The sequence below is a fragment of the Salmo salar genome, chromosome 02, assembly GCF_965601325.2.
Source record: "Salmo salar chromosome 02, fSalSal1, whole genome shotgun sequence".
NCBI lineage: Eukaryota > Metazoa > Chordata > Actinopteri > Salmoniformes > Salmonidae > Salmo > Salmo salar.
The window spans coordinates 90,076,772-90,148,860 of record NC_138292.1 but is presented as its reverse complement, the minus strand read 5'-3'; the positions used below and the strand labels follow the sequence as shown (position 1 = coordinate 90,148,860).

General features: G+C 40.8%; 1 protein-coding gene and 1 long non-coding RNA gene across 2 annotated transcripts; one reads left to right on the top strand and one right to left on the bottom strand.

The window, feature by feature from the left end:
• Nucleotides 1-18,514: 18,514 nt before the first annotated feature.
• On the top strand, nt 18,515-28,637 carry LOC123740635 (uncharacterized). The gene is made up of 2 exons (XR_014382646.1): nt 18,515-19,054; nt 27,960-28,637. It is a non-coding gene; the product is annotated as an uncharacterized LOC123740635 (long non-coding RNA).
• A 14,263-nt stretch (nt 28,638-42,900) lies between these two features.
• Nucleotides 42,901-64,651, bottom strand: LOC106590945 (uncharacterized). The gene is made up of 2 exons (XM_045714143.2): nt 64,058-64,651; nt 42,901-47,066 (listed from the first exon to the last, which is right to left on the bottom strand). Exons 1-2 carry the CDS (start codon nt 64,359-64,361, stop codon nt 45,529-45,531), a joined length of 1,842 nt encoding a protein of 613 aa, XP_045570099.2. The 5' UTR covers nt 64,362-64,651; the 3' UTR covers nt 42,901-45,528.
• Nucleotides 64,652-72,089: the final 7,438 nt, after the last annotated feature.

Genomic DNA, 72,089 nt, shown 5'->3' with positions numbered 1-72,089 from the left:
TAACATAATGTCCTAGGAGTGTCATCTGATGAAGATCATCAAAGGTTAGTGCTGCATTTAGCTGTGGTTTTGGTTTTTGTGACATTATATGCTAGCTTGAAAAATGGGTGTCTGATTATTTCTGGCTGGCTACTCTGCTGACATAATCTAATGTTTTGCTTTCGTTGTAAAGCCTTTTTGAAATCGGACAGTGTGGTTAGATTAACGAGAGTCTTGTCTTTAAAATGGTGTAAAATAGTCATATGTTTGAAAAATTGAAGTTTTCGTATTTTCAAGGAATTTGTATTTTGCGCCACTCCCTATCATTGGATATTGGAGCGGTGTTCCGCTCGCGGAACGTCTAGATGTAAGAGGTTAAGAATAACTCTGACTTGTGTGATAAGTTTGTCTCCTCAATTGATATTAAAGTAATTAACCTCCACATTTGGCGATGGGGATGTGAATCTTCACTTGGTGACCTGGGTAAATGGTGCACGAGGGATTCCTCAAACTTGGGATCTCAGGGAGACCTCACTTCGGGAACGGAGCAGATGGACCCACCTTTGATCTGAGAGGCAGCGAGCCAGCCGAGTGAATACCACATCTCGAACGTAGTTTTTTTTTTTTTAAGAAAGAGGTGAGCGAAACACACAAAGTGGAGTTTTTAGAAAAGCCTCGTAGGCTCTGAGTGTGTATTCCTGTGTGGAGGTGTACACAGGGTCCAGTCAGTAGGCTCTGAGTGTGTATTCCTGTGTGGAGGTGTAAACAGGTTCCAGTCAGGAGGCTCTGAGTGTGTATTCCTGTGTGGAGATGTCAACAGGGCCCAGTCAGGAGGCTCTGAGGCTGAGTCAGCTATCTGTGTGAACTGGATGAAAACTATAATCTGTGTTTACTAGTTAAGACCATTTATGATATAGTATAAGATAGTAAGGTGCACCTGTAATTGTTTTAAACCTGTAATTATTTTAAACCTGGACACCATTTTAGAAGTATTGAAGGTAGAGGTCGACCGATTATGATTTTTCAACGCCGATACCGATACCAATTATTGGAGGACCAAACAAGGCCGATACCGATTAATCGGCCGGTTTTTATTTATTTATTTATTTTATTAATTGGTAATAATGACAATTACAACAATACTGAATGAACACTTATTTTAACTTAATAAAATACATCAATAAAATCAATTTAGCCTCAAATAAATATGAAACATGTTCAATTTGTTTTAAATAATGCAAAAACAAAGTGTTGGAGAAGAAAGTAAAAGTACAATATGTGCCATGTAAAAAAGCTAACGTTTAAGTTCCTTGCTCAGAACATATGAAAGCTGGTGGTTCCTTTTAACATGAGTCTTCAATATTCCCAGGTAAGATGTTTTAGATTGTAGTTATTATAGGACTATTTCTCTCTATACGATTTGTATTTCATATACCTTTGACCATTGGATGTTCTTATAGGCACTTTAGTATTGCCAGTGTAGCAATATAGCTTCCGTCCCTCTCCTCACTCCTACCTGGGCTCGAACCAGGAACACATCGACAACAGCCACCCTCGAAGCAGCGTTACCCATGTAGAGGAAGGGAAAAAACTACTCCAAGTCTCAGAGCGAGTGACGTTTGAAACGCTATTAGCGCGCACCCGGCCAACTAGCTAGCCATTTCATATTGGTTACACCAGCCTAATCTTGGGAGTTGACAGGCTTGAGGTCATAAACAGCGCAATGCATTGCGAAGGGCTGCTGGCAAAACGCACGAAAGTGCTATTTTGAATGAACGCTTACTTGCCTGCTGGTGCCTACCATCGCTCAGTCAGACTGCTCTATCAAATCATAGACTTAATTATAAAATAACACACAGAAACACGAGCCTTAGGTCATTAATATGGTCGAATCCGGAAACTATCATCTCGAAAACAAAACGTTATTCCTGTTACATTGCACAACCTTTAGTGTTGTCATAATTACGTAAAATTCTGGCAAATTAGTTCGCAACGAGCCAGGCGGCCCAAACTGTTGCATATACCCTGACTGCGTGCAATGAACGCAAAATTACACAATTTCACCTGGTTAATATTGCCTGCTAACCTGGATTTCTTTTAGCTAAATATGCAGGTTTAAAAATATATACTTCTGTGTATTGATTTTAAGAAAGGCATTGATGTATATGGTTAGGTACAGTCGTGCAACGATTGTGCTTTTGTCCAAATGCGCTTTTGTTAAATCATCCCCATTTGGCGAAGTCGGCTGTCTTTGTTAGGAAGAAATAGTCTTCACAGTTCACAACGAGCCAGGCGGCCCAAACTGCATATACCCTGACTCTGTTTGCAAGAGAAGTGACACATTTTCCCTAGTTAAAAGAAATTCATGTTAGCAGGCAATATTAACTAAATATGCTGGTTTAAAAATATAAACTTGTGTATTGATTTTAAGAAAGGCATTGATGTTTATGGTTGGAGCAACGTGTACCTAAGCGATTATACGCAACGCAGGACAGGCTAGATAAACTAGTAATATCATCAACCATGTGTAGTTAACTGGTGATTATGATTGATTGATTGTTTTTTCTAAGATAAGTTTAATGCTAGCTAGCAACTTACCTTAGCTTCTTACTGCAATCGCGTAACCTCGTGGAGTGCAATGTAAAGCAGGTGGTTAGAACGTTGGACTAGTTAACTGTAAGGTTGCAAGATTGAATCCCTGAGCTGACAAGGTAAAAATCTGTAGTTCTGCCCCTGAACAAGGCAGTTAACCCACCGTTCCTAGGCCGTCATTGAAAATAAGAACGTGTTCTTAACTGACTTGCCTAGTTAAATAAAGATCTAAAAAAATTAAAAATAAAATACCAAAAAAATACCCCCAAAAAATTGGCCAACTCGGCATACAAAAATACCGATTTCTGATTGTTATGAAAACTTGAAATCGGCCCTAATTAATCGGCCATTCCGATTAATCGGCCGACCTCTAGTTAACCTCTATGGGCTAGGTGGGACGCAAGCGTCCCACCCGTGGTGCACTCCATCAACAGCAGGTGCATTTCAAGAGCGGCAAATTTGAATCCAAATAAATGTCAAAATTCAAATTTTTCAAACATACAACTATTTTACACCCTTTGAAAGATAAACATCTCCTTAATCTAACCACGTTTTACGATTTCAAAAAGGTTTTACGGCGAAAGCATAAATTTAGAGTATGTTAGGACAGTACATTTACAAGAGTTGTGTGTAATGTTTTGTCAATTCAAAGACAGGGTCACCAAAACCATAAAACCAGCTAAAATGATCCACTAACCTTTTACAATCTCCATCAGATGACACTCCTAGGACATTATGTTAGACAATGCATGCATTTTTAGTTCTATCAAGTTCATATTTATATCCAAAAACAGCGTTTTACTATGGCATTGATGTTGAGGAAATCGTTTCCCTCCAATAACCGGCAGTCAAGTCAGCGTCACAAATTAAATAATTAAAATTAGAAAACATTGGTAAAATATTATATTGTCATTTAAAGAATTATAGATTTACATCTCTTGAACGCAATCAACTTGCCAGATTTAAAAATAACCTTACTGGGAAATCACACTTTGCAATAATCTGAGCACTGCGCCCAGAAAAATACGCGTTGCGATACAGACTAGACGTCATGTTGGGGAGATCTAAAATCGAAAATACTATGTAAATAATCCATTACCTTTGATTCTCTTCATCAGATGTCACTTCCAGGTATCACAGGTCCATAACGAATGTAGTTTTGTTCAAAAAAGCTCATCATTTATGTCCAAAAATCTCCGTCTTGTTAGCACATGATCTAAGCCAGCCGGACTTCTCGTCATGAACGAGGGGAAAAAATATATTTACGTTCATTCAAACATGTCAAACGTTGTATAGCATAAATCATTAGGGCCTTTTTTAACCAGAACATGAATAATATTCAAGGTGGACGAATGCATACTCTTTTATAACATATTGGAACGAGGGTACCCAACATGAACTCGCGCGCCAGGTGTCTAATGGGCCATCATCGTTCCATGGCTCTTGTTCGGTCAGATCTCCCTCCAGAAGACTCAAAACACTTTGTAAAGGCTGGTGACATCTAGTGGAAGCAATAGGAAGTGCCAAAATATTCCTCAGCCCCTGTGTTTTTCAATGGGATAGGTTTAAAGGTAATACAACACATCAGGTATCCACTTCCTGTCAGAAAATGTCTCAGGGTTTTGCCTGCCAAATGAGTTCTGTTATACTCACAGACACCATTCAAACAGTTTTAGAAAATGTAGGGTGTTTTCTATCCATATGTAATAAGTATATGCATATTCTAGTTACTGGGTAGGAGTGGTAACCAGATTAAATCGGGTATGTTTTTTTATCCAGCCGTGTCAATACTGCCCCCTAGCCCATGTTTAAATGTTCTACTCACGTTGGCTGCAATGAAGGAGAGTCCGCAGGTTTTGGTAGCGGGCCGTGTCGGTGGCACTGTCTTGTCCTCAAAGCGAGCAAAGAAGTTGTTTAGTTTGTCTGGGAGCAAGACATCGGGGTCCGCGACGGGGATGGTTTTCTTTTTGTAGTCCGTGATTAACTGTAGGCCCTGTCACATACCTCTGGTGTCTAAGCCGTTGAATTGCGTCTCTACTTTGTGTCTATACTAGTCCTTAGCTTGTTTGATTGCCTTGCGGAGGGAATAGCTACACTGTTTGTATTCTGTCATGTTTCCGGTCGCCTTGCCCTGATTAAAAGCAGTGGTTCGTGCTTTTCAGTTTTGCGCGAATGCTGCCATCAATCCACGGTTTCTGGTTGGGGAAGGTTTTAATAGTGGCCGTGGGTACAACATCACCGATGTTGTTCAGGAATTGGGAGCTTTAGCTGATTTAGTTGCTTCACAACGTTTTCAGATTTAAAGAAAATGTTTCACCTTTATTTAACCAGGTAGGCTACTTGAGAACAAGTTCTCATTTGCAACTGCCAAGATAAAGCATAGCAGTTCGACACATACAACAACAGAGTTACACATGGAATAAACAAACATACAGTCAATAATACAGTAGAAAAAGTCTATATACAGTGTGTGCAAATGAGGTAGGATAAGGGAGGTAAGGCAATAAATAGGCTATGGTGGCTAAGTAATTACATTATAGCAATTAAACACTGGAATGGTAGATGTGCAGAAGATGAATGTGCAAGTAGAGATACTGGGGTGCAAAGGAGCAAGATAAATAAATACAGTATGGGGATGAGGTAGTTGGATGGGCTATTTACAGATGGGCTATGTGCAGGTGCAGTGATCTGTGAGCTGCTCTGACAGCTGGTGCTTAACCTGTTATGGTATAGGGGGCAGTATTTTCACGGCCTGATAAAATACGTACCCGATTTAATCTGGTTACTACTCCTGCCCAGAAACTAGAATATGCATATAATTAGTAGATCTGGATAGAAAACACTCTAAAGTTTCTAAAACTGTTTGAATGGTGTCTGTGAGTATAATAGAACTCATATGGCAGGCCAAAATTCTCTCCTGTCGCTGGGCGAAGAACAGCAGGAGATTTTGTGAGTGGTCAGGCTGGGGACAGTGACACTAGAGATGCGCATTCATGAGAATTCTACATTTTTTTCTTTCAGCCTTTGAATGAATACAACGTCGCCCGGTTGGAATATTATCGCTATTTTATGAGAAAAATAGCATAAAAACTGATTTTAAACAGCGTTTGACATGCTTCGAAGTACGGTAATGGAATATTTTGAATTTTTTGTCACGAAATGCGCTCGCGCGTCACCCTTCGGATAGTGACCTGAACGCACTAACAAAACGGAGCTATTACAATATAACTATGGATTATTTGGAACCAAAACAGCATTTGTTGTTGAAGTAGAAGTCCTGGGAGTGCATTCTGACAAAGAACAGCAAAGGTAATCTAATTTTTCTAATAGTAATTCCGAGTTTAGTGAGCACCAAACTTGGTGGGTATCAAATTAGCTAGCCTGTGATGGCCGAGCTATCTACTCAGAATATTACAAAATGTGCTTTCGCCGAAAAGCTATTTTAAAATCTGACATCGCGATTGCATAAAGGAGTTCTGTATCTATAATTCTTAAAATAATTGTTATGTATTGTGTGAACGTTTATCGTGAGTCATTTAGTAAATTCACCGGAAGTTTGCGGTGGGTATGCTAGTTCTGAACATCACATGCTAATGTAACAAGCTGGTTTTTGATATAAATATGAACTTGATTGAACAAAACATGCATGTATTGTATAACATAATGTCCAAGGAGTGTCATCTGTTGAAGATCAAAGGTTAGTGCTGCATTTAGCTGTGGTTTTGGTTTTTGTGACATATATGCTTGCTTTGAAAATGGCTGTGTGATTATTTTTGGCAGGGTACTCTCCTGACATAATCGAATGTTTTGCTTTCACTGTAAAGCCTTTTTGAAATCGGACAATGTGGTTAGATTAATCAGAGTCTTGTCTTTAAAATGGTGTAAAATAGTCATATGTTTGAGAAATTGAAGTTATAGCATTTTTGAGGTATTTGTATTTCGCACCACGCTCTTCCATTGGATATTGGTGAGGCGTTCCGCTTGCGGAACGTCTGTCCTTAAAGCTAGTGAGGGAGATATGAGTCTCCAGCTTCAGTGATTTTTGCAGATCGTTGCAGTCATTGGCAGCAGAGAACTGGAATGAGAATTGGCTTTGGGGGTAACCAGTGAGATATACCTGCTGGAGCGCGTGCTACGGGTGGGTGCTGCAATGGTGACCAGCGAGCTGAGATAAGGTGGGCTTTACCTAGCAGAGACTTGAAGATGACCTGGAGCCAGTCTGGCACACTGCTTAGAGTTTCAACAACATGAATAACTTATTTCTAGCCTACAATCATTGATGTTACTACTAATGTGAAAACAAGACAAAATATGACTATTCTTGTTAATTTTAAGACAATTGTCAAATAATTTTAACATTCATTACAGACGTCAATTGTTGTACAACATCATGGCTACGCTGTTGGCATCACCTTTTACAGTGGATTTCCGCTGTTGTGGGCCTTGAACCATCTGTCTGACTTTGTTGTTGACACAGGAGAGAGACGTGACTATCGTGGATCCTCTGGGGAGCCTCAACAACCTCATGATGCTGAAGAGGCAGAGAAGAGTCTCTCCAAATCAGAACACCTCAAGAAACACCTGCAGAGATCCACAGGGAAGAGAACTCACTGCTGCTTTGACTGTGGGAAGAGATTCACCTCCTCAGCAGGCATTACAATTCATCAAAGAATCCACACAGGAGAGAAACCATTTAGCTGTAGTCAATGTGGGAAGAGATTTACTACATCTGGCTCTCTGACTTTACACCAGAGAACACACACAGGAGAGAAACCTTATAGCTGTGGTCAATGTAGGAAGAGTTTTGGTCAATCTAGCGATCTGACAGTGCACCAGAGAATACATACAGGAGATAAACCCTATAGCTGTGATCAATGTCGGAAGAGTTTTGGTCAATCTGGCCAGCTGACTCAACACCAGGGAACACACACAGGAGAGAAATCTTATAGTTGTGGTCAATGTGGGAAGATTTTTCTGCATCTAGCAGTCTGACTCTACACCAGAGAATACACACAGGAGAGAAACTTCTAGCGACTCTGATAAAAGATCTCTGATTAAACATCAGAAAATACATGAAGGAGTTGTTTCATGATATCAATGAAATAAAGTCACAATGTAGAATGTTTTAACATAGTAGTAGGAGTATTTTAACGAATTTCACAATGTAGACCCCTAAACGTTTACCCCATTCAATTGATTTCAGCGTGATATGGATATTAGCCTCAGGGGAAAAATCCAGGCTCTGAAATGAAAGAGTACTATTTATGTGATTTAACAAAAAGTGACTAACACAAAAAGAGTTGTGTTACACTTACCACTTTGGTGACCCACTTGAATCAAAATGCAACACTTCAAAATGTAGCTAGCTGTTTTCTACAAATTGTCCTCTAACCAGTGATGTACACATTATTCCCAGATTCCGTGTGGTTTTTGAGGTGTTAGTTTTAACAGGACGTGCAACCTCATCTCCCTTCTGTCACACAAATGATTTTAGCATGATATCGATGAGTTATGACAAATAAGTGTTGTGTTCCTTTGTTTAGCGACCCCTACATTTAAATGTATCACTCCAAAATGTGGCTGACTGTCTTCTGCAGGTTGTCCTCTAACCAGTGAGGTAAAATATATCTCCAATTTCTATGTGTTTTTTTGGTTGTGTTAGTTTCAACAGCATGTACAACCTGATTTCCCCCCTAATCGATATCAGTGATTTATTGCTACTTGTCAAAACAACAGCATTTTTGGTGCTTGTGCATTTTAAAAGGTTTTAAAAATTTACAAGTAATCCGATTATTGTGGCAGATGTTTTGCGTTTAGCCAGTGAGTTGCCATGGATCACAATTTATTTTGACTGCACGTTTTTCCGTTTTGGAGATGAGTTTTGTTTGGACTCGTTCCAAGGGGCCGAGAGTTCTAGAAGCTAGTGAGTTTTAGGAAGACGAGTTCTAGAAGCTAGTGGGGGAAAATGTTTTTTTCTTGTTTTTAATTGTTGACAGCCAGTAGACACCATGTTCATATTGGTGAAGGTGAAGCATTGTAGCTGATTATCATGTGAAATGGAAGATGTTTTCTGTTGATGGTGAGCAAACTTTTAAGGTGTTAGTCTTTGGTTTTTCCATTTCATGTTTTGAGTTTGAACTTTAGCACGTCTAGCTCCGTTAGCACGTCTAGCTCCGTTAGCACGTCTAGCTCCGTTAGCACGTCTAGCTCCGTTAGCACGTCTAGCTCCGTTAGCACGTCTAGCTCCGTTAGCACGTCTAGCTCCGTTAGCACGTCTAGCTCCGTTAGCACGTAGGACGCACTGATTGGTGTCACCTCGTTAGTCAGTATGTGTTACACCTGTGCTGGCTTGTCCATCTCGTTAGTGGGAAGGTGTTTCACCTGAGCTGGTCCAGGTTCTATTTAAGAGTGTCTGGCCCAGTGCTCCAGTTGTCTTGATACATGTGGAGAGTCAACACCTTTAGTTGCTCCACCTTTTTGGTTTGCTTCCTGTCTAAGTTTGGTGTGGGTTTTTCTTTTGTTTGTCTCTTCTTGGGCAGATTTAGTGGGTCTCATGGTGGGTGTCTTTTAGGTCCCAGTTGTTGTTACTAGTCAACTTTCAGTGGACACCCCCATAGTGTCTATCAGAACCCCTCCTAAAATCCCACCTGTTTAGTTGTGGTTGTTGTCAGTGACTCTTTGTTAGTTCCTCTTCTGTTTAAGGGACATTTCTGGTTTTCTTGCTGGGGAACGTAACAACAAACAATGTAGTAAAACGAGCTTATATTTTGGGTTGGATGTTGCATCCAATTAATATTTTAATCTATGGCATTTCCTTAGAATGTTTATTAGTCTTTCAGTTAATCTTTTTTATCTAATGTTTGTTGTGGTAAATATTTGTTTATTTTCATTGTTTTTTCTGTGAAGCCATTGTGTTGCATCCATGTCTGAAATTTGCTATATAAATAAAGCTTGATTTGATTTGAACATATTGCAAAACAAATGTACCCAATGATTGACAAATCAACAGACTCTTGGTCCCTCTTGAGTATGAAAATCAGTATCAATCCCATGTCAAAGGATTCAACTACTGAAAACTGAAACAAGCAAATGGATCCCACTTTTCCAGCCTGCTGAAGGAGTGGTAAACACCACCCCCGGCTCTACCAGGGGCTTGAGGTGGTCTCCCACAGCTCTGATTATGTCATGTTCTGTGGCCTTGCCGTTCCATTTCTTGACTGTCCCTGCAACACAGAAAGAAACACATTTAGTCATATTATATAAAACACTCAAAGTAATGGATATGGAGCATCTATGGCCTCAGTTACACCTGGCACCTAAATGTGACTTCGGTCATCCGATCACTCCAAGCTGCATTAGGTTCAGATCTACCAGGATGGACCTTTGACATCGTCTGGATGCAGTCAGGCCACCGAATATAAATAATGAATGTAAAGAAATGGGGTGAATTAGTGGGGAAAAGTACATTCTACACAAATGACCTTCATAATATCAAAGAACAAATGTGTGTGCCTGAGGGGAAATTAACTTTCATACAGCCAAAAGGGGTGAGAAATTACACCAATATCAGTGGATAATTTGCACTATTGTAAATAAACATAGATGATGGAACATATTCCCTTTTGCTTATGTGATCAACCGCTAAGGGGACATAAATATTTACCATCTAAAAAACGTTTGACCTCTCACCTCTCTGGCTGTAGAAGTGTTCTTCCTAACCAGTCAGCACAGGTGTAACACATACTTACTAACGAGGTGACACCAATCAGTGCGTCCTACGTGCTAAAGTCCAACCTCAAAACATAAATGTAAAAACCAAAGCCTGTAAAACCTTCACCTTTAAGACAACAAATATATCCTACATTTTTTATGGACGAGTTTGCTCACCACCAACAGAAAACAACTTCCATTTCACATTATAATCTACTGGCTGTCAACAATTAAAAACAAGAACAAATCAGACCACCCGGGTGAAGCAGTGGTCTATCTGTGTGACCAGAGATTCTGGGTTCGATGTTGTACAACAACTGAAGTCTTTAATGAATGTTAAATTATTTGACAATTGTCTTATAACAGTCAAGTTAGAAACAATAGTCATATGTTGCCCCTTTCTGTGTTTGCTAAAATTGCAGCACGAGGGTGATGCGCACACAATTTGATTGCAATCTCCATGCTAATGAGGAAACTGCTCGTTATGGATGTAGTATATCTGGTAATGAGGAAGCCACTAGTTATGGATGTAGTATATCTGGTAATGAGGAAACCACTAGTTATGGATGTAGTATATCTGGTAATGAGGAAACCACTAGTTATGGATGTAGTATATCTGGTAATGAGGAAACCACTAGTTATGGATGTAGTATATCTGGTAATGAGGAAACCACTAGTTATGGATGTAGTATATCTGGTAATGAGGAAACCACTAGTTATGGATGTAGTATATCTGGTAATGAGGAAACCACTAGTTATGGATGTAGTATATCTGGTAATGAGGAAACCACTAGTTATGGATGTAGTGTATCTGCCTGGAGCAAAAAATGGTGAGCAAAGATTTTAGTTTTTCACAATGTATTCTGAATATTACAGCACAAGATCAGGAGTGCTACTCAAGGAAACTCACATTAAGCTCTGTGTCTATTCACTAATTCAGCACCGTGGGGGAAAACTCAGGGGAGTTCTCATAGGCTGACAGCAAAAATAGCCCCCATTTCCAGGTTGCTTATGAGTGCATTTCACATTACTTTTGGATTATAATTGTAAGGCTTGTTTGAATGTCCTGCTTAATAAAATGTTTGTTTTATTGTTGCAAATCAACTGCTTTATACTTAAAAAATACTTCTACCAGTAAAATGTTATTTGGCTAGCTTTGCAATCAGCCTGAAACTGAGGATTTGTACATTAAGTGTTTAACAAATTGGCCCATAACTTCACCTAACAATAACATAGACCTACTGTAGGACCCATAACTTCACCTAGCAACAACATAGACCTACTGTAGCACCCATAACTTCACCTAACAATAACATAGACCTACTGTAGGACTCATAACTTCACCTAGCAACAACATAGACCTACTGTAGGACTCATAACTGCACCTAGCAACAACATAGACCTACTGTAGGACTCATAACTTCACCTAGCAACAACATAGACCTACTGTAGGACCCATAACTTCACCTAACAACAACATAGACCTACTGTAGGACCCATAACTTCACCTAACAATAACATAGACCTACTGTAGGACCAATAACTTCACCTAGCAACAACATAGACCTACTGTAGGACCCATAACTTCACCTAGCAACAACATAGACCTACTGTAGGGCCCATAACTTCACCTAGCAACAACATAGACCTACTGTAGGACCCATAACTTCACCTAGCAACAACATAGACCTACTGTAGGACCCATAACTTCACCTAGCAACAACATAGACCTACTGTAGGGCCCATAACTTCACCTAGCAACAACATAGACCTACTGTAGGACCCATAACTTCACCTAGCAACAACATAGACCTACTGCAGGACCCATAACTTCCCCTAGCAACAACATAGACCTACTGTAGGACCCATAACTTCACCTAACAATAACATAGACCTAGGACTATAAATCATTTAATATTTCAAGTTAAACATGGAAACTAAAATGTCTTTGTCATGACATTTCATAACCTGATCACCAGATAATTTAGTGAATAATCCCACTAGGCTACTCTGTTGTCATTCTAAATGTCCTGAATAAAGGAAAATATCTCTGTGTGTTGTACAATAGCCTATCCATCAATCAACAGTTCTTTACACATTATGAGGTAAGTGTCTCTGTGTCGAAACAGACTAACGAGACCCTACTGTAAATCAAGCAGACAATAACACATTATAAACATCAATTTGTTAGGGATGTTGGATCCAACGTGGAGCATGGCATAACTGTCTTTACCAGAGTAATGAATGAAGAAGCACTTTGGTTGTTGTTGCATGTCGTGATGTTTGTCATTTTTTACATTTATTTTACCTTTATTTCTGCTCCATTTAAAAATTATTTTATTTTAATTTATTTAACTAGGCAAGTCAGTTAAGACCAAGTTCTTATTTTCAATGACGGCCTAGGAACAGTGGGTTAACTTCCTTGTCAGCTCGGGGAGTCGATCTTGCAACCTTTCGTTTACTAGTCCAACGCTCTAACCACTAGGTTACCTGCCGCCTCTATTTGACTGTCATTCAGAAAATGATTTCCTGTATCAGCTGATGATTATTGAACATGTGACTGTAACTAAACAGCTACAGTATTAAGAATGTGTAATTATTAAAGAACCACGTTAATGACAGTATCCATTTGGGTGTTCAGTTAGAACCATTGGATTTAGCAGCGTAATATTTCATTGGCCTGTTCAGGTGTGATTTTAGATCCTTCAACCGAAGTCGCGACTCCCCACTGTAACGACATACTTAATGAGTATATACTACATACTATTAGTTAATTGTAGTATACTGTAACTACATACTTAATGAGTATATACTACATACTATTAGTTAATTGTAGTATACTGTAACTACATACTTAATGAGTATATACTACATACTATTAGTTAATTGTAGTATACTGTAACTACATACTTAATGAGTATATACTACATACTATTAGTTAATTGTAGTATACTGTAACTACATACTTAATGAGTATATACTACATACTATTAGTTAATTGTAGTATATTGTAACTACATACTTAATGAGTATATACTACATACTATTAGTTAATTGTAGTAAACTGTAACTACATACTTAATGAGTATATACTACATACTATTAGTTAATTGTAGTAAACTGTAACCGAACCGTATCCTTTCAGTTGAGCCCTCTTCTCCTGTCTACCGGAAGTTTATGCTGTTGCTATGCAACCTCTTGCTAGTAGTTAGCATAACACATTACTAGTTAAACATTTTACGACTTCAGGTGTGTTTTTAAATTCAATCTTGAATACCAGAGTGATTCATAAATTCAGACCGTTGTCAGATTGTCCGTTTGTAAATTCAGACCGTTTCGCTCTCGGAGCCACTGGACGCTCCGGCCGAGGAGTTGGGTTGATTTGACCGTTCTGACCTTAGCTTGCTAGCTACTTCCAGACACAAATGAGACTCTGACCATTTTACTCGCCCTAGTAGAGCTGGTTAGGCAGTTTTCATGTTGTCCAGGGTGACTGTAACTGTGCTGCTGGTAAACATTTAAATTACGCTTTTTGTTGCCTACGTTTACTGACACCTGGACATATTCAACGGGTGTTGAGCGCTAGTAAATTCATTATTCGGCTCTCTGGTACTCAGACGAGAGTGCTCTGAAATCAGAGTAGATAGTCAGAGTGAATTTACGAAAGCATCCGAATGTCCATTGACAAAGCACGACTATACCATTTAGCTAAGCTAAGAATGACGGGAATAATCAAGTCAATAAACGTTGGGTAGTTAGTTCGATAGAATATAGTTAATATACTGGCAAGTTTGATTTATAAGTAGCCAACTAACGTTAGGTAGCTAGTTAACATACTAGTACATGCTGCTGTAACAATATGCTAACAAATTGTCAGCCAAAATAACGTGTAAGGTAACTTATTTGAAAAGTCATTACTTTATTACATTGCTCAACATTTTATTAACATTTGTCATGATTAGTTAAAACAATGAATTTGTATAGGCTCTCGTTGGACTTGGGCTGAATATTTTCCGCCATTTTCTTCAAATCTGAAAACCATGTGAAGCCACGCCCATTTCCTGAAGAATTGCATTATGGGCCCTAACGCATTGCGTGTTTACGTCATATTTTGGCGAATTTAGTACGACATCCGGGAACTTTTGCCATACTAACTCTATCATACTTTGACCAATAAGCATACTATATACTCAATTAACATCACAAATAGTACGGTTAGTATGAGTATTCTAACACAGCTAATGACTTATCAACAGCTGTAACAATTTGACCCCCACAGGAAATCTACACTGGCAGTTATAGAAAGACCCATATACTATATAACCATTGATTCTTGAAGAATATAACTTATAAATGCCTCAAAAGTTTCAACTTTATTACCTCACCAGAAACCAAAACATAAGCTCGTATAACGCCACTGTTTGTAAACAAGCACTGTATAGCCTCAACATTGATATATACTAATCTGGTTAAAACTACACAGCTCAAAAAAATAAAGGGAACACTTAAACAACACATCCTAGATCTGAATGAATGAAATAATCTTATTAAATACTTTTTTGTTTACATAGATGAATGTGCTGACAACAAAATCACACAAAAGTAATCAATGGAAATCCAATTTATCAACCCATGGAGGTCTGGATTTGGAGTCACACTCAAAATTAAAGTGGAAAACCACACTACAGGCTGATCCAACTTTGATGTAATGTCCTTAAAACAAGTCAAAATGAGGCTCAGTAGTGTGTGTGGCCTCCACGTGCCTGTATGACCTCCCTACAACGCCTGGGCATGCTCCTGATGAGGTGGTGGATGGTCTCCTGAGGGATCTCCTCCCAGACCTGTACTAAAGCATCCGCCAACTCCTGGACAGTCTGTGGTGCAACGTGGCGTTGGTGGATGGAGCGAGACATGATGTCCCAGATGTGCTCAATTGGATTCAGGTCTGGGGAACGGGTGGGCCAGTCCATAGCATCAATGCCTTCCTCTTGCAGGAACTGCTGACACACTCCAGCCACATGAGGTCTAGCATTGTCTTGCATTAGGAGGAACCCAGGGCCAACCGCACCAGCATATGGTCTCACAAGGGGTCTGAGGATCTCATCTCGGTACCTAAAGGCAGTCAGGCTACCTCTGGCGAGCACATGGAGGGCTGTGCGGCCCCCCAAAGAAATGCCACCCCACACCATGACTGACCCACCGCCAAACCGGTCATGCTGGAGGATGTTGCAGGCAGCAGAACGTTCTCCACGGCGTCTCCAGACTCTGTCACATCTGTCACGTGCTCAGTGTGAACCTGCTTTCATCTGTGAAGAGCACAGGGCGCCAGTGGCGAATTTGCCAATCTTGGTGTTCTCTGGCAAATGCCGAACGTCCTGCATGGTGTTGGGCTGTAAGCACAACCCCCACCTGTGGACGTCGGGCCCTCATACCACCCTCATGGAGTCTGTTTCTGACCATTTGAGCAGACACATGCACATTTGTGGCCTGCTGGAGGTCATTTTGCAGGGCTCTGGCACGGCTCCTCCTGCTCCTCCTTGCACAAAGGCGGAGGTAGCGGTCCTGCTGCTGGGTTGTTGCCCTCCTACGGCCTCCTCCATGTCTCCTGATGTACTGGCCTGTCTCCTGGTAGCGTCTCCATGCTCTGGACACTACGCTGACAGACACACCAAACCTTCTTGCCACAGCTCGCATTGATGTGCCATCCTGGATGAGCTGCACTACCTGAGCCACTTGTGTGGGTTGTAGACTCCGTTTCATGCTACCACTAGAGTGAAAGCACCGCCAGCATTCAAAAGTGACCAAAACATCAGCCAGGAAGCATAGGAACTGAGAAGTGGACTGTGGTCTCCACCTGCAGAACCACTCCTTTATTGGGGGTGTCTTGCTTATTGCCTATAATTTCCACCTGTTTTCTATTCCATTTGCACAACAGCATGTGAAATGTATTGTCAATCAGTGTTGCTTCCTAAGTGGACAGTTTGATTTCACATAAGTGTGATTGACTTGGAGTTACATTGTGTTGTTTAAGTGTTCCCTTTATTTTTTTGAGCAGTATATAATTTTTATAACTATTTCGACAAGATGTCTGAACTTCTTAATGAGGTCACTAGATTTTGGGTTACGGTTGCTACAATAGCTTCCTCTATGAATGTGAGAGTGGTTACATTTCTCCAGCCCCCATCCCTCAGATGTTTACCAAACCAAGTCTCAGGGCAGACATTTTGTTTCTGTTTAAATCCTAGGTTGTCCCTTTAAAAAAGCCACATCAATCAACCAACCAATCTGCAGTTTAAACAATAACAAAGCTGTAATTCCACCACTGTTTTGGTTATAAGATGATGATGGGGCTGGAGAAATGTAACTACTCTCAAATTCATAGACAGACCTACGGATGCAAGGACTGACCATCCATGATATCAACATAGTTTTAACCATGTTTTGAGTGTTTACAGTGTTTGTTTATCATTTACATTGTTTCTAAACATTGGAGTTAAAAAAAGCTTATTTGGGGTTCTGATGGGGTACAACAGTTGAACTAAGCTCATGAGGCATGTGTTATATTCTTTAAGAATCAATGGTTATAAATAAATAATTTAACAAGTCTAAATATGGATGTAGCTATTTCATATTTCCCCTTTAACACCACACATCAGTTCAACAACTGCAGAGTTTGTGCCTCTGTATTTAAGACAGTACTTACTAGTGTTAATCAGGGAACGGTTTCTCAAAACCATCTTATGGCTAAGTTCACCGTTTGAACCATTGGATGCCTTAACATGCCTTTGGGAAACCGAGCCCAGATATCCAGTTTCATTCTCTTCATCCTCGTCTTCTTCCAATGTGACAGTCATCTCCCCCTCCTCCTCTTTCACCCCAAAACTGCATCCTCCTCTTTCTCTTCCTCTTCTTTAACAGTAACATCCTCCTCCTCTTTCACTCTGAACGCGTCTTCCTCATCTTTCACTGAAACGTCTTTCTCTTCTTCTTTCACGGTAACAGCCTCACCCTCTACTTGTTTTTGTAATGTGACATCCTCTTCCTCCTCTTTCACGACAACGTTCAGCCACAGACCCTCTTTCTCCGTCCAGCAGACCTCCTCTTCTTTAACAGGAGGAGAGTAGTTTAGTGAACTCATGGTCGGGGATGTTAGCTAGCTAGGCTAATGCTAACTTAACCAGCCCGCTAGCTGACTAGTAACAACAACAGCGTAAATATGAAATTAAAACGGATAACTAACTAGACGACAGAAGTGGGTTTAAAACACAGTGGCTAATATACACTAAAGCGTCTAAAGAGCTTTATTGGTTCGGCTATTTTGTCTAGCAAGCTACCGAGGTGGCTGAATAACTGTTGCTGCTGTTGAAAGAAGCGTTCCGTCCACTACATTATACGTCGCACTAGCAGCATCGCCTTAATGTATTGTTACACCATGTGGGAGCAGTATAGACCTAGTCTGTTCATTATATACATCTGCATGATGTATTGTTACACCATGTAGGAGCAGTATAGACCTAGTCTGTTCATTGTATACATCTACATGATGTATTGTTACACCATGTAGGAGCAGTGTAGACCTAGTCTGTTCATTATATACATCTACATGATGTATTGTTACACCATGTAGGAGCAGTATAGACCTAGTCTGTTCATTATATACATCTACATGATGTATTGTTACACCATGTAGGAGCAGTATAGACCTAGTCTGTTCATTATATACATCTACATGATGTATTGTTACACCATGTAGGAGCAGTATAGACCTAGTCTGTTCATTGTATACATCTACATGATGTATTGTTACACCATGTAGGAGCAGTGTAGACCTAGTCTGTTCATTATATACATCTACATGATGTATTGTTACACCATGTAGGAGCAGTATAGACCTAATCTGTTCATTATATACATCTACATGATGTATTGTTACACCATGTTGGAGCAGTATAGACCTACAGTAGCTGGCTATTTATATAGATTTAGTTATACTTAAAGAAACTACCTTAAATGAGCCACAGTAAAAAAAAATATATTCGCACTAATCAATCAACACATTACTGTCTTTGTATGTCTCAATATAATAGTATTATTTAATTAAATCCATGTAAAATAATCTTTGTCTGAAAATAAAATGTGATCCTCAACTGCGTTTCCCTCCAGTCAGCAGACGGCGATGTGCGTCTTTCAGGCGATGCTGCCAGCGTGACGTATAATCTAGTGAACGGTTCTTCATAAACAGCTCGTCAACCACCTCGGTAGCTTGCTAGCCAACATAGCCGAAAGATTCAAGCTATTTATACGCTTTCGGTCTATATTACCTACTGTGTTTTAGACACGCTTCTGTTGTATCTACTTGTTAACCTATTGAATTTAATATTACGTTATTTTGTATTAGTCAGCTATGTTAGCTGGCTGGTTATATTAGCATTAGCCTAGTCGCTAATGATAGCTAGCTAGCTAACATCCCCGAACATGCGCTCCCTAAACTACTCCCCTCCTGTTAAAGAAGAGGAGGTCTGCTGGACGGAGAAAGAAGCTCTGGGGCTGAACATTGTCGTGAAAGAGGAGAAGGAAGAGGAGGATGTTACAGTAAAACAAGAAGCAGAGGGTGAGGCTGTTACAGTGAAAGAAGAGGAAGACGTTTCAGTGAAAGAAGAGGAAGACGCGTTCAGAGTGAAAGAGGAGGATGTCGTTTTTGGAGTGAAGAAGGAAGGGGAGATTTCTGTCACATTGGAAGATGAAGAGGAGATAGGAGATCTGATTAACACCAGTAAGTACCGCCTTAAATGTGTTTAACTTTGGATATTCGTTCCGTTTCCAAAAAGTGACTTAAATTATATATTTGAGAAGTGTCTATCTGCTGACCGCAGACTGGGGGGCACGGCATGTAGTGAATTTAATGTAGTGATGTTTTACTACACACCGTTCCCCCCAATAGTGCCATGTGAGAGTTGGGTTGGCTACACCAAAGATTATGGATATACTGACAAGATGTCTCTCCGTCCTAACAAGGGGAGTCGTTGTCCACAAAGCGGCACTGTGGGTTGTCTCGCACCCACCTATCCTGTCTTTGGATTGGTGGATACATTTTATTATTGTAATCTATTGTTTATATTCTATGAGGGTTGTTGACGTCAACCGCCTGTATTCAATGGAGAGAGATGCTAAGCTACTAGCAGGAATATGCATAGCGATCTGGAGACAACTCCTATAGTGTTTTTATCAAAGTTGTCGGTATGTCACGTGTCCACATAACAACTTAATCATTATGAAACTTCTGTTAGATCAAGTAAACCTCACGTAGTAAAGAGAGCTAAAGTTTTAAAATTCCTGGATTTTAAATGAATATTTTCCATAATAATGATAATTTGTATCTTCCTATCCACATGTTGGATCCCTCTCCTTTGTCGTCCACTCTACACCAATAACAGACAACTACTGTGGGACTCCCAATCATACAGCCTGGATTCGAACCAGGGACTGTAGTGACGGCTCTTGTACTGAGATGCAGTGGCTTAGACCGCTGCATCCGTGTGTGTGTTAACTATTTAACTGTACTAGAATGCTTAAAAGGCCGCAATTTTTTTTTGTATCGGTATAGTTTTTTGGGGCTAGGAAAATATTGGATATCGGTATTCGCCAGAAATGTAATATCGGTCTCAGGGACCGATACGAGTCTCAGGATATTGTGGTGAGAAAATCCCTCTAAGCTCACACAGCTCTCCTGCACCTTTATCAGATCAGCAGCGATTCACGTCAGCCTCCAGAGAGCTAGTCAGGTGTAAAGTGCTGCAATCATCGTGGTGTGTAACTATTGTTTTGAGTGAGGCCATAACAGGCACAGTCTTGTTTCACAGATTAGTTCAAACTGCTTTGAAAGTATCAGAAACCTCTTTTATTCAGGTCTGAATCATAGCCACGACCTCAGTTGAAATGAAAACTATCTCCGAGCATAGTAGCTTGATGGCCTCGAATGTTCATTTTAGCCCCCAGACAAAACCACACACCCGGGCAAAGTGCAAGTCTCTGGGCTTTCAGTCTCAGGAGAGGGCAGTGATGAAACTGGGTCTTGTAGGCCGGGTTCATCAAACTAATATTTGAAAATATACGTTTTTACTGCTAAATTCACATACACTTTAACTTGTTACATCTAGGCGTTCCGCTAGCGGGACCCCTAGCCAACAGCCAATGGGATCGCATGGCGCGAAATACAAAAACTACTAAAATACCACCATTCAATTTTCTCAAACAATCAACTATTTTACACATTTTTAAAGATAAGACTCTCGTTAATCTAACCACATTGTCCGATTTCAAAAAGGCTTTACAGCGAAAGCAAAACATTAGATTATGTTAGGAGAGTACATAGACACAAATAATCACACAGCCATTTTCCAAGCAGGGAAATATGTCACAGAAACCGAAAACACAGCTAAATTATGCACTAACCTTTGACGATCTTCATCAGATGACATTCCTAGGACATTATGTTACAGAATTCATGTATGTTTTGTTCAATAAAGTTCATATTTATATCCAAAAACAGCATTTTACATTGGCGCTTGATGTTCAGAAAATGTATTTCCCACCAAAAACTTCCGGTGAATATACAAAACTACTCATCATAAACGTTGACAAAATACATAACAATTATTTTAAGAATTATAGATACACTTCTCCTTAATGCATCCGCTGTGTCAGATTTTGAAATAGCTTTACGGTGAAAGCACATTTTTCAATATTCTGAGTACATAGCTCAGCCATCACGGCTAGCTATTCAGACACCTGCCAATTTCGGGGTCACTTAAACTCAGAATTAGTGTTAGAAATATTGTATTACCTTTGCTGATCTTCGTCAGAATGCACTCCCAGGACTGCTACTTCCACAAGAAATGTTGTTTTTGTTCGAAATAATCCATAGTTATGTCCAAATACCTCAGTTTTGTTCGTGCATTCAGATCACTATCCAAAGGGCGAGCGCATTTCGAGACAAAAAAGTCCAAATGTTCCATTACCGTACTTAGAAGCTTGTCAAACACTGTTTAAAATAATTTTTTATGGTATTTTTGTCGTACAAATGCGATAATTTTCCAACCGGACAATGGTGTATTCATTCAAGGAGGAAAATAAAAAACACCATGCTCACGGGAACGCGCATATCCAATCTCTTTGTCCCCAGGCAGTCCACTCAGAAACTGAGCTACTATCATCTGCCCAGAGACAGAATGCTCAATCCACTTTCTGAAGGCTTTAGACAGCCAATGGAAGCCTTAGGATGTGCAACATGACCCATAAGTATTTGTAGTTTCTCTAAGGATTCAAAATTAGAACTACAGTTCTCAGACCTGACACTTCCTGCTTGAAATTTTCTCAGGGTTTTGCCTGCCATATGAGTTCTGTTATACTCACAGACACCATTCAAACAGTTTTAGAAACTTTAGGGTGTTTTTAATCCATATCTACTAATAATATGCATATTCTAGTTTATGGGCCAGAGTAGTAACCTGTTTAATTTGGGTACATTTTTCATCCGGCCGTGAAAATACGGCCCCCTATACCCCAACAGGTTTAAGAATACTGCTGGAGCAAACAGAAAACACATTGGGTTTTTACAGAAATGTTTGATTGACTAGGAATGCCTTGGTGACCACTGTTTTTCACACTGGCTATTATTTTAATGAACACCCCCAAACAAGACCAAATCTGAACCAATCATAGACTTATATGTTTCACCAGTTTGGCCACACAGTACAGCACAGGAGACAACTAAGTAACTAGATACTCTGTTTGTCTTTGACAGGAGAGAGACCAGACTCTCCCTCTGACAGCGGGAAGAGTCCTTCAGGGGAATCAGACCCAGGGAAGAGTCCTTCAGGGGAATCAGACCCAGGGAAGAGTCCTTCAGGGGAATCAGACCCAGGGAAGAGTCCTTCAGGGGAATCAGACCCAGGGAAGAGTCCTTCAGGGGAATCAGACCCAGGGAAGAGTCCTTCAGGGGAATCAGCAGAATCAGGCCCAGAGATGCCCAAAGCAACAGGAGGACATCATCACTGCTCCCACTGTGGAAAGAGTTTTACCAAGTTAGGGAACCTGAATAGGCATGAGAGGACACACACAGGAGAAAAACCTTTCCAATGCTCCCAGTGTGGAAAGAGTTTTAATGAATTAGGGTACCTATTAATACATAAGAGAATACACTCTGGAGAGAAGCCTTACCACTGCTCCAAATGTGGAATGACTTTTATCTGGTTAGGGAGCCTGAAAACACATGAGAGAATTCACACTGGAGAAAATCCTTTCCAATGTTCACACTGTGGAAAGAATTTTACCCAGTTAGGGAACCTAAATCAGCACAAGAGGACACACACAGGAGAGAAGCCTTATCACTGTTCCCAGTGTGGAAAGAGTTTTACGGGTTTAGTGAGCCTGAGAGGACACACCCACAAGAAAAGCCCTACCGATGCTCCCTGTGTGGAAAGAGTTTTACCAAGTTAGGGGGCCTGACTAGGCATGAGAGGACACACACAGGAGGGGATAAGACCACTGCTCCCTGTGTGGAAAGTGTTTTACCAAGTTAGAGGGCCTGACTAGGCATGAGAGGACACACTCAGGAGGGGATAAGACCACTGCTCCCTGTGTGGAAAGAGATTTAACCGGTTAAGGCATCTGAATAAGCATGAAAGAATACATACACAGGAGGAAAAGACATACCACTGCTCACTTTGTGGAAAGACATTTTCCCAGTCAGAGGACCTGAAAGCACATGAGAGAATAGAGAGGCTGTGTTCTGACTTATGCTTTTGACTAAGAATTTGTGTTTTTGTTTATACCACATGAAATCATATTGTTTATATGAAGTCATCAACAAAATGAGATTAAACAAATTATGTACATTGATGTATTGGATACAAGTGTAAAGCCTTAGATTTTCATTTGATGACTGGGATTTTTGAAAATGTTAATTATTATATAAGTAATGTGGCGGAAATTCTAACCAGAAAGGGAAAGAGAGACTGTAGATTCTTCAAATACCTTATTTTATGATAAGAATTCCAATTGTGGAGCGGTTAACAATCACACAACAGGTGCAACAGCCAAGAGCCCAACGAACAAGAGGTCTCTGCTTTTAGAACCTTTGTCTACGTGGCAGTTTAGCAGGTGTGTGACATCATGATGGGAACATGGCATACAAACAAGTGATGATGCCAGTTTTGTTGCTCCTTTCTGCTGATAGAATTATCACTGCTGCTCAAGCTAGTCTCTGTTCTCTTCATATCTCCACACGGCTTTGACCTTGACAGATACGAAAAGAACTGGATGGACCAAAAACTGGTCTCTCTCTGACGGCCCTTTGTCTTTGGCCACGTGACCAAGTTACTCAGAAACAAGAGAGGAAAAACACTGGATTCTTCTGACATGAGAGAAACAGACAGAGGAAATGTACAGGTTTAAGGCTCATACAGCGCAGGTGCATAACAAAGTTTGTAATTTTCCACGATAGTAAGTAAGTAGCCTTGCAGGAGCCTTGGCTTGTCTGATCCAGAACATCTCATAGTAACAGGAACCTTGGCTTGTCTGATCCAGAACAGCTCATAGTAACAGGAGCCTTGGCTTGTCTGATCCAGAACAGCTCATAGTAACAGGAACCTTGGCTTGTCTGATCCAGAACAGCTCATAGTAACAGGAGCCTTGGCTTGTCTGATCCAGAACAGCTCATAGTAACAGGAACCTACTTCCCCTGGACAGGACTCTAGTCTATAGATCCTCTTAATTTTTCACTGCTGCTCTTTAATTATTTTGTTATCTTTATTTCTCATTTGTATTTTTTGAAGTTATTATTATTTATTTATTTATTTAACTGCATTGTTGGTTAGGGCTTGTAAGTATTTCACTGTAAGGTGACGGTCTACACCTGTTGTATTCAGTGCATGTGACATAAGATTTGATTTGATAGTCTATTAAGTTGTTATATAGATTAATGGAATTTTGCATTTCTTGATTCCAACCTTGAAACCTCTTGAATTGGATTTGATATATGATTTGAATATTGCTAAATGAATTTGATTGGATACATTTGCAGATAAACATATTGGCACCGTTGCACTTTTCTTAAATAATGACCCATTTCTTCTAAAATAAGTTGAAACTGATGGTCTCCATATCTTATAGGATTTTCAACATTGCAGAACCAATACATTTTTTTGTTAACTTAAGTTTACATTCGGCTAATTCAGCCGCACCCGTTGCTGACAGGTGTATAAAATTGAGCACACAGCCATGCAATCTCCACAGACAAACATTGGCAGTAGAATGGCCTTACTGAAGAGCTCAGTGACTTTCAACGTGGCACAGTCATAGGATGCCACCTTTCCAACAAGTCAGTTTGTCTAGTTTCTGCCCTGCTTGAGATGCCCCGGTCATCTGTAAGTGCTGTTATTGTGAAGTGGAAACGTCTAGGCGCAACAATGGCTCAGCCGCGAAGTGGTAGGCCACACAAGCTCACAGAACGGGACTGCTGAGTGCTGAAGCGCGTAGCATGTAAAAATCGTCTGCCCTCAGTTGCAACACTCACTACCGAGTTCCAAACTGCCTCTGGAAGCAACGTCAGTCAAGAAGCTCCCGACGAACAGTTCTTGTGCTATCTTCACATTACGCACACACACACAAAGCAGCCTAGCCTGAAAATATTTTTGATATCTCGGATTGTTCTGACAAATATTTCCAGGCTGCGCTGGCATGGAATCTCCCAGGATAAACATCCATGCTCTCCTCCCGGAGGTTATGACAACACAACATCAAACACCGTAAATACACAACTTGATGCAACCACATGAAAAGGTTGGGAACATGTTTTCATTGGCCAGTGAGTGGTTAAGCCCTCGCCACAGCTACAACTTATTGATCAGAATTCCTGCTGTAAAAATAGCTACATTATTTCTGACACCCACAACTCAACTGCACCATGCGAGTTTGATAAGATTTATGTTTGGTTTGTTAAAATATAATCTTTAGTCTTGGTTCAGTGCATTTTATAACATTTCTTTACTTTTGATATTGAATACTGCATTGTTGTTGAGGAAGAGCTTGCAGGTAACGGGGCATTTATACTATTGGTAAAACGTGGATAACCACGCTAGCTTCGCTCTCGTGTGGTGCTAACAAGCATAATAGGTAGTGCTAGGTATCAACAGCCTCCTGAGTGGTGCTAACAAGCATAATAGGTAGTGCTAGGTATCAACAGCCTCCTGAGTGGTGCTAACAAGTATAATAGGTAGTGCTAGGTACCAACAGCCTCCTGAGTGGTGCTAACAAGTATAATAGGTACTGCTAGGTATCAACAGCCTCCTGAGTGGTGCTAACAAGTATAATAGGTAGTGCTAGGTACCAACAGCCTCCTGAGTGGTGCTAACAAGTATAATAGGTAGTGCTAGGTACCAACAGCCTCCCGAGTGGTGCTAACAAGTATAATAGGTAGTGCTAGGTATCAACAGCCTCCCGAGTGGTGCTAACAAGTATAATAGGTAGTGCTAGCTACCAACAGCCTCCTGAGTGGTGCTAACAAGTATAATAGGTAAGGCTAGGTATCAACAGCCTCCTGAGTGGTGCTAACAAGTATAATAGGTAGTGCTAGCTACCAACAGCCTCCTGAGTGGTGCTAACAAGTATAATAGGTAAGGCTAGGTACCAACAGCCTCCCGAGTGGTGCTAACAAGTATAATAGGTAGTGCTAGGTATCAACAGCCTCCCAAGGGGTGCTAACAAGTATAATAGGTACTGCTAGGTACCAACAGCCTCCCGAGTGGTGCTAACAAGCATAATAGGTAGTGCTAGGTACCAACAGCCTCCTGAGTGGTGCTAACAAGTATAATAGGTAGTGCTAGGTATCAACAGCCTCCCGAGTGGCGCAGCTCTGCATCGCACTACAGATCCGGGTTCAATCCCGGACTATGTCGCAGCCGGCCGCAACCGGGAGACCCATGAGGCGGCACACAATTGGCCCAGCGTCGTCCAGGATAGGGGAGGGTTTGGATGTCCTTGTCCCACCAATCATAAGATCAAAATGATAGTTTTACAGTCTAAGCCCTGTCTGAGGATGTCCCTGTCTGAAGATGTCCTTGTCCCACCGATCATCAGATCTAAATGATCGTTTTACAGTCTAAGCCCTGTCTGAGGATGTCCCTGTCTGAGGATGTCCTTGTCCCACCGATCATCAGATCTAAATGATAGTTTTACAGTCTAAGCCCTGTCTGAGGATGTCCCTGTCTGAAGATTTCCTTGTCCCACCGATCATCAGATCTAAATGATAGTTTTACAGTCTAAGCCCTGTCTGAGGATGTCCCTGTCTGAAGATGTCCTTGTCCCACCGATCATCAGATCTAAATGATAGTTTTACAGTCTAAGCCCTGTCTGAGGATGTCCCTGTCTGAGGATGTCCTTGTCCCACCGATCATCAGATCTAAATGATAGTTTTACAGTCTAAGCCCTGTCTGAGGATGTCCCTGTCTGAGGATGTCCTTGTCCCACCGATCATCAGCTCTAAAGGATAGTTTTACAGTCTAAGCCCTGTCTGAGGATGTCCCTGTCTGAGGATGTCCTTGTCCCACCGATCATCAGATCTAAATGATAGTTTTACAGTCTAAGCCCTGTCTGAGGATGTCCCTGTCTGAGGATGTCCTTGTCCCACCGATCATCAGATCTAAATGATAGTTTTACAGTCTAAGCCCTGTCTGAGGATGTCCCTGTCTGAAGATGTCCTTGTCCCACCGATCATCAGATCTAAATGATAGTTTTACAGTCTAAGCCCTGTCTGAGGGGGGAGGTTCCTCTAAGCTATATGGAACTGTTTTAAGAAGGTTATACCAAGGATAATTCTGCTATTTGATTTTGAACTTTAAGACCCATGGAAGTATCAATAAAGAAATATTCAAAAGTTATTTTATGTAAAACAATATTTGGCCATACTGCTATAACCCATACTAAGGCATAGCATAACATTCACAACATGGAACAACAGTCCCCCAAAACATCTAAAGGAAGTTTGTTCTGAAGTGTCTGTCCTATATCTGAGAGATGCATGTCTTTAACCCCCTTTTTTTTTGCCACTTAAGTCTTTCCACATTATGTTATGTTACAGCCTTATTCTACAATGGATTAAATAAATAAGAATCCTCATCAGTCTACACACAATACCCCATAATGACGTCACTATACCCCATAATGACAAAGAGAAAATAGGTTTGGAGAAAAAATGTCACATTTATTAAAAATAAAAAACATAAATACCTTATTTAAATAAGTATTCAGACCCTTCGTTCCAGGTGAAGCTGGTTGAGAGAATGCCAAGAGTGTGCAAAGCTGTCATCAAGGCAAAGGGTGGCTACTTTGAAAAATCGAATATATATTTTGAACTGTTTACCACTTTTTTGGTTACTACATGATTCCATATGTGTTATTTCATAGTTTGATGTCTTCACTATTATTCTACAATGTAGAAAATGGTAAAACAAATAATTATAACCCTTGAATGAGTAGGTGTGTCCAAACCTTTGAATGGTACTGTATATACACTTACAACTGTATATCTCATGAATGTTTTTACATTCAGTTACATGAAGTTACTTTCTTACCACTTCTTCCATCTCTGTTTAACGGGATACTCTGTTTGTCTTTGGCAGGAGAGAAACCAGACTCTCACTCTGACAGCGGGAAGAGTCCTTCAGGGGAACCAGACCCAGAGACGCCCAAACCAGCAAGACAACACCACTGCTCCCACTGTGAAAATAGTTTTTGCTGGTTAAGGAACCTAAAACTGCATGAGTGGACACACACAGGAAAAAAGCCTTTCCAATGTTCCCAGTGTGGAAAGAGTTTTACCATGTTAGCTAACCTGAAAAGGCATGAGAGAATACACACAGGAGAAAAGCCTTATCACTGTTCCCACTGTGGAATGAGTTTTTTACTCAGACAGGGCACCTAAAATCTCATGAGAGGATACACACAAGAGAAAAGCCTTTCCAGTGTTCCCAGTGTGGAAAAAGTTTTACTAAGAAAGGGCAATTAAAAGAGCATGAGAGAATACACAAAGGAGAAAAGCCATTCCAATGTTCCCAGTGTGGAAAGAGTTTTACTAAGAAAGGGCCGTTAAAAGAGCATGAGAGAATACACACAGGAGAAAAGCCTTTCCAATGCTCCCAGTGTGGAAAGAGTTTTACCTGGTTAAGGAGCCTGAAGGAGCATAAGAAGACACACACCAAAAAAGCCCTACCACTGCTCTCTCTCTGTGTGGAAGGACATTTTCCCAGTCACAGAACCTGAAATCACATGAGAGAATAAAGGCGCTGTGTTCTGACTTATGTTTTGTGTTTTTGTTTATGCCACATGAAATCATATTGTTTATGAATACACCTGTCTATATAAGGTCCCACAGTTAACAATGCACGTCAGAGCAAACACCAAGCAATGAGGTCGAAGAAATTGTCCATAGAGCTCCGAGACAGGATTGTGTCGAGGCACAGATCTGGGGAAGGGTACCAAAACATTTCTTTAGCATTAGAGGTCCCCAAGAACACAGTGGTCACCATCATTCTTTGATGGAAGAAGTTTGGAACAACCAAGACTCTTCCCAGAGCTGGCCACCCGGCCAAACTGAGCAATTGGGGGAGATGGGCATTGGTCAGGGAGGTGACCAAGAACCCGATGGTCACTCTGACAGAGCGACAGAGTTCCTCTGTGGAGATGGGAGAACCTTCCAGAAGGAGAACCATCTCTGTAGTACTCCACCAATCAGGCCTTTATGGTAGAGTGGCCAGACGGAAGCCACTCCTCAGTAAAAGGCACATGGCAGCCCGCTTGGAGTTTTCCAAAAGGCACCAATAGACTCTCAGACCATGAGAAACAAGATTCCCTGGTCTGATGAAACCAAGATTGAACTCTTTGGCCTGAATGCCAAGCGTCACATCTGGCGTAAACCTGGCACAGCATCAGGCTGTGAGGATGTTTTTCAGCAGCAGGAACTGGGATACTATTCAGGATCGAGGGAAAGATGGACGGAGCAAAGTACAGAGAGCTCTTTGATGAAAACCTGCTCCAGAGCACTCAGGACCTCAGACTGGGGCGAAGGTTCACCGTCCAACAGGACAACGACCCTAAGCACACATCCAAGACAGCACAGGAGTGGCTTTGGGACAAGTCTCTGAATAACCTTGAGTGGCCCAGCCAGAGCCCGGACTTGAACCCAATCTAACATCTCTGGTGAGACATGAAAATAGCTGTGTAGCAAAGCTCCCCATCCAATCTGACAGAGTTTGAGAGAAGAATGGTAGAAACTCCTCAAATACAGGTGTCTCAAGTTTGTAGCGTCATACCCATGAAGACTGGAGGTTGTAATCGCTGCCAAAGGTGTTTCAACAAAGTACGTAGTAAAAGGTCTGAATACTTCTGTAGATTTTTCAGTTTATTATTTCAATAAATTAGCAAATAAATATATATAGTGTTTTTGCTTTGTCATTATGGGGTATTGTGATGTCATTATGGGGTATTGTGTGTCGATTGAGTATTTAAACAAATAATTTTAGAATAACCTAACAAAATGTGGAAAAAGTGAAGGGGTCTGAATACTTTCCAACTGCACTGTGTTGTTACACCATGTAGGAGCAGTATAGACCTAGTCTGTTCATTATATACATCTACATGATGTATTGTTACACCATGTAGGAGCAGTATAGACCTAGTCTGTTCATTATATACATCAACATGATATAGAACATTTGTGGGCAGATCTGAAAAAGTGTGTGCGAGCAAGGAGGCATACAAACCTGACTCAGTTACACCAGCTATGTCAGGAGGAATGGGCCAAAATTCACCCAACTTATTTTGGGAAGCTTGTGGAAAGCTGCATGAAACGTTTGACCCAAGTTAAACAATTTAAAGGCAATGCTACCAAATACTAATTGTGTGTATGTAAACTTCTGACTCAACTGGAAATGTGATGAAAGAAATGAAAGCTGAAAGAAATCATTCTCTCTACTATTATTCTGACATTTCACATTCTTAAAATAAAGTGGTGATCCTAACTGACCTAAGACAGGGAATTCTTACGAGGATTAAATGTCAAGAATTGTGAAAAACTGAGTTTAAATGTATTTGGCTAAAGTGTATGTAAATGTACGACTTCAACTGTATGTAAATGACTATTGTAGCTGGAAATAGCAGATTTTTTAATGGAATATCTACATAGGGCCTCTGGTGTACAGAGGCCCATTATCAGCAACCATCACTCCTGTGTTCCAATGGCACGTTGTGTTAGCTAATCCAAGTTTATCATTTTAAAAGGCTAATTAATCATTAGAAAACCCTTTTGCAATTATGTTTAAAACTGTTGTGCTGATTAAAGAAGCAATAAAATTGGCCTTTTTTTCTTAATTATTAAAAAACAAGTTCTGTATTATTGTGGGTCCTACAGTAGGTCTATGTTATTGTTAGGTGAAGTTATGGGTCCTACAGTAGGTCTATGTTGTTAGGTGAAGTTATGGGTCCTACAATAGGTCTATATTGTTGTTAGGTGAAGTTATGGGTCCTACAGTAGGTCTATGTTATTGTTTGGTGAAGTTATGGGCCAATTTGGCAAACACTTAGTATACCAACCCTAAGTTTCAGGCTGATGGCAAAGCTAGCCGAAGAGCATTTTACTGGTTGAAGTGTTTTTTAAGTATAAAGCAGTTGATTTGCAACAATAACACAATAACACACAGGACATTCAAACGACCCTTACAATTATTATCCACACGTTGTGTGAAATGCACTCATAAGCAACATATAAATGGAGGCTATTTTTGCTGTCAGCCTATGAGAACTCCCCTGAGTTTTCCCCCACGGTGGTGAATTAGTGAATAGACACAGAACTTAATGTGAGTTACCTTGAGTAACACTCCTGATCTTGCACTGTAATATTCAGAATACATTGTGAAAAACTAAAATCTTTGCTCACCATTTTTGCTCCATGCAGATATACCACATCCATAACTATCGGTTTCCTCATTACCAGATATACTACATCCATAACTAGTGGTTTCCTCATTACCAGATATTCTACATCCATAACTAGCGGTTTCCTCATTACCAGATATACTACATCCATAACTAGTGGTTTCCTCATTACCAGATATACTACATCCATAACTATCGGTTTCCTCATTACCAGATATACTACATCCATAACTAGTGGTTTCCTCATTACCAGATATACTACATCCATAACTAGTGGTTTCCTCATTACCAGATATAATACATCCATAACGAGTGGTTTCCTCATTACCACATATACTACATCCATAACTAGTGGTTTCCTCATTAGCAGGGAGGAGTTTCTGCAACCAAATTGTGTGCGCATCGCCCTTATAGTCCAAACACAGAAAGGGGCCTATATTGGAGACCAAAAGTCGTCTGGCACAGTGCTTAGGATTTCAATAACTGTATTAACTTATGTCTAGCCTACAATCATCGATGTTACTACTAATGTGAAAACAAGACAAAATAGAACTTTCTCACTTGACTGTCTTAAGACAATTGTCAAATAATTTCAACATTCATTACAGACGTCAATTGTTGTACAACATCATGGCTACGCTGTTGGCATCACCTTTTACAGTGGATTTCATTTACATTTACATTTACATTTACGTCATTTAGCAGACGCTCTTATCCAGAGCGACTTACAGTAGTGAATGCATACATTTCATACAATTTCATACATTTCATACATTTTTTATCTGTGCTGGCCCCCCGTGGGAATCGAACCCACAACCCTGGTGTTGCAAACACCATGCTCTACCCAATTGTGGGCCTTTAATCATCTGTCTGACTTTGTTGTTCACACAGGAGAGAGACGGGACTATCATGGATCCTCTGGGGAGCCTCAACAACCTCATGATGCTGACGAGGCAGAGAAGAGTCTCTCCAGATCAGAACACCTCAAGAAACACCAGCAGAGATCCACAGGGAAGAAATCTCACTGCTGCTCAGACTGTGGGAAGAGATTCACCTCCTCAGCAGGCATTACAATTCATCAGAGAATCCACACAGGAGAGAAACCTTATAGCTGTGATCAATGTGGGAAGAGATATCTTACATGTAGCAGTCTGACTAAACACCAGAGAACACACACACAGGAGAGAAACTTTTAAGCTGCTCTGACTGTGGAAAGAGTTTTGTTTCTTCAGGATGTTTAGAATCACACCAGAGAACACACACAGGAGAGAAACCTTATAGCTGTGATCAATGTGGGAAGAGGTATGTTACATCTAGCAGTTTGACTAAACACCAGAGAACACACACAGGAGAGAAACCGTATAACTGTAAACAATGTGGGAAGACTTTTAGTCAGTCATTCAGCCTGATATCACACCAGAGAACACACACAGGAGAAAAAGCTTATAGCTGTGATCAATGTGGGAAGAGTTTTGTTACTTCTAGCAGTCTGACTATACACCAGAGAACACACACAGGAGAGAAACCTTATAGCTGTGATCAATGTGACAAGAGATACTCTAGTAAAAGATCTCTGATCAAACATCAGAAAAAACATACATGAAGGAGTTGTTTCATGACATCAATGAAATAAAATCTCACAATGTAGAATGTTTTAACATTGTAGAAGGAGTATTTTAATGATGTCACAATGTAGAACCCTAAACGTTTGTCCCCTGTTCTATTGATTTCAACATGATATGGATATTAGCCTCAGGGGGAAAATCCAGGCTCTGAATTGAAAGAGTACTATTTATGTGATTTAACAAAAAGTGACTAACAAAAAAAGAACTGTGTTACACTTACAGCATTGGTGACCCACTGGAATCAAAATTTAGCTAGCTGTTTTCTACAAATGGTCCTCTAACCAGTGATGTACACATTATTCCCAGATTCCATGTGGTTTTTGAGCTGTTAGTTTTAACAGTATCACAATTGATTTTGGCCTAACGTTTTTCTGTTTTGGAGATTAGTTTTGTTTTGTTTGGGCTCGTTCCAATGGGACGAGAATTCTAGAAGCTAGTGGGGGAAAAAATATAGGATATATTTGTTGTCTTAAGTTAAGGATAGGGTCTATTTTTCTCAATTTTTCTCCGCCTGTCTGACGTGCCCAAAGTAAACTGCCTGTTACCCAGGCCCAGCATTGGATAGGTAACACTTTGAAGTTTGTAGAAATGTTAAAATAATGTATGAGACTATAACACAATTGATATGGCAGGAGAAAAACCAACCAGAATTTTTTTGGAGCTCCTAGGCTCTTATAATAGAAAGCTATGGGTTCTATGTATCTATGTAATTCCAGCTCCCAGATTGCAATTCCTATGGCTTCCACTAGATGTCAACAGTTTTTGTTCATTGTTTCAGGCTTGTTTCTTCAAAAACGAGCAAGAATTTGAAGTTTTTGTACAAAGAGCCCCGGTACAATATCAGTCTGTTGGCGTGCGATGAAGAGGAAGCGCACTTGCTAATTTTACTTTTCTATTGAACATACTTCTTTCTGTATGAAATACTATAGTTTATTTACATTTTAGGATACCTGAGGATTAAATAGACGTAGTTTGACTTGTTTGAACAAAGTTTAGTGGTAGCTTTTTGGACTCCTTTGTCTACACGTTCAACGAGTGGATTACTGAAATCGATGGCACCAACTGACCTGACTTTTTGGGATATAAGGATTTTATCTAACAAAATGATCATTCATGTTGTAGCTGGGGACCCTTGGGATTGCAAATAGAGGAAGATTTTCAAAAGTAAATGATTTATTTAATCGCTATTTGTGATTTTTATAAACCCTGTGCTGGTTGAAAAATATGTTGTGGGGCACCGTCCTCAAACAATCGCATGGTTTCGCTGTAAAGCCTATTGTAAATCGGACAATGCAGTTAGATTAACAATAATTTAAGATTTTAAACGATACAAGATACTTGTATATTCATAAATGTTTCATATTACAAATATAGATTTGAATTGCGCGCCCTCCAATTTCACCGGATGTTGTTGACTGGTGTCCCGCTAGCGGGAGGCCTAGCCTTATTAAGGGGGAAGGTGTTACAGGCTTTGGTTTTTCCATTTATGTTTTCTTGCTGGGGAACGTAACAACAAACAGTGTAGTAAAACAAGCTTATATTTTGGGTTGGATGTTGCATCCAATTGTTAATATTTTAATCAATGTCATTTTCCTTAGAATGTTCATTAGTCTTTCAGTTGTTATTCTTCTGTTTTTTATCCTCTTATGTTTGTTGTGTACTAAATATTACTGTTTATTTTTTATTTTTTCCCTGTGAAGCCATTGCGTTGCATCCATGTCTGAAATGTGCTGTATTAATAAAGCTTGATTTGATTTGAACATATTGCAAAACAAATGAACCCAATGACTGACCAAACAAGACTCTTGCAAAGCCAATGAACAAATTATGTGTAAAAGCAACACATTTCTTGGTCCATCTTAGTCTGAAAAAACAGTATCACATTTCCAGCCTGCTGAAGGTGTGGTGGAGTGGTAAACACCACCCTACCAGGGGCTTGAGGTGGTCTCCCACAGCTCTGCTTATGTCATGTTCTGTGGCCTTGCTGTTCCATTTCGTGACTGTCCCTGCAACACAGAAACACATTTAGTCATATTATATAAAACACTCAGGGCTGGTTTCACATAAAAGGCTTAAGCTTAGTCCCAGACCAAAATGCTTGTTTGAGCTGTCTTAACTCAAAGCGACTTGCACAGACTCATCTAAAAATAGTGGTAGATTTAGCCTGTTCTGGACTAAAAAAAGCTGATTGCAAGAGGGAGGATTTGAGCTACTTTAGGACTAAATGGAAGCTTAAATACATTTTTCAAAGAGGCAGGTTTAACTTCTGCTTAGTGCTGTTTGTGAGGGAGCCTGGACTTTGTGGAATGTCTAAATGAAGACCAACATGCATAACAGAGACCAGCCAGACTAGTACTTGTGGATAGGAGTAATCCATTACATTACTTTGAGACCGCTTTCGTATGTACAAAGAAAATGCATTGGAGATAATATCTCTGCTTGAGCCTCGACTTTCCTCTCTGTCTCAAAGAGGAAGGCCTTCACCCAATTCTCTCCAAGTTCTGATCACTGAGGTTTTTGGCATCTGGAATCTTTCATTGTGAAACTGGTGATTTGTGTCGGTGCCAGTGAAGCAACTGTGTGTTTAATAGTTCACAAAGTCTGCAGGAGGAGTCTTTACATCTAGTTTACTGATGCTGCTGGCCAAGCCAACTATAAAGTCTGCAGGAGGAGTCTTTACATCTAGTTTCCTGATGCTGCTGGCCAAGCCAACTATAAAGTCTCCAGGGCCATTTGTGAACTGAGGAGTCTTTACATCTAGTTTCCTGATGCTGCTGGTCAAGCCAACTATTAAGTCTGCAGGGCCATTTGTGAACTGAGGAGTCTTTACATCTAGTTTCCTGATGCTGCTGGCCAAGCCAACTATAGAGTCTGCAGGAGGAGTCTTTACATCTAGTTTCCTGATGCTGCTGGCCAAGCCAACTATAAAGTCAGCAGGAGGAGTCTTTACATCTAGTTTCCTGATGCTGCTGGCCAAGCCAACTATAAAGTCAGCAGGAGGAGTCTTTACATCTAGTTTCCTGATGCTGCTGGTCAAGCCAACTATAAAGTCTGCAGGGCCATTTGTGAACTGAGGAGTCTTTACATCTAGTTTCCTGATGCTGCTGGCCAAGCCAACTATAAAGGGCAATTCCCTGAATATGGGCAGTTCCCAGGAGTGATTGGCTGGTTAGATGGATGTCATGTTCCCATCAAGTGTCCATCAACTCCTGATGCTGAGGGGTACCGTAACCATAACAACTGGTTTACCATCAACTCCTGATGCTGAGAAGTACCGTAACCATAACAACTGGTTTTCCATCAATGTTCAGGGTGGATGCACTCCTCATTTAGAGTTCTCAAACATTGTTGCCTGTTGGAAAGGTGCAACCTGGCGCAACTCTTCATTGGTCTCAGTTTCAGAGAGGACAACATAGTGGACTACTACTTGGTGACAGAGGATATTAGGGTGAGAAACATTGTCTACTAATAGTTAATACATAGTAACCTGGTCTACTAATAGTTAATACATAGTAACCTGGTCTACTAATAGTTAATACATAGTAACATGGTCTACTAATAGTTACTACACAGTAATATGGTCTACTAATAGTTACTACATAGTAATATGGTCTACTAATAGTTACTACATAGTAACATGGTCTAATAATAGTTACTACATAGTAACATGGTCTACTAATAGTTACTACATAGTAACATGGTCTACTAATAGTTACTACATAGTAACATGGTCTACTAATAGTTACTACATAGTAATATGGTCTACTAATAGTTAATACATAGTAACCTGGTCTACTAATAGTTAATACATAGTAACATGGTCTACTAATAGTTACTACACAGTAATATGGTCTACTAATAGTTACTACATAGTAATATGGTCTACTAATAGTTACTACATAGTAACATGGTCTACTAATAGTTACTACATAGTAACATGGTCTACAAATAGTTAATACATAGTAATATGGTCTACTAATAGTTACTACATAGTAATATGGTCTACTAATAGTTACTACATAGTAATATGGCCTACTAATAGTTACTACATAGTAACATGGTCTACTAATAGTTACTACATAGTAACATGGTCTACTAATAGTTACTACATAGTAACATGGTCTACTAATATTTACTACATAGTAATATGGTCTACTAATAGTTACTACATAGTAACATGGTCTACTAATAGTTACTACATAGTAACATGGTCAGAGGATATTAGGATGAGAAACAGATGTGCTCATGAGAGTACTTCTTTGTTCTCTGCTGAAAGGTGGTGTCAGCATCTTCTCTCAGGGATGTTATAGCAGATGTGGAGGGAACACACTCACTGTGTACTGGCTCTTCCAACCTGTTCACATTACACCCTCACTGTGTACTGGCTCTTCCAACCTGTTCACATTCCTCCCTCACTGTGTACTGGCTCTTCCAACCTGTTCACATTACACTCTCATTGTGTACTGGCTCTTCCAACCTGTTCACATTACACCCTCACTGTGTACTGGCTCTTCCAACCTGTTCACATTACACCCTCACTGTGTACTGGCTCTTCCAACCTGTTCACATTACACCCTCACTGTGTACTGGCTCTTCCAACCTGTTCACATTACACCCTCACTGTGTACTGGCTCTTCTAACCTGTTCACATTACACCCTCACTGTGTACTGGCTCTTCCAACCTGTTCACATTCCACCCTCACTGAACCTGTTCACATTCCACCCTCACTGTGTACTGGCTCTTCCAACCTGTTCACATTACACCCTCACTGTGTATTGGCTCTTCCAACCTGTTCACATTACACCCTCACTGTGTACTGGCTCTTACAACCTGTTCACATTCCTTTCCTCTGGAAAAAGAACACGGTTAGAAGCACAAATAAACTCATATGGTCCTTAGAATGAAGAAGAATAAAGATTGACTCAGACAGTGGAATATATTTACCAAAGGAAGTAACCAATTTACTGTCTTTGGTTTATGTACCATTAGTGCTCAGTTCTTTATCTGAACTGTCCAAATGCTCATCATCTGGTATATCATCTAGAGGTTTTTCCTCGTCTGGTATACCATCCAGAGGTTGGTCATCATCTGGTATACCATCCAGATGTTGGTCATCGTCTGGTATACCATCCAGACGTTGGTCATCGTCTGGTATACCATCCAGAGGTTGGTCATCATCTGGTATACCATCCAGAGGTTGGTAATCATCTGGTATACCATCCAGAGGTTGGTCATCGTCTGGTATACCATCCAGAGGTTGGTCATCGTCTGGTATACCATCCAGAGGTTGGTCATCATCTGGTATACCATCCAGCTGCTGCTCTATTATTCCTGACAGGAAGTCACTCAATTCATCAGTGTTGTCTTGTTTTGGTGGTCCACCACCAGTAGTAAATCTCTCTCTTCTGATCTCTGCTTTCTCTCTTTTTAAAGCCAGTTTAAGGTTCTTCCACAGAGTCTATAAAAGGCAGATATCATTTAATAATAAAAGTCAAAGATGTCACAAAAATATGAATTTGAACAATGTGAAATCCTGATAATAATGCAGATATCTCACCTGAAATTGTTGTTTCTTCTTGTAATCCTGATAATAATGCAGATATCTCACCTCTAGTTGTTGTTTCTTCTTGTAATCCTGATAATAATGTAGATATCTCACCTCTAGTTGTTGTTTCTTCTTGTAATCCTGATAATAATGCAGATATCTCACCTCTAGTTGTTGTTACTTCTTGTAATCCTGATAATAATGCAGATATCTCACCTCTAGTTGTTGTTCTCTTCTTGTGGTTACATTTCCATTGAATTCACTGCAAATTGCAGCCCAACCCTCTTGTTCTACTGCTCAGTAGCAGCAGTGTGGTTTTTACCTTCAATAACTGGATGGTTTAACAACATTTGTTTTGGAGCGTTTTTTCATTCACACTAAAGTTTTTTTAACAAATTATTTTTAGCTCTGCCGTTGTTTTGTCTCCAGATTCACACCAGTATTGGTGTTTTCTATTCCGGTTTTAATGAGCACCACTAGACCAACAGCATGTGTTCATACTGAACCTAATCAGGATTAACCCAGGTGTTAATACTGAACCTAATCAGGATTAACCCAGGTGTTCATACTGAACCTAATCAGGATCAACCCAGGTGTTCAAACTGAACCTAATCAGGATTAACCCAGGTGTTAATACTGAACCTAATCAGGATTAACCCAGGTGTTCATACTGAACCTAATCAGGATCAACCCAGGTGTTCAAACTGAACCTAATCAGGATTAACCCAGGTGTTCATACTGAACCTAATCAGGATTAACCCAGGTGTTCATACTGAACCTAATCAGGATTAACCCAGGTGTTCATACTGAACCTAATCCGGATTAACCCAGGTGTTCTCATTTAGGCTTACTTACCTGACTCCAGGAGTCCAGTCTCCGACTAACTAAGCCAAATTTCAGCCACGTTCAGGAAAGCTACTTAATTGTCCTAGTTTATCAAGTCCTGACTTAATCTAAGCCCTGCAGGGTCTGAATGAAACGTCTGATTTTTATGTATTGTTGATTTTAAAATGTTTCAGTTTCAACAAATGCACTGGGTTGGTTGAAAAGTGATACTGTTTTGACATAGTGGAAGATACACTGAATTGATACTGTTTTTCATACTAAGATGGACTAAAATATGTGTTCATTGGTTATGCAAGAGGGCGGCAGGTAGCCTAGTGGTTAGAGCTGACAAGGTAAAAATCTGTTGTTCTGCCCCTGAACAAGGCAGTTAACCCACTGTTCCCTGGTAGGCCGTCATAAGAGGATAAAAAACTGAAGATCAACAACAGAAAGACTAATGAGCACCCTAAGGAAAATCCATTGATTTAAAATATTAACAATTGGATGCAATATTCAACCATAACGAGATGGACAAGCCAGCACAGGTGTAACACATTGACTAACGAGGTGACACCAATCAGTGCGTCCTACGTGCTAACGAGCTAGACGTGCTAACGAGCTATACGTATTTTTTCCCCACTAGCTTCTAGAACTCTCGTCTTCCTAAAACTCACTAGCTTCCGGAACGAGCCCAAACAAAACTCATCTCCAATACAGGAAAAAGGTGCAGTCAAAAATAAATTGTGATCCATGGCAACGCACTGGCTAAACACAAAACACTAAACTTTTTGACTGCCCACCCTTGAGACAATCAGAAACCAACTTGATAGGCATGTTGTTGGATCGGGGCCCAGTCCCCAATGTCATGCTCTAGTACATTTGGGTTGGCACATCTGGGAATGAAAAAAGCAGGGCAACAATGTCAATATAATTGTACCCAAAAATTGTCAGTTGGTTGCATAAATAAATATCATTACTAAATGTTACATGAAATGTACATATGAAATAGCCCCAGTGTCAAAACACAGTTTTAAGGTGTCCAAATCAATAACCAATATGCAGAAACAGTTTGGGATAAATTAAAAACCTAAACATAAAATGTGCTATATACACAAACATCTGCCACAATAATCATATTACTTGTAATTTTTAAACAAGCACCTTATAAACTGCACAAGCACCAAAAACGCTGTTGTTTTGACAAGTAGCAATAAATCACTGATATCGATTAGGGAAATCAGGTTGTAAGTACTGTTGAAACTAACACAACTAAAAAACACATGGAAATGGGAGATATGTTTTACGTCACTGGTTAGAGGACAACCTGCAGAAGACAGTCAGCTACATTTTGGAGTCACTTTTTGTTAAATCACATAAATAGTACTCTACCATTTCAGAGCCTGGATTGTCCCCGAGGCTAATAACCATATCATGCTGAAATCAATAGAACAGGGGACAAACGTTTAGGGTTCTACATTGTGACATTATTAAAATACTCCTAGTACAATGGTAAAACATTCTACATTGTGACATTATTACATTGTGACATTATTTCATTGATATCATGAAACAACTCCTTCATGTATGTATTTTCTGATATTTGATCAGAGATCTTTTATCAGAGTATCTCTGGTCACAGCTATAAGATTTCTCTCCTGTGTGTCTTCTCTGGTGCACTGTCAGATGGCCAGATTGACCAAAACTGTTCCCACATTGACCACAGCTATAAGATTTCTCTCCTGTGTGTGTTCTCTGGTGCACTGTCAGATCGCTAGATTGACCAAAACACTTCCCACATTGACCACAGCTATAAGGTTTCTCTCCTGTGTGTGTTCTCTGGTGTCTAGTCAGAATGTTTGATGTAATAAAACTCTTCCCACATTGATCACAGCTATAAGATTTCTCTCCTGTGTGTATTCTCTAGTGCACTGTCAGATCGCTAGATTGACCAAAACACTTCCCACATTGACCACAGCTATAAGGTATCTCTCCTGTGTCTGTTCTCTGGTGTAGAGTCAGATTGCTAGATTCAGTAAAACTCTTCCCACATTGATCACAGCTATAAGATTTCTCTCCTGTGTGTGTTATCTGGTGTGATATCAGGCTGGTTGACTGAGTAAAACTCATCCCACATTGAGTACAGCTAAAAGATTTCTCTCCTGTGTGGATTCTCTGATGAATTTGAATGCCTGCTGAGGAGGTGAATCTCTTCCCACAGTCAGAGCAGCAGTGAGTTCTCTTCCCTGTGGATCTCTGCAGGTGTTTCTTGAGGTGTTCTGATCTGGAGAGACTCTTCTCTGCCTCGTCAGCATCATGAGGTTGTTGAGGTTCTCCAGAGGACCCAGGATAGTCCCGTCTCTCTCCTGTGTGAACAACAAAGTCAGACAGATGGTTAAAGGCCCACAACAGCGGTAATCCACTATAAAAAGGTGATGCCAACAGCGTAGCCATGATGTTGTCAACAATTTAAGTCTGTAATGAATGTTACAATTATTTGACAATTGTCTTAAAATGAGCAAGAATAGTCAAATTTTGTCTTGTTTTCACATTAGTAGTAACATCGATGATTGTAGGCTAGAAATAAGTTATTAAAGTTGTTGAAATCCTAAGCAGTGTGCCAGATAACTTTTGGTCTCCAATATAGGCCCCTTTCTGTGTTTTCTAAAATGGCGGCACGAGGGCGATGCACACACAATTTGGTTGCAGAAACACCTCCCTGCTAATGAGGAAACCTCTAGTTATGGATGTAGTGTATCTGGTAATGAGGAAACCACTAGTTATGGATGTAGTATATCTGGTAATGAGGAAACCACTAGTTATGGATGTAGTATATCTGCTAAAGAGGAAACCACTAGTTATGGATGTAGTATATCTGGTAATGAGGAAACCACTAGTTATGGATGTAGTATATCTGGTAATGAGGAAACCACTAGTTATGGATGTAGTATATCTGGTAACGAGGAAACCACTAGTTATGGATGTAGTATATCTGGTAATGAGGAAACCGATAGTTATGGATGTAGTATATCTGCATGGAACAAAAATGGTGAGCAAAGATTTTAGTTTTTCACAAGGTATTCTGAATATTACAGCGCATTATCAGCGCAAGATCAGGAGTGCTACTCAAGGAAACTCACATTAAGTTCTGTGTCTATTCACTAATTCACCACCGTGGGGGAAAACTCAGGGGAGTTCTCATAGGCTGACAGCAAAAATAGCCTCCATTTATATGTTGCTTATGAGTGCATTTCACACAACGTGTGGATAATAATTGTAAGGGTCGTTTGAATGTCCTGTGTGTTATTGTGTTATTGTTGCAAATCAACTGCTTTATACTTAAAAAACACTTCAACCAGTAAAATGCTCTTCGGCTAGCTTTGCCATCAGCCTGAAACTTAGGGTTGGTATACTAAGTGTTTGCCAAATTGGCCCATAACTTCACCAAACAATAACATAGACCTACTGTAGGACACATAACTTCACCTAACAACAACATAGACCTACTGTAGGACCCATAACTTCACCTAACAACAATATAGACCTACTGTAGGACCCATAACTTCACCTAACAACATAGACCTACAGTAGGACCCACAATAATACTGAACTTGTTTTTTAATAATTAAGAAAAAAAGGCCAATTTTATTGCTTCTTTAATCAGCACAACAGTTTTAAACATAATTGCAAAAGGGTTTTCTAATGATTAATTAGCCTTTTAAAATGATAAACTTGGATTAGCTAACACAACGTGGCATTGGAACACAGGAGTGATGGTTGCTGATAATGGGCCTCTGTACACCAGAGGCCCTATGTAGATATTCCATTAAAAAATCTGCTATTTCCAGCTACAATAGTCATTTACATACAGTTGAAGTCGTACATTTACATACACTTTAGCCAAATACATTTAAACTCAGTTTTTCACAATTCTTGACATTTAATCCTCGTTAAAATTCCCTGTCTTAGGTCAGTTAGGATCAACACTTTATTTTAAGAATGTGAAATGTCAGAATAATAGTAGAGAGAATGATTTATTTCAGCTTTAATTTCTTTCATCACATTTCCAGTTGAGTCAGAAGTTTACATACACACAATTAGTATTTGGTAGCATTGCCTTTAAATTGTTTAACTTGGGTCAAACGTTTCGTGCAGCTTTCCACAAGCTTCCCAAAATAAGTTGGGTGAATTTTGGCCCATTCCTCCTGACTTAGCTGGTGTAACTGAGTCAGGTTTGTATGCCTCCTTGCTCGCACACACTTTTTCAGTTCTGCCCACAAATGTTCTATATCATGTAGATGTATATAATGAACAGACTAGGTCTATACTGATCCTACATGATGTAACAACACAGTGCATTCGGAAAGTATTCAAACCCCTTCACTTTTTCCACATTTTGTTACGTTACAGCCTTATTCTAAAATGGATAAAAAATTTAAAAATACTCATCAATCAACGCATACCCCATAATGACATCACAATACCCCATAATGACATCACAATACCCCATAATGACAAACCAAAAACACGGTTTTAGATTTTTTTTTTGCTAATTTATTAAAATAGACTGAAGTATTCAGACCCTTTACTACGTACTTTGTTGAAACACCTTTGGCATCGATTACAGCCTCCAGTCTTCTGGAGTATGATGCTACAAGCTTGGCACACCTGTATTTGGTGAGTTTCTCCCATTCGTCTCTGCAGATCCTCTCAAGCTTTGTCAGGTTGGATGGGGAGCGTCGCTGCACAGCTATTTTCAGGTCTCCAATCGGGTTCAAGTCCGGGCTCTGGCTGGGCCACTCAAGGTTATTCAGAGACTTGTCCCGAAGCAACTCTTGCGTTGTCTAGGCTGTGGGCTTAAGGTCATTGTCCTTTTGGTAGGTGAACCTTCACCCCAGTCTGAGGTCCTGAGCTCTCTGTAGCAGGTTTTCATCAAAGATCTCTCTGCACTCTGTTCATCTTTCCCTCGATCCTGACTAGTCTCCCAGTCCCTGCCGCTGAAAGACATCCCCAGAGCATGATGCTGCCATCACCAGGCGAGCCGCTTGGCATTCAGGCCAAAGAGTTCAATCTGGGTTTCATCAGACTAGAGAATCGTGTTTCTCATGGTCTGAGAGTCTTTAGGTGCCTTTTGGCAAAACTCCAAGCAGGCTGTCATGTGCCTTTTACTGAGGAGTGGCCTCCGTCTGGCCACTCTACCATAAAGGCCTGATTGGTGGAGTACTACAGAGATGGTTCTCCTTCTGGAAGGTTCTCCCATCTCCACAGAGGAACTCTGGAACTCTGTCAGAGTGAACATCGGGTTCTTGGTCACCTCCCTGACCAAGGTCCTTCTCCCCCAATTGCTCAGTTTGGCCATGCGGCCAGCTCTAGGAAGAGTCTTGGTGGTTCCAAACTTCTTCCATTTAAGAATGATGGCGGCCACTGTGTTTTTGGGGACCTTCAAATTTGCAGCCATTTTAAGGTACCCTTCCATAGATCTGTGCCTCGACACAATCCTGTCTCTGAGCTGTACGGACAATTTCTTCAACCTTATGGCTTGGAATTTGCTCTAACATGCATTGCCAACTGTGGGACCTTATATAGACAGGTATAATCATAAACAATATGATTTCATGTGGCACAAAACAAAAACACAAATTCTCTGTCAAAAATATAAGTCAGAATAAAGCCTTTCTATTCCCTCGTGATTTCAGGTTCTCTGAATGGGAAAATGTCCTTCCACACAGAGAGAGCAGTGGTTGGACTTTTATCGTGTGTGTCCTCTTATGCTCCTTCAGGCTCCTTAACCAGGTAAAACTCTTTCCACACTGGGAACATTGGAAATACTTTTCTCCTGTGTGTCGACTCATGCTCATTCAGGCTTCCCAACTGAATAAAACTCATTCCACAGTGGGAACAGTGATAAGTCTGATCCCTCTCCTACCAAAGACAGAGTATTTAGTTAAATACGAAAAAGAGAACTGAATTAAACCTCCATAAAATAAAAAATGTTCTTCCTGCGAGGCTAGATTACTCAAAAACCTGAAGTCAGGTCTCAGAACATACCATAATTTTCATAACTTGGTGGCTGCCCTAATAATAATAATAATAATAATAATAATGTAGAACATTAAATATAACCTTGCTTTCATGTTTACAGGCTGAGCAGAGCTCTATAATAGGGAATGGGAAAGGAGGATACCTTGTCAGTTGTACAACTGAATGCATTCAACTGAAATGTGTCTTGCGCATTTAACCCAATCAGAGAGGTGCAGGGGGCTGCCTTAATCGCCATCCACGCCGTCAGTGCTCGGCTTTTCTTCAGTGTGTTTTCTCTCATGCCTTTTCAGGGTAGCTAACACAGTAAAACTCTTTCTACACTGGGAACATTGGAAAGGCTTTTCTCCTGTGTGTGTCCTCTCATGAGCTTTTAGGTCCCCTACTCGGGAAAATCTATTTTTACACTGGGAGCAGTGGTAAGGCTTTTCTCCTGTGTGTATTCTCTCATGCTCTTTTAGGTGCCCTCTCTGAGTAAAACTGTTTCCACAATGGGAACATTGGAATGGCTTTTCTCCTGTGTGTATTCTCTCATGCCTTTTTAGGTTACTTAACACGATAAAACTCTTTCCACACTGGGAACATTGGAAAGGCTTTTCTCCTGTGTGTGTCCACTCATGCTCCTTCAGGCTCCTTGACTGAATAAAACCCATTCCACAGTGGGAACAGTGATGAGGCTTTTCTCCTGTGTGTATTCGCTCATGCCTTTTCAGGTTAGCTAACACAGTAAAACGCTTTCTACACTGGGAACAATGGAAAGGTTCTTCTCCTGTGTGTGTCCACTCATGAGCTTTTAGGTCCCCTGATCGGGAAAATCTCTTTTCACATTGGAAGCAGTGGTAAGGCTTTTCTCCTGTGTGTATTCTCTCATGCCTTTTCAGGTTAGCTAACAGGGTAAAAATCTTTCTACACTGGGAACACTGGAAAGGCTTTTCTTCTGTGTGTGTCCACTCATGCGCCTTCAGGCTCGCTAACTGAATAAAACTCATTCCACAGTGGGAACAGTGATAACGATTTTCTCCTGTGTGTATTCTCTCATGCCTTTTCAGATTAGCTAACACAGTAAAACTCTTTTTACACTGGGAGCATTGAAAAGGCTTTTCTCCTGTGTGTGTCCTATCATGAGCTTTTAGGTCCCCTGATCGGGAAAATCTCTTTTCACATTGGAAGCAGTGGTAAGGCTTTAATCCTGTGTGTGTACTTTCATGAGCTTTTAGGTCCCCTACTCGTGAAAACCTATTTTTACACTGGGAGCAGTGGTGAGGCTTTTCTCCTGTGTGTATTCTCTCATGCTCTTGTAGGTGCCCCCTCTGAGTAAAACGCTTTCCACAATGGGAACATTGGAATGGCTTTTCTCCTGTGTGTATTCTCTCATGCCTTTTCAGGTTATTTAACACAGTAAAACTCTTTCCACACTGGGAACAGTGATAAGGCTTTTCTCCTGTGTGCGTCCACTCATGCTCCTTCAGGCTTCCTAACTGAATAAAACTCTTTCCACACTGGGAACATTGGAAAGGCTTTTCTCCTGCGTGTGTCCTCTCATGAGCTTTTAAGTCCCCTGATCCGGAAAATCTCTTTTCACATTGGAAGCAGTGGTATGGCTTTTCTCCTGTGTGTGTCCTCTCATGGCGTTTTAGGTTCCCTAACCAGCAATAACTCTTTTCACAGTGGGAGCAGTGGTGTTGTCTCGCTGGTTTGGGTGTCTCTGGGTCTGGTTCCCTTGAAGGACTCTTCCTGCTGTCATAGCAAGAGTCTGGTCTCTCTCCTGCCAAAGACAAACAGTATCTAGTTAAACAGAGACCTGAATGAAACCTCCACATGATAAAAGTGTCTTCCTATGAGGTTTAATCTAGACTAGATCCCTCAATAAAAGAGCAGAACTGGTCATCACAGAGTGGCTGTACTGCTTTGTAGGCTGGGTAAATCCATTTGAATTCAATACATTTTTGACAGCATCCATTTTGACTTAAAAAAAAGCTTTCCTTACATGTTTGCCTACGGAAGAAGTGGTAAAAAATTGACTTTTTCTATCTGAATGCAAAAACATTCATGAGATATACAGTACCAGTCAAAAGTTTGGACACACCTAGTCATTCATGGGTTTTTCTTTATTTTTACTATTTTCTACATTGTAGAATAATAGTGAAGACATGACAACTATGAAATAACACATATGGAATCATGTAGTAACCAAAAAAGTGCTAAAACAAATCAAAATATATTTTAGATTCTTCAAAGTAGCCACCCTTTGCCTTGATGACAGCTTTTCACACTCTTGGCAGTGTCTCAACCAGCTTCACCTGGAATGCTTTTCCAACAGTCTTGAAGGAGTTCCCACATATGCTGTGCAATTGTTGGCAGCTTATCCTTCACTCTGCGGTTCAACTCATCCCAAACCATTTCAATTGGGTTGAGGTCGGGTGATTGTGGAGGCCAGGTCATCTGATGCAGCACTCCATCACTCTCCTTTTGGTCAAATAGCACTTATACAGCCTGGAGGTGTGTGGGGTCATTGTCCTGTTGAAAAACAAATGATAGTCGCACTAAGCGCAAACCAGATGGGATGGCGTATCGCTTCAGAATGCTGTGGTAGCCAGACAGGTGTGTGCCTTTCCAAATCATGTCCAATCAATTGAATTTACCACAGGTGGACTCCAATCAAGTTGTAGAAACATCTCAACGATGATCAATGGAAACAGTATGCACCTGAGCTCAATTTCAAGTCTCATAGCAAACGGTCTGAATACTTATGTAAATTTAGGTATCGTTTTTTTTCTGTTTAATAAATGTGACATGTTTTCTACAAACCTATTTTAGCTTTTTCATTATGAGGTATTGTGTGTATACATTTTCTGCCTCAGTTTGTATGATGGCAATTTGCATATACTCCAGAATGTTATGAAGAGTGATCAGATGAATTGCAATTAACTGCAAAGTCCCTCTTTGCCATGCAAATGAACTGAATCCCCAAAAAACATTTCCACTGCATTTCAGCCCTGCCACAAAAGGACCAGCTGACATCATGTCAGTGATTCTCTCGTTAACACAGGTGTGAGTGTTGACGAGGACAAGGCTGGAGATCACTCTGTCATGCTGATTGAGTTTGAATAACAGACTGGAAGCTTCAAAAGGAGGGTGGTGCTTGGAATCATTGTTCTTCCTCTGTCATCCATGGTTACCTGCAAGGAAACACATACCGTAATCATTGCTTTGCACAAAAAGGGCTTCCCAGGCAAGGATATTGCTGCCGGTAAGATTGCACCTAAATCAACCATTTATCGGATCATCGAGAACTTCAAGGAGAGCGGTTCAATTGTTGTGAAGAAGGCTTCAGGGTGCCCAAGAAAGTCCAGCAATCGCCAGGACCGTCTCCTAAAGTTGATTCAGCTGCGGGATCGGGGCATCAACAGTACAGAGCTTGCTCAGGAATGGCAGCAGGCAGGTGTGAGTGCATCTGCACGCACAGTGAGGCGAAGACTTTTGGAGGATGGCCTGGTGTCAGAAGGGCAGCAAAGAAGCCACTTCTCTCCAGGAAAAACATCAGGGACAGACTGATATTCTGCAAAAGGTACAGGGATTGGACTGCTGAGGACTGGGGTAAAGTCATTTTCTCTGATGAACCCCAATTCTGACTGTTTGGGGCATCTGGAAAAAAGCTTGTCCGGAGAAGACAAGGTGAGCGCTACCATCAGTCCTGTGTCATGCCAACAGTAAAGCATCCTGAGACCATTCATGTGTGGGGTTGCTTCTCAGCCAAGGGAGTGGGCTCACTCACAATTTTGCCAAAGAACACAGCCATGAATAAAGAATGGTACCAACACATCCTCCGAGAGCAACTTCTGCCAACCACCCAGGAACAGTTTGGTGACGAACAATGCCTTTTCCAGCATGATGGAGCACCTTGCCATAAGGCAAAAGTGATAACCAAGTGGCTTGGGGAACAAAACATCGATATTTTGGGTCCATGGCCAGGAAACTCCCCAGACCTTAATCCCATTGAGAACTTGTGGTCAATCCTCAAGAGGCGGGTGGACAAACAAAAACCCACAAATTCTGACAAACTCCAAGCACTGATTATGCAAGAATGGGCTGCCATCAATCAGGATGTGGCCCAGAAGTTAATTGACAGCATGCCAGGGCGGATTGCAGAGGTCTTGAAAAAGAAGGGTCAACACTGCAAATATTAACTCTTCGCATCAACTTCATGTAACTGTCAATAAAAACCTTTGACACTTATGAAATGCTTGTAATTATACTTCAGTATTCCATAGTAACATCTGACAAAAATATCTAAAGACACTGAAGCAGCAAACTTTGTGGAAATTAATATTTGTGTCATTCTCAAAACTTTTGGCCACGACTGTAGATTGATGAGGATTGTTATTTATTTAATCCACAGTAGAATAAGGCTGTAACATAACAAAATGTGGAAAGACTTTAGTGACATAAATAAGGAGTTAAAGACGTGCACGTTTTATTTTGTATAGATCTCAGATACATTTTATCTCTTAGATACAGGACAGACACTTCAGAACAAACACTTCAGAACAAACTTCCTTTAGATGTTTTGGGGGAAACAATGTTACTATGGTTACTGTTGTTCTATGTTGTGAATGTTATCCAATGTGTTATTATGGTTACTGTTGTTCCATGTTGTGAATGTTATCCAATGTGTTACTATGGTTACTGTTGTTCCATGTTGTGAATGTTATCCAATGTGTTACTATGGTTACTGTTGTTCCATGTTGTGAATGTTATCCAATGTGTTACTATGGTTACTGTTGTTCCAAGTTGTGAATGTTATCCAATGACTATCGATAATAATTCTGGGCATTCAACAAAACATAACTCTATTACTCTGGGTACAGCCTACCTCTGAAAGAAATCTGCACAAACCTGGTCACATTTGACATATCAACATTTTGCCAATACCCATCCACGACCCATTGTCAATGCCCTGGATGAGGGAAGGAGGTTCTCACCCAAGATTTGACGGTACATGGCCCCGTCCATCGTCCCTTTGATGCGGTGAAGTTGTCCTGTCCCCTTAGCAGAAAAACACCCCCAAAGCATTATGTTTCCACCTCCATGTTTGACGGTGGAGATGGTGTTCTTGGGGTCATAGGCAGCATTCCTCCTCCTCCAAACACGGCGAGTTGAGTTGATGTCAAAGAGCTCCATTTTGGTCTCATCTGACCACAACACTTTCACCAAGTTGTCCTCTGAGTCATTCAGATGTTCATTGGCAAACTTCAGACGGGCAGGTATACAGTGCCTTGCGAAAGTATTTGGCCCCCTTGAACTTTGACCTTTTGCCACATTTCAGGCTTCAAACATAAAGATATAAAACTGTAATTTTTTGTGAAGAATCAACAACAAGTGGGACACAATCATGAAGTGGAACGAAATTTATTGGATATTTCAAACTTTTTTAACAAATAAAAAATTGAAAAATTGGGCGTGCAAAATTATTCAGCCCCCTTAAGTTAATACTTTGTAGCGCCACCTTTTGCTGCGATTACAGCTGTACGTCGCTTGGGGTATGTCTCTATCAGTTTTGCACATCGAGAGACTGATATTTTTGCCCATTCCTCCTTGCAAAACAGCTCGAGCTCAGTGAGGTTGGATGGAGAGCGTTTGTGAACAGCAGTTTTCAGTTCTTTCCACAGATTCTCGATTGGATTCAGGTCTGGACTTTGACTTGGCCATTCTAACACCTGGATATGTTTATTTGTGAACCATTCCATTGTAGATTTTGCTTTATGTTTTGGATCATTGTCTTGTTGGAAGACAAATCTCCGTCCCAGTCTCAGGTCTTTTGCAGACTCCATCAGGTTTTCTTCCAGAATGGTCCTGTATTTGGCTCCATCCATCTTCCCATCAATTTTAACCATCTTCCCTGCCCCTGCTGAAGACAAGCAGGCCCAAACCATGATGCTGCCACCACCATGTTTGACAGTGGGGATGGTGTGTTCAGGGTGATGAGCTGTGTTGCTTTTACGCCAAACATAACGTTTTGCATTGTTGGCAAAAAGTTTGATTTTGGTTTCATCTGACCAGAGCACCTTCTTCCACATGTTTGGTGTGTCTCCCAGGTGGCTAGTGGCAAACTTTAAAACTACACTTTTTATGGATATCTTTAAGAAATGGCTTTCTTCTTGCCACTCTTCCATAAAGGCCAGATTTGTGCAGTATACGACTGATTGTTGTCCTATGGACAGAGTCTCCCACCTCAGCTGTAGATCTCTGCAGTTCCTCCAGAGTGATCATGGGCCTCTTGGCTGCATCTCTGATCAGTCTTCTCCTTGTATGAGCTGAAAGTTTAGAGGGACGGCCGGGTCTTCGTAGATTTGCAGTGGTCTGATACTCCTTCCATTTCAATATTATCGCTTGCACAGTGCTCCTTGGGATGTTTAAAGCTTGGGAAATCTTTTTGTATCCAAATCCGGCTTTAAACTTCTCCACAACAGTATCTCGGACCTGCCTGGTGTGTTCCTTGTTCTTCATGATGCTCTCTGCGCTTTAAACGGACCTCTGAGACTATCACAGAGCAGGTGCATTTATACGGAGACTTGATTACACACAGGTGGATTCTATTTATCATCATTAGTCATTTAGGTCAACATTGGATCATTCAGAGATCCTCACTGAACTTCTGGAGGGAGTTTGCTGCACTGAAAGTAAAGGGGCTGAATAATTGTGCACGGCCAATTCTTCAGATTTTTATTTGTTAAAAAAGTTTGAAATATCCAATAAATTTCGTTCCACTTCATGATTGTGTCCCACTTGTTGTTGATTCTTCACAAAAAAATACAGTTTTATATCTTTATGTTTGAAGCCTGAAATGTGGCAAAAGGTCAAAAAGTTCAAGGGGGCCGAATACTTTCGCAAGGCACTGTATGTATTCTTGAGCAGGGGGACCTTGCGGGCGCTGCAGGATTTCAGTCCTTCAAGGCGTAGTGTGTTACCAATTGTTTTCTTGGTGACTATGGTCCCAGCTGCCTTGAGATCATTGACAAGATCCCCAGGCCGAGGGATATTGACAGTTCTTTTGTGTTTCTTCCATTTGTGAATAATCGCACCAAATGTTGTCACCTTCTCACCAAGCTGCTTGGCGATGGTCTTGTAGCCCATTCCAGCCTTGTGAAGGTCTACAATCTTGTCCCTGACATCCTTGGAGAGCTCTTCGGTCTTGGCCATGGTGGAGAGTTTGGAATCTGATTGATTGCTTCTGTGGACAGGTGTCTTTTATACAGGTAACAAACTGAGATTAGGAGCACTCCCTTTAAGAGTGTGCTCCTAATCTCAGCTCGTTACCTGTATAAAAAGACACCTGGGAGCCAGAAATCTTTCTGATTGAGAGGGGGTCAAATACCTATTTCCCTCATTAAAATGCAAATCAATTTATAACATTTCTGACATGCGTTCTTCTGGATATTTTTGTTGTTATTCTGTCTCTCACTGTTCAAATAAACTTACCATTAAAATTATAGACTGATCCTTTCTTTATCAGTGGGAAAATGTACAAAATCAGCAGGGGATCAAATACTTTTCCCCCCCACTGTAATGTCATGTTTACAGGCTGATCAGAGCTCAATAATAATAGATAATGTCATGTTTACAGGCTGATCAGAGCTCTATAATAATAGATATTACTATTCTAGGCTGCAGTTGATCCATTGTTAATAACGTTTTGTTGGTGGCCCACTTCATCTCTAAAGTAATAATGGACATTACTATCTTCTCTAAATTATAGTTTTTTGTTTATACACACACCTTTCCTTCAAAATTGTTATTTTGTTTTGAAGACTTACAAACTCACAGACGTTTGCTAATATGTTCAGTCTCCCCAAAACCACTGTCCATTTCATGTCAATAATGCTTCTTATTTTATGTATTTCTCCAACATTATTTAGAAATCTGCTTTTTGCTGGTATACACACTCTACACAAGGCCTACAATAGACACGTCAAAAGTTTCATTTATAACTTGTTTGCCATTCTGTGAGACAATTAAGTTGTGATTTTGAGGTGGGAGGGACTCTGATGGTATACACATGTTACAGTTAAGCAATAAGACCAGCGGAAGTGTAGTATATGGCCAATATAGCATGGTTAAAGACTGTCCTTATGCACAACGCAACGCAGAGTGCCTGGATACAGCCCTTAGTATATTGGCCATCTATCACTGAGGTGTCTTATTGCTATTATAAACTGGTTACCAATGTAATTAGAATAGTAAAAATACATGTCATACCCATGGTATACGGCCTGATATACCACGGCTGTCAGCCAATCAGCATTCAGGGCTTTAACCACCCATTTTAAAATGTAGCTTTAACATTATATTATAACATAAATTCCTATAGTTGAATAGAGAATTATCTAATAAAGGTAAATGAATCAATAAACCATGATGAATTATTAGTCATACATCATGGTTAATGAATAATCAATGTAATGATCAATGTAGTGATCGATTGGTCTGATTAGTTCCAGAAAGTCCAGGAACCACTGGAGAGGGAAAGAAATGTGTGTGTGCAATTAGTATAGATAGCTACAGAAACAGATGGTAAAGGGAGTAAAACTTCAAAGAGTTCCTAACCTTGAGGGAAAGTAACAGGCTGAGCTAGAATGTGATAAACAGCGTGAGAAGTCAAAGGGGGTTGCAGGTCAGCAACAGTTTGTGTGTAAATGCATGTGCGTAAGTAAGCAAGAACTATAAAATGACTGTTTTGTTATCCTGACCTCAGAACGTTCTCATGAATAAAGCTACAGAAACCTTTTGCAGAAAGCTGAGTCCTTGCCTAATTATTTTAACCCATTGTCTTACAAACCTTGGGCATTAGTCAAGGCGAATTGATTATTGATTGTTATCATCTAGATATAAAATTCCTTTAACAATTGGTCCTTCGAGCCGGATCTCAAAAACTGCCGCTGTCGTTCCAAAGAGACACCGAAACCGTGCACGGGCGAATGAAATATCTGTAAATCAAAGACCTGGCCCTTTTCTGTGGGTTCTTTACAGGACGGTGGCAAACTGGTACGCGACAGAGGTGGTGACGAGATTCAACGAACATTGAAAAACTCAGCTACAAATAATAAGGTTAGTAGACTTTATTCATACTTTTGGGGAATAGCACCTGTATGATTACATTAAATAAGGAGTGAGGGATACACCTGTATGTCTGCATTGCATGATGGAATAAGGGACACAATTGGGTGTTGGCATTAGATGAGGAAACATTGTTGTGAGTGAAAGGCCACAGCGATTGTTGTGAGTGAAAGGCAAAAGCGATTGTTGAGAGTGAAAGGCGGGAGCAAGTAGAGGATTTTAATGTACTCTGGGTGTTAGACGCTGAAATTGGTGAATGTTATAGCTGGTGACCTGGCTTCAGAAGTTCGCGTGGAGAAAACGGTTTTAAAGGGAATCAAGTATTCTGCGCGAATGGAAGGCAGGAGGTAGTTGTAAATTCAATACGACGAATTTGAAAACGAAACAGGGTCCGAAATGACCCTGGGCAACTGTGGCCACTGCATAAAACTAAACTAGGGCTTATGGTGAGACCTGATAACGTAGCAAAAGGGTCAAAAAAACATAAGGGGATAGTCGGTACCTAAATATAGGGATTTAGGTCTGATATCTATGGGTGAAGTGAGACCTAATATGGCGGAGTGAGAAACAGATATTAGTGTCAAAAGTTACATGAAGCAACAGATAAATAGGCTGTTAACCTGTTAGGGCTAGGGGGCAGTATTTACACGGCCGGATAAAAAACGTACCCGATTTAATCTGGTTATTACTACTGCCCAGAAACTAGAATATGCATATAATTATTGGCTTTGGATAGAAAACACCCTAAAGTTTCTAAAACTGTTTGAATGGTGTCTGTGAGTATAACAGAACTCATATGGCAGGCAAAAACCTGAGAAGATTCCTTACAGGAAGTGGCCTGTCTGACAATTTCTTGGGCTTCTTGACTCTCTTCATTGAAGACTGAGGATCTTTGCTGTAACGTGACACTTCCTACGGCTCCCATAGGCTCTCAGAACCCGGGAAAAAGCTGAATGATGTCTTTGCAGCCCCTGGCTGAAAAACATTAGCGCCTTTGGTAAGTGGTCTATGAGAGGACAATGAGACTGAGGCGCGTGCACGAGGCGACCCCATGTTTTTATTTTCTCTGTCTTTGAACTAAAACAACGACTCCCGGTCGGAATATTATCGCTTTTTTACGAGAAAAATGGCATAAAAATTGATTTTAAACAGCGGTTGACATGCTTCGAAGTACGGTAATGGAATATTTAGAAATGTTTTGTCACGAAATGCGTCGTGCGCATGACCCTTATTTACACTTCGGATAGTGTCTTGAACGCACGAACAAAACGCCGCTATTTGGATATAACTATGGATTATTTTGAACCAAACCAACATTTGTTATTGAAGTAGAAGTCCTGGGAGTGCATTCTGACGAAGAACAGCAAAGGTAATCCAATTTTTCTTATAGTAAATCTGAGTTTGGTCAGGGCTAAACTTGGTGGGTGTCTAAATAGCTAGCCCTGTGATGCCGGGCTATCTACTTAGAATATTGCAAAATGTGCTTTCACCGAAGAGCTATTTTAAAATCGGACAGAGCGAGTGCATAGAGGAGTTCTGTATCTATAATTCTTAAAAGAATTGTTATGTTTTTTGTGAACGTTTATCGTGAGTAATTTAGTAAATTCACCGGAAGTTTGCGGGGGGGTATGCTAGTTCTGAACGTCACATGCTAATGTAAAAAGCTGGTTTTTGATATAAATATGAACTTGATTGAACAAAACATGCATGTATTGTATAACATAATGTCCTAGGCGTGTCATCTGATGAAGATCATCAAAGGTTAGTGCTGCATTTAGCTGTGGTTTTGTTTTTTGTGACATTATATGCTAGCTTGAAAAATGGGTGTCTGATTATTTCTGGCTGGGTACTCTGCTGACATAATCTAATGTTTTGCTTTCGTTGTAAAGCCTTTTTGGAATCGGACAGTGTGGTTAGATAAAGGAGAGTCTTGTCTTTAAAATGGTGTAAAATAGTAATATGTTTGAAAAATGGACGTTTTGGGATTTTTGAGGAATTTGTAATTCGCGCCACGCCTATCATTGGATATTGGAGCAGGTGTTCCGCTAGCGGAACGTCTAGATGTAAGAGTCCAACGACACCGCTGGTCCTGCTCACATTGCCCTACCCTATGCTTTGACCTCTTTCTCTCCTCTCTCTCCAGATGAAATCTTGCGTCTTGTGACGGCTGGCCGCCCAACAACCTGCCCGCTTGACCCTATCCCCTCCTCTCTTCTCCAGACCATTTCTGGAGACCTTCTCCCTTACCTCACCTCGCTCATCAACTCATCCTTGACCGCTGGCTACGTCCCTTCCGTCTTCAAGAGAGCGAGAGCTGCACCCCTCAAAAAACCTACACTCGATCCCTCCGATGTCAACAACTACAGACCAGTATTCCTTCTTTCTTTTCTCTCCAAAACTCTTGAGCGTGCCGTCCTTGGCCAGCTCTCTTGCTATCTCTCTCTCAGAATGACCTTCTTGATCCAAATCAGTCAGGTTTCAAGACTGGTCATTCAACTGAGACTGCTCTTCTCTGTGTCACGGAGGCTCTCCACACTGCTAAAGCTAACTCTCTCTCCTCTGCTCTCATCCTTCTAGACCTGCCTTTGATACTGTGAACCATCAGATCCTCCTCTCCACCCTCTCCGAGCTGGGCATCTCCGGCGCGGCTCACTCTTGGATTGCGTCCTACCTGACAGGTCGCTCCTACCAGGTGGCGTGGCGAGAATCCGTCTCTGCACCATGTGCTCTCACCACTGGTGTCCCCCAGGGCTCAGTTCTAGGCCCTCTCCTATTCTCGCTATACACCAAGTCACTTGGCTCTGTCATATCCTCACCTGGTCTCTCCTATCATTGTTACGCAGATGACACACAATTAATCTTCTCCTTTCCCCCTTCTGATAACCAGGTGGAAAATCGGATCTCTGCATGTCTGGCAGACATATCAGTGTGGATGACGGATCACCACCTCAAGCTGAACCTCGGCAAGACGGAGCTGCTCTTCCTCCCGGGGAAGGACTGCCCTTTCCATGATCTCGCCATCACGGTGGACAACTCCATTGTGTCCTCCTCCCAGAGTGCTAAGAGCCTTGGCGTGACACTGGACAACACCCTGTCGTTCTCCGCTAACATCAAGGCGGTGACCCGATCCTGTAGGTTCATGCTTTACAACATTCGCAGAGTACGACCCTGCCTTACACAGGAAGCGGCGCAGGTCCTAATCCAGGCACTTGTCATCTCTCGTCTGGATTACTTCAACTCGCTGTTGGCGGGGCTCCCTGCCTGTACCATTAAACCCCTACAACTCATCCAGAACGCCGCAGCCCATCTGGTGTTCAACCTTCCCAAGTTCTCTCACGTCACCCCGCTCCTCCGCACACTCCACTGGCTTCCAGTTGAAGCTCGCATCTGCTACAAGACCATGGTGCTTGCCTACGGAGCTGTGAGGGGAACGGCACCTCCGTACCTTCAGGCTCTGATCAGGCCCTACACCCAAACAAGGGCACTACGTTCATCCACCGCTGGCCTCCCTACCTCTGCGGAAGCACATTTCCCGCTCAACCCAGTCAAAACTGCTCGCTGCTCTGGCACCCCAATGGTGGAACAAGCTCCCTCACGACGCCAGGACAGCGGAGTCAATCACCACCTTCCGGAGACACCTGAAACCCCACCTCTTTAAGGAATACCTGGGATAGGATAAAGTAATCCTTCTACCCCCCCCCCCAAAAAAAGAAAAAAGATATAGATGTACTATTGTAAAGTGGTTGTTCCACTGGATATCATAAGGTGAATGCACCAATTTGTAAGTCGCTCTGGATAAGAGCGTCTGCTAAATGACGTAAATGTAAATGTCTAACAAGCCGCCATGCCGGTTTAGCCCACTAGGGCACATTCTCCTATCATTTTCTTGTAACCATTGCTACTGTTTGTTATGCATTTCTGTGAATTACTTAGTTAGTAAATAAATTATTTTAAGACAATTGATGTATGGATGACTCATAGTGAAGACTGGGTTCGTGCAGATTTACGACGTTTGGAATGAGACTGACGAGGTAAACGATTACATCATTAATCAGAAGACTCATAGATTAGATATTATGATATCTGAAAGTTATATTAGGAAAATTATAACTTTGTAATCTGAATACTGTCCTTGGTGCCCCGACTTCCTAGTTAATTACAGTTACACGATTAATCAGTTTACTCACGTAATAATAATTACAGAGAGTTATTTGATAAATATGTCTTCAGTTTTAATGATGCCAAAGACACGACAATATATATATTTGTTATTATATCTCTCAGATATAGGACAGACACCTCAGAACAAACTTCCTTTAGCTGTTCTGGGGGAAACAATGTTACTATGGTTACTGTTGTTCCATGTTACTGTTCTTCCATGTTGTGAATGTTATCCAATGTGTTACTATGGGTTACTGTTGTTCCATGTTGTGAATGTTATCCAATGTGTTACTATGGTTACTGTTGTTCCATGTTGTGAATGTTATCCAATGTGTTACTATGGTTACTGTTGTTCCATGTTGTGAATGTTATCCAATGTGTTACTATGGTTACTGTTGTTCCATGTTGTGAATGTTATCCAATGTGTTACTATGGGTTACTGTTGTTCCATGTTGTGAATGTTATCCAATGTGTTACTATGGTTACTGTTGTTCCATGTTGTGAATGTTATCCAATGTGTTACTATGGGTTATAGCAGTATGGCCTAATACGTTGACATAAAATAATTTAAATATTTTTTGTTGATACTTCCATTGGTCTTACAATTCAAAATGAAATAGCAAAATTATCCTTGGTATAACCTTAAAACATTTCTCATTCCGTTGTCGTTGGAGTGAGGCCTGGGAAATTATTTGGCTGGATGGAAGGTTGTGCCAAATCCTGTGGTTTGTAAGGAACCCAGAATTGAGGAACCTGATGTGTTATCAGAAAAGTACCTTACAGTGTTCCCAGCATGTGCCGTTACACATGCTCTGTCTAAGAAAGTCACCGGGAGCAAGTCTAGTGTTGAGGATGTCAGCGATCCCACCATGGTCCATCTGTCTGAGACATTTAGATACTTTTCTAATGAGGAAACGGTGTCCTGATTTCGGTAAACCTCCTGAGTTGACCTCTCCTTTGAAAACCCCAAAGGTGAGAGTTTGTAGAACCTCTGAATGAAGAGAGGGTCCCTACAGTTGACACTTGGATGAACAGAGTCAAGAAGCAGCTGATTGATGAACAGAGTAAAGATGTTTCTAGGAAGCAGCTGATTGATGAACAGAGTAAAGATGTTTCTAGGAAGCAGCTGATTGATGAACAGAGTAAAGATGTTTCTAGGAAGCAGCTGATTGATGAACAGAGTAAAGATGTTTCTAGGAAGCAGCTGATTGATGAACAGAGTAAAGATGTTTCTAGGAAGCAGCTGATTGATGAACAGAGTAAAGATGTTTCTAGGAAGCAGCTGATTGATGAACAGAGTAAAGATGTTTCTAGGAAGCAGCAGATTGATGAACAGAGTAAAGATGTTTCTAGGAAGCAGCTGATTGATGAACAGAGTAAAGATGTTTCTAGGAAGCAGCTGATTGATGAACAGAGTAAAGATGTTTCTAGGAAGCAGCAGATTGACGAACAGAGTAAAGATGTTTCTAGGAAGCAGCTGATTGACGAACAGAGTAAAGATGTTTCTAGGAAGCAGCTGATTGACGAACAGAGTAAAGATGTTTCTAGGAAGCAGCTGATTGACGAACAGAGTAAAGATGTTTCTAGGAAGCAGCTGATTGATAAACAGAGTAAAGATGTTTCTAGGAAGCAGCTGATTGATGAACAGAGTAAAGATGTTTCTAGGAAGCAGCTGATTGATGAACAGAGTAAAGATGTTTCTAGGAAGCAGCTGATTGATAAAAATGTAGGAAGAAAAAATTCCTGACGTTTCGCACAATTCGTGCTTCTTCAGAGGAAAAAAAATTTTTTTTTCAATATGTATTCCAACTTGTCACAATTGAAAACCCACTTGTATGTATTTTTTGGAAAATCAAATCTTTCAAATTCTAAAAAAGAAAAAGCACAACCATGAAAATCTTTCAAACATGTCACTGAAGCAGTACAAAAATGTTGTGTTTCCCTCTCCCCTCTTTTTGCTGAGATACATCCAGAAGAGGAGTTCGATGAAGTTTTTGTTGGTAATTTTGACAGAAATGGCGCTCTAACGAGGAAACGGCGCTCTAACGAGGAAACGGCGCTCTAACGAGGAAACGGCGCTCTAATGAGGAAACGGTGTTCTAATGAGGAAATGGTGTTCTCGCGCCACTTCTGGACAAGACGATTGGCCCAGTTTATCTCAAATTGTTGTTCCAGCTACGCTTCAACAAGAGATACTGAGGTTTGCTCACAATGGTAGTATGGCAGGCGATCTTGGGGTCAACAAGATGTCTGAAACAGGATGTTGTGTCTCACTGTAAATCCTGTGGCGTTTGTCAGCGGACAGGTAAACCGAACCAAGCTGTACCGGTTGCACCTTTGCAGCCTATTACTGCTTTAGACAAACCTTTCAGCGGGGTTCTGGTGGACTGTGTTGGTCCTTTGCAGCCTATTACTGCTTTAGACAAACCTTTCAGCAGGGTTCTGATGGACTGTGTTGGTCCTTTGCAGCCTATTACTGCTTTAGACAAACCTTTCAGCAGGGTTCTGGTGGACTGTGTTGGTCCTTTGCAGCCTATTACTGCTTTAGACAAACCTTTCAGCAGGGTTCTGATGGACTGTGTTGGTCCTTTGCCCAAAGCGGTAAGTATTTCAGTTAACTAGTGACAGACTATTTATAATGCAGACATGATATAGTAGTTCATATGTATTACTGGTTGATTGTACTCTTCTGTTTGAGAGACATTTTTGGCTTTCTTGCCGGGGAACGTCACAATGGATGTTTAAAAAAAACACTTTCCTACATTTCAGCGCAGCAGGCCAAGTAGTTCTATGCTCAGGTGGGCGCTCCCTCAACATTATCAGGACAGAGAAACCAGACACGCGCTCCCCCAACATGATCAGGACAGAGAAACCAGACACGCGCTCCCTCAACATGATCAGAACAGAGAAACCAGACACGCGCTCCCTCAACATGATCAGGACAGAGAAACCAGACACGCCTCCCTCAACATGATCAGGACAGAGAAACCAGACACGCCTCCCTCAACATGATCAGGACAGAGAAACCAGACACGCGCTCCCTCAACATGATCAGGACAGAGAAACCAGACATGCTCATTGCTCACATGGAGCACTCCAAACAAAAAGACAATGAAAAAATTTACAAATCTTGTAAATGATGGTTCTGAAATAAACCAAAACTGGTTTCTCACAAGTGCAGCAGGTTTTGAACAGACAACGTTTCCACTCCGAGAATGACAACGGTAAATGACTGTAATTAATACATTAACAGAAATGAATGTAAACAAATGACAGGAAGTAACGGTACATTTACTACTGGTGACATTCGTAAAGGGGAATTGATATAATAAACTACATTTAAGGGCAATCAATTCACACAATGAAACAACGAAGGAGCAAGAATTGGTGGAAGCCAGCGGAGGACATTCTGAAGAGAGACTCACATATATCTTCAACACACAACCCTCCCCTTCTTCTTGTCTCAACATTTTTTATTATACTCAAGAGACATTCTTTTCACACCTATTTGAGATGCTTTTCACTGACAGCCATAACTCAATAATCAGCGAAGCCTATTGCCACACGCGCTGCCCATTAGACATAAGCCTACAAGCTTGTGATTTGAAACCCGACACAGCTAATTGTTTTTAAGAAAAAATTCCTCATTTGGGCAAATTTCTCTCCTGTTCTATTGGACCCACCAGTATGTCATTTCTCTCCTGTTCAATAGGACCCACCACTATGTCATTTCTCTCCTGTTCTATTAGACCCACCACTATGTAATTTCTCTCCTGTTCTATTAGACCCACCACTGTGTCATTTCTCTCCTGTTCTATTAGACCCACCACTGTGTCATTTCTCTCCTGTTCTATTAGACCCACCACTGTGTCATTTCTCTCCTGTTCTATTGGACCCACCACTATGTCATTTCTCTCCTGTTCTATTGGACCCACCACTATGTCATTTCTCTCCTGTTCTATTGGACCCACCACTATGTCATTTCTCTCCTGTTCTATTAGACCCACCACTATGTCATTTCTCTCCTGTTCTATTAGACCCACCACTATGTCATTTCTCTCCTGTTCTATTAGACCCACCACTATGTCATTTCTCTCCTGTTCTATTAGACCCACCACTATGTCATTTCTCTCCTGTTCTATTGGTTTTCATATCAACTTTATTTCGTTGTCCAGAAGCCAAAGGCACAATCCTAGTTGTTGCAGCTTTAGATTCCCCCTCTTTCATAATTTTCATCTCTGTCAGATATGAACCTCTACCAGGTGGACTGTATAGAACGGTGTGTTCATCTCTGTCAGATATGAACCTCTACCAGGTGGACTGTATAGAACGGTGTGTTCATCTCTGTCAGATATGAACCTCTACCAGGTGGACTGTATAGAACGGTGTGTTCATCTCTGTCAGATATGAACCTCTACCAGGTGGACTGTATAGAACGGTGTGTTCATCTCTGTCAGATATGAACCTCTACCAGGTGGACTGTATAGAACGGTGTGTTCATCTCTGTCAGATATGAACCTCTACCAGGTGGACTGTATAGAACGGTGTGTTCATCTCTGTCAGATATGAACCTCTACCAGGTGGACTGTATAGAACGGTGTGTTAATCTCTGTCAGATATGACCCTCTACCAGGTGGACTGTATAGAACGGTGTGTTAATCTCTGTCAGATATGACCCTCTACCAGGTGGACTGTATAGAATGGTGTGTTCATCTCTGTCAGATATGAACCTCTACCAGGTGGACTGTATAGAACGGTGTGTTCATCTCTGTCAGATATGAACCTCTACCAGGTGGACTGTATAGAATGGTGTGTTCATCTCTGTCAGATATGAACCTCTACCAGGTGGACTGTATAGAACGGTGTGTTCATCTCTGTCAGATATGAACCTCTACCAGGTGGACTGTATAGAACGGTGTGTTCATCTCTGTCAGATATGAACCTCTACCAGGTGGACTGTATAGAACGGTGTGTTCATCTCTGTCAGATATGAACCTCTACCAGGTGGACTGTATAGAACGGTGTGTTCTAATAAAACACTATAGGAGTTGTCTCCAGATCGCTATGCATATTCATGCTAGTAGCTTAGCATCTCTCTCCATTGAATACAGGCGGTTGACAACAACCCTCATAGAATATAAACAATAGATTACAATAATAAAATGTATCCACCAATCCAAAGACAGGATAGGCTGGAGCGAGACAACCCACAGTGTAGCTTTGTGGACAACGACTCCCCTTGTTGGGACGGAGAGACATCTTGTCAGTATATCCATAATCTTTGGTGTAGCCAACCCAACTCTCACATGCCTCTATTGGGGGGAACGGTGTGTAGTAAAACATCACTACATTAAAATCACTACATGCCGTGGCCCCCCAGTCTGCGGTCAGCAGATAGACCCTAATCAAATATATATGTTAAGTCACTTTTTGGAAACGGAACGAATATCCAAAGTTAAACACATTTAAGGAGGTACTTACTGGTGTTAATCAGATCTCCTATCTCCTCCTCTTCATCTTTCAATGTGACAGTAATCTCCCCTTCCTTCTTCACTCCAAAAACTACATCCTCCTCTTCTTTTACTGTGAACGCGTCTTCCTCTTCTTTCACTGTAACGTCTTTCTCTTCTTTCATTGTAACAGCCTCACCCTCTACTTCTTGTTTTACTGTAACATCTTCCTCTTCCTTCTCCTCTTTCACGACAATGTTCAGTCCCAGAGCTTCTTTCTCCGTCCAGCAGACCTCCCCTTCTTTAACAGGAGGGGAGTAGTTTAGGGAGCTCATGTTCGGGGATGTTAGCTAGCTAGCTATCATTAGCGACCAGGCTAGTGCTACCTTAACCAGCCAGCTACTATAGCTGACTAATACAAAATAACGTAATATTAAATGAAATAGGTTAACAAGTAGATACGACAGAAGTGTGTCTAAAACACAGTAGCTAATATAGACCGAAAGCGTATAAATAGCTTGAATCTTTCGGCTATGTTGGCTAGCAAGCTACCGAGGTGGTTGACGAGCTGTTTATGAAGAACCGTCCACTAGATTATACGTCACGCTGGCAGCATCGCCTGAAAGACGCACATCGCCGTCTGCTGACTGGAGGGAAACGCAGTTGAGGATCAGATATTATTTTCAGACAAAGATTCTTTTAAATCGATTTAATTAAATAATACTATTATGTTGAGACATACAAAGACCTGAATGTGTTGGTTGATTAGTGCGAATATGTTTTTTTTACTACAGCACATTTAAGGCAGTTTCATTCAGTCAAACTAAATCTAAATAAGTAGCTAGCTACTGTAGGTCTATACTGCTCCTACATGGTGTAACAATACATCATGTAGATGTATATAATGAACAGACTAGGTCTATACTGCTCCTACATGGTGTAACAATACATCATGTAGATGTATATAATGAACAGACTAGGTATATACTGCTCCTACATGGTGTAACAATACATCATGTAGATGTATATAATGAACAGACTAGGTCTATACTGCTGCTACATGGTGTAACAATACAGTGCATTCGGAAAGTATTCAGACCCCTTCACTTTTTCCACATTTTGTTACATTACAGCCTTATTCTAAAATGATTAACACTACCGTTCAAAAGGTTGGGGTCACTTAGAAATGTTCTTGTTTTTGAAAGAAAAACACTTTTTTGTCCATTAAAATAACATCAAATTGATCCGAAATACAGTGTAGACATTGTTAATGTTGTAAATGACTATTGTAGCTGGAAACAGCTGATTGTTTATGGAATATCTACATAGGTGTACAGAGGCCCATTATCAGCAACCATCACTCCTGTGTTCCAATGCCACGTTGTGTTAGCTAATCCAAGTTTATCATTTTAAAAGGCTAATTGATCGTGATAAAACCCTTTTGCAATTATGTTAGCACAGCTGAAAACTGTTGTGCTGATTTAACAAAGCTTTTGTAAACAGTGTTGTTGCATAACAATCAGGCAGTAGAACAACAATAATCATCACCCTCTTGACCAATCTTCCCTCCCCTTAACATTGGGTTGATTCAGACCCTGTCAGAGTACCAGGTGGACATTGGGTTTGATTCAGACCCTGCCAGGTGGACATTGGGTTTGATTCAGACCCTGTCAGTGTGCCAGGTGGACATTGGGTTTGATTCAGACACTGTCAGAGTACCAGGTGGACATTGGGTTTGATTCAGACCCTGTCAGTGTACCAGGTGGACATTGGGTTTGATTCAGACCCTGTCAGTGTACCAGGTGGAGATTGGGTTTGATTCAGACCCTGTCAGTGTACCAGGTGGACATGGTTTGATTCAGACCCTGTCAGTGTGCCAGGTGAACATTGGGTTTGATTCAGACCCTGTCAGTGTGCCAGGTGGACATTGGGTTTGATCCAGACCCTGTCAGTGTACCAGGTGATCATTGGGTTTGATTCAGACCCTGCCAGCATGGCCAGAAATGTATTCCAAGGTCAGTAACTTATAACCACTGAACCACCACAGACCTTTCATGCATGACAAAAACACCTAAGTATTAGATTTACTGCCATGGTCTAATTTGTCACTGCATCAGACACCCTTCACAATGCTGACTGAGGTACAAGTAAAACATGACATATTATTTCCTAACCATTCACAATGCTGGCTGAGGTACGAGTAAAACATGACATATTATTTCCTAACCATTCACAATGCTGGCTGAGGTATGAGTAAAACATGACATATTATTTCCTAACCATTCACAATGCTGGCTGAGGTACGAGTAAAACATGACATATTATTTCCTAACCATTCACAATGCTGGCTGAGGTACGAGTAAAACATTACATATTATTTCCTAACCATTCACAATGCTGGCTGAGGTACGAGTAAAACATTACATATTATTTCCTAACCATTCACAATGCTGGCTGAGGTACTAGTATAACATGACATATTATTTCCTATTTGTAAAAAATTCCCCAATCTTTTAAAAAAGATCTGAAATGGCAAGGCATTAGCTCAGTGGGCTTTTCCATTGTTGAGGAAAGCAGGAAAGTGTTGTGAGTAACAGAACTGCCTGAGATGTGGGGGAAGGGACGCTGCTCACTGATTGGCTGTAGGGACAAGGGTCCCTCCAAAAATCTATCACTATTCCAACTGACATGTCAAATTCTCCCCCAAATCTACCACTAATAAGCCAAGCCTCCACAGACCCTGTCTTGTATTGACAAACAGAACAAATCATTTGACATTCAAATATGTAATTTTAAATAGCTTAATTCAATCCAGCTGAGCCTTTTTAACACAGACAGTTGTTCCTGCTGTAGATGTTATGCCTTTGTACAGATCTAGGACCAGTTCTCCTCCACAATGCATATACAGTACCGAACAATTGTTTGGACACACCTACAAATTCAATGTTTTTTCTTTATTTTAACTATTGTCTATATTGTAGAATAATAGCGGAGACATCAAAACTATGAAATAACTCCAAAAAAGTGTTAAACAAATCAAAATATATTCTATATTTTATATTCTCCAAGTTTATCATTTTAAAAGGCTAATTGATCATTACAAAACCCTTTCGCAATTATGTTAGCACAACTGAAAACTGTTGTTCTGATTAAAGAAGCAATAAAACTGGCCTTCTTTAGACTAGTTGAGTATCTGGAGCATCAGCATTTGTGGGTTCGATTACAGGCTCAAAATGGCCAGAAACAAATCATTTTCTTCTGAAAATCATTAGGCTATTTTATTTCTGAGAAACGAAGGCTATTCCATGCGATAAATTGCCAAGAAACTGAAGATCTCGTACAACGCTGTGTACTACTCCCTTCACAGAACAGCGCAAACTGGACTAACCAGAATAGAAGGAGGCCCCAGTGCACAACGGAGCAAGAGGACAAGTATATTAGTGTCTAGTTTGAGAAACAGACTCCTCACAAGTCATCAACTGGCAGCTTCATTAAATAGTACCCGCAAAACACGAGTCTCAATGTCAACAGTGAAGAGGCAACTCCGGGATGTTGGCCTTCTAGGCAGAGTTGCAAAGAAAAATCCATATCTCAGACCGTTTAAAAAGAAAGAAAAGATTAAGATGGGCAAAATAACACAGACATTGGGCAGAGGAAGATTGGAAAAAAGTGTTAAGGACAGACAAATCAAAGTTTGAGTTGTTCGGATCACAAACAAGAACATTCATGAGATGCAGAAAAAATGAAAAGATGCTGGAGGAGTGCTTGACGCCTTCTGTCAAGCATGGTGGAGGCAATGTGATGGTCTGGGGGTGCTTTGGTGGTGGTAAAGTGGGAGATTTGTACAGGGTAAAAGGGATCTTGAAGAAGGAAGGCTATCACTCCATTTTGCAACGCCATGCCATACCCTGCGGACGACGCTTAATTGGAGCTAATTTCCTCCAACAACAGGACAATGACCCAAAGCACAGCTCCAAACTATGCAAGAACTATTTAGGGAAGAAACAGTCAGCTGGTATTCTGTCTATAATGGAGTGGTCAGCACAGTCACTGGATCTTAACCATATTGAGCTGTTGTGGTGAGCAGCTTGGTCATATGATACGTAAGAAGTGCCCATCAATCCAATCCAATTTGTGGGAGGTGCTTCAGGAAGCATGGGGTGAAATCTCTTTAGATTACCTCAACAAACTGACAACTAGAATGCCAAAGGTCTGCAAGGCTGTAATTGCTGCAAATGGAGGATTCTTCGACGAAAGCAAAGTTTGAGGGACACAATTATTATTCCAATTATAAATCATTATTTATAACCTTGTCAACGTCTTGACTATATTTACTCTTCATTTTGCAACTCATTTCATGTATGTTTTCATGGAAAACAAGGACATTTCTAATTGACCCCAAACTTTTGAACGAAAATGTAGGTTCAACAGGTTTAAGCAAAACAGAATTTAGAATGGTCACATTATTATAGATGACGTCCCACACGCCCTAGAGCGTGCACAGCGTAGCCTTTATGTCATCTACTAAACCACTGGCCGTGTTCGAGAGCATGAAATCCATGCTGAATTGTGGGTAAATGGTGACTGGTTGACTGATTTATAAATAATAATGAGTAGTTATTTATGATGTAAGGTGATTTGTAGATCAGTCCGTTGCCAGCCTGCAATGTCGAACAAGCCCAATACCAAACCAATCAGGTGGTTGCTCGACGAAATGAAGCTTCAGACGCCATTGATGATGTGCTGCTGATAAAGTGATACAGGCATCAGCACACTGCTTTGAAGTTTACTGCTTAGCGATTTTGGACGCAGGCCTCGTAGCTCCGGTATCAAACGTAACATCCCTACCGAAAAGTTGACAAAACAAAAAGGAGCAAGCGGGTATGATTTTCTATGTTGTTTTGAGTGGCAAGAAGTCACCAGAGCCTACCGTGCTAATGGGTTCCCACTAGATAACACAATCACACAGTACATGAAACGCAAGAGGTGTGGCTAACGTTTGCAAGCTTAAGCTAGCTACCAAGCTAGCATACAAACTCTGTAGCACAGAGTAGATCCTCCATATGACGTTGAGAAACAGTGCATTATGGTTAGTTTGGAAGATATCTGGAAATAAGGGAATAAATATGCAAAAACATAACTGTTTGTAGGTAACCAGATCTTCAATACAACTAAGTTACTAAGTCTTTAACCACACTGTTTTGTTACACTGGTGAGTAAAAACTCATGCTTCCTACCCTTGAACTTTTTGTCTGAAAATTAAATATAGATTTTACACAACTGCGTTACCCACTCCAGTCAGCAGATGGCGGTGTGGGAATTTAAGGCAATGCTGTTGGTGTGACATATAATGTAGTGGACGGAACGGTTCTTTCAACAGTAGCAACAGTTAGTCAGCCACCTCGGTAGCTTGCTAGACAAAATAGCCGAACCAATAAAGCTCTTTAGACGCTTTAGTGTATATTAGCCACTGTGTTTTAAAACCACTTCTGTCGTCTAGTTAGTTATCCGTTTTAATTTCATATTTACGGTGTTGTTATTATTCAGCTAGCGGGCTGGTTAAGTTAGTATTAGCCTAGCTAACATCTCCGACCATGAGGTCACTAAGCTACTCTCCTCCTGCTAAAGAAGAAGAGGATATCACAGTAAAACAAGAAGTAGAGGGTGATGCCGTTACTGTGAAAGAGGAGGAGGGGGAGATGAATGTTACATCGAAAAGGGAGGAAGAAGAAGAGGAGGAAACTGGATATCTGGTCCCGGTTTCCCAAACGCATCTTAAGGCATCCAATGGTTCTAACGGTGAACTTAGCCATAAGATGGTTTTGAGAAACCGTTCCCTGATTAACACTAGTAAATACGGTCAAAAACAGAGGCACAAACTCTGCAGTTGTTGAACTGATGTTTGGTGTTAAAGCGGAAATCTGCAATTGCTACACCCATATTGTGACTTTTAAATTATTTATGTATAGCCATTGATTCTTGAAGAATATAACACATGCCTCATGAGCTTAGTTAAACGTAGTTCAATGTAAATCAACATTGTATATCCTCAACATGGTGTCAAGTTGCGTCAATTCAATCTGGTATTGGAATAAAACAGTTAACACAGAGTAACTTCTGATTTCTTTGTACTTTAATTAATGCAAACACATTTATGGTAAATATGAAGTTCGTATATACGGGCTCACTGTGTCACCACGCAGGGCAGACAGAGAACTGAGTTACACATCCTTTGCTTTTCATTAAATACTCTGACAGAGATAGTTCCCACTCACTGCTGGCCTGTCAGAGGGAGGATGAGCGTGGTTTAAACTTACTCATCCTATCGTTGGCGTGCAGGTTGGTCCCAACCTCGAGACGCCTCCTGTTGCCGGGCGTAGTTATTATCTTTGGCAGTTGATTTATCTTGTGACTGCACAATGCACAGTTCTCTAAAACCCCGACACCCCATCTGCATATACATTTCACCCATATCCTGCCCTTATCTTTTAACAAGCTCTTCCATATCCCTGATTTACAGCATCTGCATTCTTTCCATATGACTCACCATCCCATGAGCCCCTTCCTCTCACACAGCAGTATGCTCTTATCATATAGAGTATAAACTTTATATTATAGCATAGCTTCTTTGTTATATTATATACGTTATGCAAACAAATAGTTGGTCAAACCCTAACAATGGTTAAAACTATGTTGATATCATGGATGGTCAGTCCTTGCATCCATAGGTCTGTCTATTAATTTTAAAGTAGTTACATTTCTCCAACCCCATCATCTTATTACCAAAACAGTGTTTGAACTGCAGATTGCTGGGTTGTGTGTTTTTTTTAAACAGCAACAAAACGGCTGCCCAGAGACTTGATTTGGTAAACAGCTGAGGAATGGGGGCTGGAGAAATGTAACCACTCTCAAATTCATAGAGAAAGCTATTGTAGAAACCGTAACCCAACACCTAGCAACCACGTCAAGAAGTTCAGACATCTTGGCGTAACAGTTATAAGGTGTTGGCTTGACAGTCGCTGGACCCAGGCTTGAGTTCAGCTCAGGACTACCCCCTGAATTTACTATGCTATGAATACGAAGGCTGGACATCCATGAGATCAAAATTATCGTTTTAACCAGATTGAGGCTATATAGTATATTCTAGAATTGCCAGTGAAGATTTCTTGTGGGGGTCAAATTGTTACAGCTGTTGATAAGTCATTGTATAATATTCAGCCATTTTTTTTCATGCCATTACATACCTAGATACAGTCATGAATTGGTTTGAAACCTTTGTTTTAAAACCTTCTCAAAGTTGGTGCCTTGATGGATTTGTAGAAAACGGTTTGTCATAAAACACTTTTTTTATTTATTTAAATGTAACCTTTATTTAACTAGGCAAGTCAGTTAAGAACAAATTCTTATTTACAATGACTGCCTACCCTGGACGACGCTGGGCCAATTGTGCGCCGCCCTATGGGATTCCCAATCACAGCCGGTTGTGATACAGCCTGGATTTGAACCAGGGTGTCTTTAGTGACGCCTCAAGCACTGAGATGCAGTGCCTTAGACCCTTGGACTTAGTGTCCGCTGCACCACTCGGGAGCCCCAAAATCATGTTCTAGTGCTGTCCCGAACTAAAATAAATCTTGGTCAACCAAGAGTCATCTGTTCTTTCTACCAATCGCTCCACGTGTTTTAATAAAATCAACTATATATACGTAACTTGTCTGATGCTTTTAAGCACGCTGCTTGATTAAATAATTACAGATACACAAGTTACTAGAGGGAGCCAGTCATCAATATAACCTAACCAGAAGGGGGAAAACTCTTCCCTCCTCCCGCTGCTGCTGAACTTTGTAAATTCTGCCGTTTTGCTCCTGAAGTTTTCAGTAATTAACTACACCAGCGGTCGTCAAACTTTTCCATTTAGAGTGACAATGTATCTTACCATTTCTACCAATCTGTGTGACAGTTATGATTTTCATATGCACATTTTTGTGGAACAGTTTCATTTAATTTATAATAGTATCTCAAAATCATTGTCTGTGATTAATCTACATTCTATCCAAATCTAAATG

Coding starts and splice junctions, on each gene's coding strand:
- LOC106590945 (XM_045714143.2), bottom strand. CDS start 64,361: ATGAGCTCCCTAAACTACTCCCCTCCTGTTAAAGAAGGGGAGGTCTGC. Junction 47,067..64,057: donor AGGAGATCTGATTAACACCA/GTAAGTACCTCC, acceptor TGTCTTTGGCAG/GAGAGAGACCAGACTCTTGC.